This window comes from Daktulosphaira vitifoliae, unplaced genomic scaffold, assembly GCF_025091365.1.
Source record: "Daktulosphaira vitifoliae isolate Bord-2020 unplaced genomic scaffold, ASM2509136v1 Scaffold_4, whole genome shotgun sequence".
Classification (NCBI taxonomy): Eukaryota; Metazoa; Arthropoda; class Insecta; order Hemiptera; family Phylloxeridae; genus Daktulosphaira; species Daktulosphaira vitifoliae.
In genome coordinates, this window is record NW_026099575.1 from 33,797,458 (window position 1) to 33,869,546 (window position 72,089).

The following is a 72,089-nucleotide window of genomic DNA, read 5'->3' on the forward strand; positions in this document are numbered from 1 at the left end:
TGAATGAAAAATCGAGAAAACATTGAATCATCTTTCACTGTCGTCAAGTAATTAAATTCAAAAATCTCAGTACGAGGGTAAAACGAATCATATTCACCCGCTGAGTTTTTGTCAATGTTATTGTTTATAAACGTTAATACTGTACATTTTTATCATAACTCACACTTAGTTTAGTGACATTTGAACTTTATAGCGGTAAACAAATTTTTATTTATAAATATAAGAAATATTTTTAATAATTAATATTCTAATTTTTTAATTCGTATCAGATCCTCCAGGATAATTCTTGAATAAAACATTCTTGACACAAAATCGTTGACATTATAATTATTTTGTAGTCAACCCAATCTCCGTTTTTTAAAGAAAATTTAAACAATTACAGCAATAGCTGTCCTTTTTTAATCTGATAATTGAGTTCTTTTATTGACTGATTTATTTTCAACGGTATATGCATGCGACCATACACATTTTTTGTACAATAAAATAAGGTTGATTTAAAAAAATGTTTAGCCGCTGCATTTCTCAGCAGCATGCGATACGTTTATTGACATTTCCGACATATGTCATTAACAAACTTTTACAACGAATGTCTGCTTGTTTTGAATAGAAAACATAATAGTTTTTTTTTATAAAAGTCAATTTATATTTTAAAATAAGTCACGTATTACTACTACCACCTAATGGGCTTTGTGCATGCAGCCCATTGTCTTAACCTCAGGGGTTCGTCACTTTTTACTTTATCACACGTTGTAATATGAGTCAGGACTACCAGTTGAGCATTTCCTTAGCATTTAATTACTTATAAAGTAGACGAGTCAGCGTGAAACAAAAGAGTATGCCCCAATTTCTGATGTTATAACAACGTTGGTGGTGTTAAAACATGGCGTATGCATACAATGCACGTTAAAATACCGAAAATTCATTCTAGAATTCCTAAGATCCTATTATGCGTAAACATCATGTGAAAATTAAAGCGTGGAAATGCTCATTAAAAACAAGCTAGTTTTAAACCAATTCAGAATATCTCAACGAATTACACTTTAAAAAAATGTCGTTGTTAAAGAAGAAGAAAACATCAAGTAAAAAATAATTAAAATTAGTTAAATTTAAATTAAAAACATACTGGAAATAGTGCATAAAAGAGCTATTAAATTTTTTGGGACAATATCAATCCCAGACTAATATATTAATAATCTAATATGTGTTACATATTTCATAATAGGAAATTCTGAAGAGTGTTGTTACACTTTAATTTGCAATAACGTAAATATATTTTATGTTGGATATAATAAAGTGTATTTTTTTTATGCGTTTACGGCCATCGACAGAATATTTTGCTATACATTCAAAAGTAACATCGATTCTTCCCCCATGTTCTTATCTCGTGACTCATGCAGCAGTTCTATTAAAAAAAGTACGTGTGTGCAATTTCTCTCTTTTCTTTATATGTTCCAATCGAAATGTGTCCGAAGCACCGTCGTATCATCACAACCGTACCCCCCAAAGAGAAATAAAATACGGCCATAAAAACTGCTCGCTCCATAAACCGCCCCCGTTGTAGACGCCACCCCGAGTTCATCGGTGTATAGTGCAAGTTATTACAGTCTAGATATATACGAGCTTCAAGACCGGGGAGACGGGTCATTGGTTGAAAAGAAAAAGTCCAAGAAGAAAGGGTCCTTTTTAAAAAAGGGACCGTTCTACACATACAGTTAAAGTATAGAGGCCATTATAAACGGCTTTGGCTCTTATCGCTACGACGAGGACGGGTGGATGGTTTAGGTTTTTCCTTTCCATCCCCGAACCCGGTGTACCATTACAGTACATACATTTTCTGTATATATATATCGACGTTTTCTCGGCGAAATCCCTTTAAGGATATTAAAACTACCCGGTAGAATTCTCTCAGCACATTGTGTCACCCACTGCAGCCATCATCTAGGCTCAGCGGAACGCCTCACCGCCTAAGGGTTTTCCTTATTTATAATGCGTTTTTATCTTGTGTATACGAACCATCTACATATTATTTGTATAAAATGTATGTGATGGCGTGTGTGAACCGCGGAGAGAAAATGCGTAGCGCCGAAGGCTTTTTTATTTTGTTTTTTTTTAAGTGTTTCACTCCCGTTGAGCGTCAATAAATATTGACACTCTTTGCGTTCAATAGATCGAGGCGGTTTTACTTAACATAATAATTTTCCTTTATCCCGACACAATCCATTCCATTTTTGTTTATCTGACAATGTATTTTTATTTAAAAACATAGTTTGTTTTATTAACTTTCTGGATAATATTTTGTCAACAAAATCATCAATAGAAAACGTATGTGGTAGTACACTATACATTAATGGTACTGTAATTTTCATGGACTTTAATTATTAAACAGATTCATTATTTACTATGACGTTTTATTCTTCAATCTCGATTTGTTTTTAGCCGTTCGTTGGCTACATATAATCTGAAAAACAAATTCAGCATAAGCCCTAAGATATTAAAATTGCATTTTACACAACGATTATTATTATAATGGAACTGACGAGAACTGCATAACCTTAAATACGATTCAAAGGTATTTGAATAAGAACGCGGTTGAATGATCTGTAAAACTTATACTAAAGGCATAAAGCGATAACTAAAACAATGTCGCGATAAGATAATTTAGTTTTATTAAAAAAATAGCAAACAGCTGCCGGATAAAATAAATCCAATAGGTATTAAGTATTTTTATTGAACTTAGTGAACTCCGGTATTATAACTAAGCTGAATTTTATCGCCATATATTGGTGTTGAGCTTAAAATACTTTATGCTGGTGATTTATTTTTAAGTCCATCATGAAAAAGAAGACGCTATAAATTTAATATTTAATTTGTTAGGTTAAAAAGTGAGGAGAATTAGAAAAAAGAAGTAGTATTATTATAAAAAAAAAAAAACAATTTTCACTAAAAATTAGATCCAGTGAGCAGTAGTTTGGCGAGTTAAATAAATTTCATGGTTTGCTTAAAAATGTGCGCGTTAATAAGTATACGCTTATTTAATTTTACAAAATAATGAGTTTGTAATAAATTGTTGAGAAGTAGCCGTTTTACATGCACACGAGTACAATATCAGTTCGTTTGCTTTTAGGTTAATACAACGTCGACCAATAAGCTACGGCGTGTGTATTGCTATTCCCATGTGCGAAGGTACACTCAATAAGCTTTTGTATAGTTAATCGAATCCATTAACTAGAATTGAGCTTAACTCTTGAAATAGCAGAGTGTGCGTTTGCACAAGTTGACGCTTTAATAATATATGCGTATACACTTTATATTTGTGTATTGACCTTTTATGAAAGGGCGAACCGAACGCGAGTAGAGCAAAGCAAACCTTTTGTTTTACTCGAGTTCGCTGTGCACGATCCTTTCTCTGTGCTCCTCACCTCCGTCCCTCTTCGTATCCTTAATTAGCTGACGGTTGCTGGACCTTTTCTCTTCTGTCCCTTTGTGACCTCGACCAATGGCAGTCGCTCTCCTTTGTTTCTCATATACGGCCGCCCGGCTCAAACCTTTGTGTTACCCGCTCGTCTGACTTGCGATACGAAGCCGTATACATTGTTTCTAATAAACTGGTAGCGGCCGAATTTATAATTTGTTTTGTTTCATACGCATCGTTCGACTGCAGTTGGCTGATGTTATTAATTGAATTCAACGAACAGCAATAATTATTCAACGGTTTTTTAATATGAACAAACATATAAAATGAAATAAACATACACTTTAACGAGATCGGTTTCTTGATTGCGTTGACATTTAAACAATACGGACATCCTCAATTATAACTATGATGTGATCTCAACGCAATTAAAACAATTAGCGACACTGGAAAAAGTTAGAAGAACCTAATTTTTTTATGATTTTATCTGTGAAATCTTAAGGATGGAATTTCCTCGAAGAAATAACAAATTAGACTAAAAGAAATATTTAACAAAATTCTTCAATCGTTACGGTAGAAAAAAGGCTGGAAATACCGAAAGTAATGATGATTGGTCACAGAACACTGAAAGAAAGTGAACGTATTTTACTTTCTTTTAGAGTTCCATTTTTGGCACCTTTCTATTCGTCGTAGTTTGCAAATACATCAAATTGTTTAATATAATACATAGCAGCATTGTGCGTTAGAGCTGTGTGTTGAATGTTTTCACATAAAATCATAATAGTAATATTATATTTTATAATATGTTCTTTGAACCCTTCTCGGCTTTCGCATTGTCCCGAGAGTGACATCCTTAATATTAAGGGTAACCCCTTCGTTTCCATCATAATTAATCGCTGGCGGATTCCTCTCTGGTGTATAGGCACATACATTATCTAAGCTCTTATGCGCATATACTTACAGAAAACGGTAATTGTTTTTATCCTCTATACATGTGTTCCACAACTGGAGTTTTAACGGGCTCCCGTACACTATTATAGCGGTCGTTTTTAACACGATATAATGCGATTTTAAATGCACCGAAATTCCATCACGTTTCCGTATAATATTTTAATTAATTTACGTCACACTCGTTCCCGGTCTGTGATGTGGCTTTTACGATCTACCCGGCAATTCCTTCCTAATTAATGGTCGCAGAACGGATAAAACCGATACGGTATTACCACGTGCCATTATGATACATCATTTCAATCATTCATTAAACGATAGCGTATTTCAGAAGACTTTTGAAGAATAAAACAACTGTAAATAATGCTTCAAAAGTCCATTGAAATTTCATGTTTATTAAATATCCGCAACTTCACTGACCATGTATAATGTATAGAAAATATGAGAAAAGAGAAAAGTTTCGAGTTTAAGAGGCGTCGAAAGGGAAATATATTAGAATAGGCTTAAGTGCGGTGAAATAAATTCAACACCGCAAAAATAATTTCATAAACTGTACTGAACTTTTGCGGGTGGATTCCAGACGATAAATTATACGCCAAGTGTGGCGGCGACGGTGCAACAAGTTAGACGAGGAAATAAGTAAAAAAGTGAGAAGAAAGAGTGAAAAAAAGTAAAATTATGTCATCATCAGACGAAGACGGGCGCGGCAGCGGCTGCTAAATAACAACAACTACGTGTTGAGCCTCTTAGAAAAAGTGTGGCCGCTCGATTGTCATAATTATACGGCTGACGTGAAGACTGCACGGAAATGGAGTTGAAATAGTACTCGAGACTGTTAATTTGAACAGTTTGAAATCAAAAAGCGTTTGCATCAACAACAACGTCGTCTTCCATGCAAATTGCTCGGCGGGGTCGCCGTTGAGTGTTTAGAAAATAATAATGTTCGTATTAGTGCTATAGTATTAGTGCAATAGTGCTAGTCGCCGACTATTGCAATTATTCAGCTGAACTGCGTTAGAATTACAGGATTCACAATATTAGTGCTGCAGTGGGTTTTTCGACAATACTTTTTAGCGGATCAATTTCTCAATACTCTGTTCGCCGAGTGACCCCAGGCGAATTTGTGTGTGTGCGTAAAAGCAGTAGCGGTGGAAAATAAAATGGCGGGCCACCATCCCCCGCGGTCAAAATTGTGCAGTAGTGGCGCGGCCGTCGCCATGGTCACCACCCTCGCTTGTTCGCTCTCTCGACCCCATATAATATATGTATATACACATACATTCAGCGAATGTCCGGGCCGTTTGTATGTGTTTAGAAGGCGAAGGTCGATGGTAAGCAGAATAGATGCGGGGGTGGTGGTTTTTCGAAAAACGCCATGCACGCGCGTTCAACCCTCTTTGTTGCTAACAACACACACTACCATCACAAAAAGCTGTCCCAAACGTACATACATATGAAAATGCCGGGAAATCGATTGGAATAAAATATAACGCACGTTCACAAAAACGTGCAAAATGAAACTACGGGAATGTATGGCAAACAAACTGAGATGACACTTAAGAAATCTTGACAATTTTCAAATGGTGGAAATTAATAATACAGTTCCCATATGAAAAACCTAAAAATAGGTACGCTGAGATCTCGTTAGAAACGTCGTATTTTTTTTATATAAAAAATATAAACCAAATTAACGATCAGCGATTTTATGTTATTTTTATAGGATTGTTAAAAATTATAATAAATATCGTTGAAGTCATAAGACATACAATGTCAGCCGAGTTTTAGATTGTTTTCACTGTATGCTTACTAATGTTATTTGAGTAATTGTCTTAAATTATGAAAACATTAATAATTATCAAATTAAAACATTACTAAATAATTGAAAAATTAATATAGGCATACAATTCTCATACTTATAAGTTTCTTATGACACATTTATGGAAAAATTAAAACGAAAATTATCGTATTATTTGGTTTTAAAATCGTGTTGCTTTTAAAGATGACCTTTGATAAGTGTATATTTTTGAAAATTATAAAGTACATGCCTCATCAGTTATTTAGCTAAAAAACTAAACAACTAAGTTTAAAAATCAGAAAAATTGTCTTACATTTTTTAAAATCCGCTGCTTTTAATATTTTTTTTTTAAATTAATTTTAGATGAAGACAAAATCCTTACAGAAACCAAATAAATATTAATTTTTAGATCTGATATGAACTATTAAGTAGACAGTTTAAGGTGAAATGTAGTTTAACAACTATCAAGTTTTATATGAAGCATTAAAAACAAACTTAAGTGTTTAATAGAGTTTAAATTTTGTAAAGAATAATTTGTCAAATTAAATCGGCCCAAAGTCTATAGACCAATCGAAGAAGATTTCCCCCTGCTGGTCGAAGTCAGTTCATCTTCGTTTATATGTATTGCAAGTAACACCGTTGACATTGAAGCTGCACAGCAGTCATGGAAATCCGCTGCAGCAGAGACTTGTTACGGTGTTCCCTTAGCAGACAATATGTACGTCTGTGGTCGGCGCGCACCGTTTCCACGGTATTTTATTACGGTAAGTTGCAAATGACAACAGCCGACAATGAATAGACGATGAAAATTTGTACCCTCCGAGTGTTTTATGATCCATCCGTTTCTTCCGGTGTGGTGACTAAACGATTTACATCACCTACGTGTCCTCACTCGTGTCACTAACGTCGTGGAGGGTCGTCTATCCATTCGGCTGGTCATCATTAATTTTGAACATTGCTAATAGCGATATTATAAAATTGCGTGCCGCATCGTGTTAGACGAGGAGCAATAAATTTTCCATCCCCCCTCCCCCCCATTCACGTCGGCGTGGTCAATGGTCCAGTGTAAAAGCCGAGACCCCTTGACCCTTGGCCACCGTCGGTCGACCCTTTTCATTTGGCCGAACGTGTGCGGCGCAAAACACAACGCCCTCCCGGTCGCCGGGGTCATCAGTTGCTCGTGCCCGTTTAAAAAACACAGAGGACCAACGGTCATTAATAACAATCATTTCCTTATGCAGACAACAACGCGACAACAGCCGAATTATTTACGAAACATTAGGTCGACACACTAAAATATTTATCATCAATTTGTGTGGCGCCTGCAGTGCAATAGCAACCGGTTACTACCACCACCACCAAAACCGCCGACTTTTGAAATAATCATAGGCATTTTCTAGTATAACATTAACCGACAGAGGCAATTCATTAGAAATCGATTCGTTCATTTTCAACGAAAACTAACTTAATGCGACGACATAATATTTATGTTTGAAAGTTGGCGACATATGTATTTTCTTTAATGAACTCATATTAAGTAAAGTAAAAACAATACTCTCCTACGACGTGTCGTAATAAATATTTTTCATTATGTCAGAATAAATATTGTGTTAATAATTAAAACAACAATAACGATAAGTATCACGATAAACAAAAAAATCTCTGCGTAAGCGTTTGAAACATTGAGTGCTATTAAAGCTTAAGAATGACAGTGAAAAATCGATTAATCGGCACTCTTTTAACCGGCTCTTTATGTTATGTATCGTTGTCATCGAATATCACAACACTCTAAGAAAAACAAAAAATAGTCGATTAAAAAAATATAATTTTTCATGGAATATTGGCGCATTATAAATTGTAGTTTTGAATTTAATATTTTTATTTTGAATAAATGTAATTTTGAAAGCCTGTTAATACTTGTTAATTGCAAAATCAATTGACCATTCGATTAACCGAAGTTGTCCCAACAATAACAGTTAATCGCGTTCCTATTGTATTGCAAAATAAATAACATTAATTTGATGAACATGCTTTTATTTTATACGTTTACAGCCCATCGCAGTTGTTTGCTTTAAGCGTCGCCAAAATAATCATAATTCCGTCAACAATACGAGTGAAGAATCGTAGTCAGTTATATTATTATGATAGAATATTTTATCAATTTACATTTTAACATGTTTCTATTTACCGAAAACGTAATAAATTCATTTTTAACTATATTGTTAAGTTATGAGTTATTATTTAGTGATATTTTGATCTAAATATTAATGAATATAAAAAACAACTCTTAACATTTACCATAAAATAGAAATATATACTGATTTAACGTCTTCGCTATCAAATAATTAGCATAGGAGTTGATTGTATTAGTAAAATAATATCAAGCACGTATAATAATACGAGATCAAAACATGAGTACTTAAAAGTATTACTCATAGCGAATGTTATTGCACGTCGTCACATGTGTACGTGATAAATGGGAATCAAAATCAGCGTCGTAGTTTGGCGACTACCTTGGAAAATGATTCGTGTAGGGCGACTAAGAATTGCTAGGCAGAGAACCGCGTACGGAAGTCGAGGCGTTTGTGTGTTGTGGGCAGGAACTAAGTGTGTATTATACATACGTGTATATATTATATTATGCCGACGGTTTGCATAAAATTAATTGCGAAACAGCACAAATACAATTCACTGTACTCGAAGGGGAATAGCTTTCCGCTCGGAGTTTTCCAAGTGCCTTTGATGTATATACACTCACGTATGTACACGCATAGAAAGGGTGTGTGCACAGCCGAAGAAACCTAACGGGACAGTTTGTAAATTAGTTTTGTACGCCAACACAAAATTCCTATTGTTTTTGTCGCCTTAGACAAAAGTGGTAAAGCAAAGTGTATTTGATATACATCGCCATATAACAACCGTCACGTGTTAACGCTCGTGTGTCGGTTGCCTTATCCAGTTTTTGCACAAGTTAAATTGATAACTATATATTAACATATTATGTAGACGAAGTTCTTAAATCAGTTATACGAAATGTATACATAGTAAGTGATGCCAGTAGCACATCGTACTCGTATATGCGAAAAAACTCACTCGAATATCTCGTCAAAAAATGTGAAAGTTATGCCGCCAGGTATTTTGTGAAATCTGGGTCAGACATTGGTTTATGTACCTTATAGTATATGCATTCGTTCACTAAGTATAACAGATATTTTCAATCATATAAAATAAGCTCCACGTTTTGATAAATTAAATGAAATAAAATCATTGTTTTTTTCAACTAATTGTTAATATGTTATTTCATTAGCGCAATCACCATATGAACTTGTTTATATTACTTTGACATTTCTTCAATATAATTATAAATCAGTCGTATTCATATAAATCTTAAAAAAAAATGCAAAAAATTCGGGCCTGTCCGGGATTTGAACCCGGGACCTCTCGCACCCTAAGCGAAAATCATACCCCTAGACCAACAGGCCACGATGCTAAAATTAATGAATATAATGTTTGTATGTTGTTTGTCAAACAAAACGACAAAAGCCAACATAGTCGTATAAGTGAAGATAATCAAAATTAAATGATAGTTATTAAATTCATTAAGTACTACAAATAATTATGTAGATAATTACATTTTTCGTATTTTTTATGTCGTTAATATTTTTAGGAATCGTATTGAAATAAAAAATAATTTTTTTTTGTTGGAATTTATTTATTATCCACACACCAATTAAAAAAAAATGGATATGCTCCTACTTACAAAGTATTTTTATATATTTAAATGTTTCATTTGTCTTTTCTTTTTTTAAAGTGAGTGTTTTTTGCTTCAATTTTTAGTAATAATTTTCAATTACCTAAATTAGTTCAAATGTACGGTTTATTTTTAAAATAAAAAAAATTTAGTAGAAAAATATATTTAGTACGGATATAAAGAATTTTTATTAAATAAAAGAAAAATATTTTAAATTTGGCAGCTGTTTGTAGATATTTTAACATATTTATACGATGAAAAATTACTTTTAATTATTATGCCCACAATTTCTTTTATTTAAAAAATTTGACAAAAGTTTAAAGGAATTTTCATTGATTGAAAATTGTTAATTTAAGATTTAATTACAGAATGTGTGAGTATTTCACATATTGCGGACCTATATCAGTCTAGTTTTATTTCACATAGTACTACTTTGAAAAATAAAAAATCAACCCAACCTCTTGGTATGTATTAAGTCAAAAGTAACAGTACACAAGTTTACGAGCAACAACGTCACAATCTTCGAGACGTCCAAAAATAAAATAAAAATAGACCGTGAAAAAGTAATTGGGCCTGTCCGGGATTTGAACCCGGGACCTCTCGCACCCAAAGCGAGAATCATACCCCTAGACCAACAGGCCGCGGTGATTAATGTTTCTTAATTAGCGGTTCAAATTCTTACTCATTACGTTTTCTTCTGTATATATAAATGAATAAGTTAACATACAAAGTAATATACGTAATTGTTTCTCAAACTATTACCTCACTAAAACGCTACCAAAAGTCATGTAGATTAAATAATAACTTGTGAATAACAATATGAAAATATTTCAAAATCGATGAAATCTAAATTTTCTAGAAAACTACAATCAAAACTTTAATAAAATGTTAAATCTGACAGAAATTTAAAATATATTATATCAAGCTATAAAAAATAATTTTCAAAAGTATTTCAAGTAATTTTTGTTTACGTTTACTAGAATATTGACAATAATTCATTTAAAACTGTCATTTACTTCTATAAAAATATTTACCAACATATTGATTCATTAATTTATTTAGTTATTATATTAATAGGTGATACTTATGTAAGAAATTAACTCTAGGAGTAAGATATCACACATAAAATCATGAAAATTATGAAAATGAACATTTTAAACAGTAATAGTATAACTTTTTTTAATTGCATGATATGTATTTTACAAAAAACAACATATTATGTTGATATTTATACTAAAATATTATATTATCATTTAATTTTATAACTCCGTGTGTAATTTTATAAGAAAGTTTAATAACAACACTCTGACAATATTTTTGAATGGTTGTTATCTAATTTTAAAATATTGTCGTAACGCTATCAGAAATTTATTATGTAGTCATAGTACAATATGTATATTTGTATAATATTTTTAAATATTATAATATAATACATTATCAAAACATAGGAATTGTGCCCAAATAATTTTAAATTGTTATCTTGGAATTTTACAGAGTCAAATTTATTGTACGACTCCTTTGATTTCCTATTTATTTTAATATAGAATAATTAATATCATTAGTTTTAAGCTTTTTAAAAACAATCTTCAGAATTTCTACTTTTAAATAGTTTCATGTAGTCAAGTAAATAAATATGTTCACTTAATACTTTGAAAGTCTTCTTTGTATGATTCTAATGTCTCCTCTCTCTTTGATGAAGTCTCAAGCCTAAATCAATTTTCTTGAGTAATTGAATAAAAAAAAAATGCATTTTTATGAAAATAATTAAGAAATGTTTTCGTTATGATTGATACAGAATGATTATTAGATTTATTTAATGCTTTTAAATATTCCGGAACATTAAAAAAAAAACTTACGATTGAAAATGGGTACAAATCAGATTATAAAATCCCCTTTTTTGAGAAGTTAAAAATTATATACGAAAAAAGTAAATTTATAAAAAATAATACATTTAATGTATGATAGAAAAAATCGTGTTGCTATACATATTTTTTGAAAAACTATAGAAATACAAAGTTGAAATTAATAATAAAAATTTTAATATTTTTAAATAAAATTAGTACTTTATCGAAGTATTTTTTTTAACTTCAGTTGAAAAATATATACTTTCTTTACGCATGTTTTTAAGTTTTGAACTCTCCAGTGTAATGAGAAGGAATTAGATTATCGAATTTGTATAAAGATTATGTCGAATGGAAGAAACATACTTTAGGCGCTCATAAAAAAATTCAGTATTTATCAATAAATTTTTCAAAAATTTATAATAATATACAGTTAAAAATAAAAATTAAACCATTTTTACAAAAATTGATGAATTTTTAATGTGGTAGCCGCTTGCATTACAAAGTTCAGAGGTCATTTTTTTCAAATTAAAGTTTATTACATAATTTTTAAATCAATAAATTTAATGTTAAATTGAAATAATTAACTCTTGATGTAAAAGGTGCTATTTTAAATTATCTCATGGGCAGGTACTTATAAAATTTTGTTTGCAACAATCTTTCAAAAAGTTATATCAGCTTTAGGTAACAAATTTTAAAAACTTTCTCTTTTTAATTTTTAATACGTTTGACATAATCAGTACATAAAAGCTGAAAACTTGTGTTTGTACGCATATAAAAAATAAAAAATAAATCATTGTAAAATTAAAAAGGAGTATTTTTTGTCTATTTTAGTTACATATATTACTTGACTAGTCAATTATCAATTATTTAACAAGCTTAAATATAATAAATAAACTAAACTTAGAAATTGATTAGAACTTTTTGTCTAATATTCAAACTATATGAGTATTATTGTCTGGAAGAGTCTTAGAAATGATAAGTCATATAAAAAATCTTAACTCGTGCGTCAACCTCTGTCAAATTTATTTACTTAAATATTGTACAAAAAGAAAAAATTGTGAGAAATGTTCAAACCTAACCAAACCATTTCAATTATGTTTTTCCAATGAAGTGAAAATACAAAATAATTGTTTCAATTATATTAAAATATTACGAATTAATATATCAACAATAAGTTATTTTTTAGACTAAGTTATTTAATTTATTGGTTCAAAATATTTAAAATATTTATAACATAAATAAGGGAACATTCACCTAAATATTAAACATTAAGGTAAATATACTCTATTCAGTCAAATAATTAAGATATTTTACTTATTTATTTAAACAAAAATAAAATATTTAAAACTTTAATGATAAATATTTAAAGTTAATAAAAATTAGTTAATTGAGTATTATAAACATTTCTATGTTGAATTTAAAACATTTAGTTGTAACTTAAACATTAGACTTGTAAACAAAAATTATTTGTGTATTGTTAAATAATTTTATAAAGACAATTTTTAAATTATTGTATACATGAAATAGTAAGTCAAATTTCATAAATAATTTTATTGTATTTAGCAAGAGTACGTTTCACAAATAGTTTAATACTTAATTTACAATTGCGTAATTATGAAATGATAAGAGCGTCATATCCCCTCCCATTATAAAAAAATTTATTAAACTTTATATTCTTTGAATTAAATATATTCCCCCTCAAGACGAAAACCAAACTATGCTATTGTTACATTAAAATGAATCATTATTGAGCAGGGCATGTAATAACCATTACGAATAACCAGATGTATAAAGTTATTTTTTAATTTATTATATTTATTAAAATCAAAAAAAATTTCAGTAAGATTGATTGGAAATAATTATATTACATCAAAACATCTCTCTTATATTTATTATTCATTCTAAATTTAATTATTAGGGTAATAAAAAAATGATATAACCAACCAAAATTTTCCCAATACTTTGTTCTAAATTTAACACAAATTAGTTAAATATTTTGAGTGATTAATTAAAAAATAAAAAAAATTGTAGTTTGTTTTTTCTTACTTAATACAACAATAAAATAATTTGTTACCTTCAAATTGAACATAATTATTAATAGTAATGATAGAACCTTGGACGATTTTTAAAAATGTATAGAGTTAGACCTTAAAACAAAAATAATTTAAAATAGTCAATTGATAAAGGAACAAGTAATATAAATATGGGCCTGTCCGGGATTTGAACCCGGGACCTCTCGCACCCAAAGCGAGAATCATACCCCTAGACCAACAGGCCGGTATGTTTATGATGGTAAAAGAAATAGTTAATAGATATTTGTCGTTCTCTTCTCTCTTTCACTATCAAAACACAAAAAAACAATAAAAAAAAATTAAAAATAAAAAATTTGTGGGCCTGTCCGGGATTTGAACCCGGGACCTCTCGCACCCAAAGCGAGAATCATACCCCTAGACCAACAGGCCACGATGACTACTTTAGCAAAACATTTACCATATCAACTTGTTTATATTACTTTTACATTTCTTCAATGTAATTATAAACCGGTCGTATAAATATAAATCTTTAAAAAAAAAATGCAAAAAATTTGGGCCTGTCCGGGATTTGAACCCGGGACCTCTCGCACCCAAAGCGAGAATCATACCCCTAGACCAACAGGCCGCGGTACTGTAACATGTCGTTTTATCTTCTTTTATATTGTGATGTTTTAATAAATTATTTGTTGTTGCACGAATTAAGTTTTTATTTTGTCTAAGTTTACTTATATTCAAATTGTGCATTTAAAGAAAATATTTTAGTTTATTGGATATTTATAGATATGAAAAGTTATTAATGTTAATATAAATTTGATTTTAACATTTATTGTACATTAAAATACATTATTACAAGTTTATATTAAATTTTTAAAACAATAATTTTATAAATTAAATGATTTATGGATAAAATGAATAGCTTATTACAGAAAAAATGATTTCTCAAAAATTGTTTTTTAAAGTTAAAATTAGTTAATCAGTTATTATACCAAAAATGATGCAAACAACAAAAGTTAAATTATTTTACTATATAAAATTGTATAAATAAAATTTATAATATTGTGTTTTAAATTCATTCATTATTGTTGCACTGATTTTTAAATTTATAGAATATGGCAAAATTAAATAGCTTACCTCATAGAATATTCAGTTTTTAATCGAATTTCTTTTATATAAATAAATTAGACGGATATCATTGACCAATTAATTGGCGATTACAATAATAGTATACAATTTAAAAAATAACATTTTTCACAAAGTAAAAAATGACATTATCTTTAAAAATAGTAAATAATCTAAAGTTTAGGATAAACGCCAACATTTAATATTATTAATATCATTATTTTAAAGGAAACATAGTATTGACCACAAACATATTTCCTATTAAGTTTAATATATCTGTGATGTAGATAAAGCTCAAAGGAATAATTGATAAACGCTATCTATTATAATGGTTTATTTTCTTCGTGAAGTTAGAGACAAATGTTCAATAAGTATACCTAATTATTATTTATAAAGTTATTTTTATCATACTCACTTATTATAGTTTATATAATTTTTAAATGAATACACTTTTGGATTCATAACATCGCTCTGTGAGTCCTCTAGTAACTCAAAATGTAACATAAATACACGAAATTAATTTTTCATTTACTATTATTCATAAATTATATTATTTAGTATTAAATGTTATAGGCACGGTATGACATTGTAAAGGGAGTCATTTTTATCAAAAGAAAACATCTAGTCACAAAATGTATGTACAAGTAACTCAAAATTTGTTAATTTTGATTAACTACGCTAGAGTATCCACAGTGCGTCATCATAGAATAAAATCATTTTATTACAAATATAAGTTACCGAGAAACTTTTTTTGTAAAAAAGTTTTGTTTTATTTAATATAAATATGTCATTAGGTAAGTTTATCTCAAGAGTTAATGATTAAAAAAGCGTACTAATCAATTTCTTGCTACCATGCTGTTAATAATATTATTTTATGAAATAAATATAAGAGGATTTAAGGGGAAATTGATAGGCATTACAAAATGAAAATGTGTCTTAAAATTATCAAATAATATTTATTAATTGAACCGGGTATAATTTATTTATTTTTGTATATACTATTTTTATATAATTTTTCAAATATTAAATTTTCCTTCTAATCATGTAAAAATTATTATTAAAGTAGTATGAATTTGATCAACTTCTTATTAATTTTTCAAACTAAATTTATTGATCTTATATTACAAAATAATAAGTTATATTCAATATTATTTTAATATTCAAAAATATCTCTACTGTATAATTTTTGATTAATACTTAAATTTCTGAAATAGTGTCCCCTATTAAATTTAGATGTGATACAATATGATTTTATAACTTTTGTAGTACAATCAATTACATATTTTAGATTTCATTTATTTTTTATTTTTTAAAAATGTATATTTTACAAAATACCAAGTCACACAAATACCGAAATATAGTTCAATGATCTTTTAATTCTTAAGTCTTTTAATTAAATAAAATAAAATTAAAAATCAGTATCAAATAGTAGTATTTTTTATCATTTATGTGCACAGTAATGTAAAAGAGGCACATTATGTTAAATTATTATTATTATTTTTTTAAATAAAATTTATATTATATTTATTTAAAGTTATTACAAAAAAATAAATTATATTATTTTTATAAAAATGTTTTTTAATGCTATTGATTTAATATTAATGTTTTATAACTTTTGAAAATTCATAAATGAAATTGAAATTATTGTATCTTTATCAACATTTAAACAATTGAAAAATAGTATAAGTCTCTATTTTTCAATCTAGTATCTGTATAAAAAGGTTTTACAAATATTTTTATGAAATGGTATTGAGTAATTTAAATTTATTTAATCGGAATTAGTTGAATCATTTAAAGTAAAAACAGACTAAATTTCATAATAATTAAAGTTATATGATATTTTGTAAATATTTTATATTTTACCTTGTTGAAAAAATAAATGTCAAATCTAAGTAGTTGAATTTTAAATTTGCTTTAAGGTAGTCAGATCGAATAAATATTTGATAAAAATAACCATAAGCCTATATATTATAACTAAGAATTTTTTTTTGTAATTCGTTTCCTTTTTAAACATTTGAAAATTTAATATTTATTAGTCGCGATGCTAAACTAATTTTTCAAATGTTTTGATAACTTTGGCTTAATTTTTTTCTTTCTATCATGTTACTACAATTTTTGTTTTGTGTTATTTATACAAATATTTTTACACTTATAAGTTTTCATCAAAAAATGCTAATGTATGGTAATTATTTTAAACTAACCAAGTTTCGATAAAACGGTTGTCGTCATTTTCTTTATAAATATATTATTTATGTACTTTAAATATTAATGTAAATATTTAATGTACTTTAAATCAATACGCCCAATGGGCGTCAACTAGTATCTGGTCATGTACGTAAACATTATTTAGACAACAGGAATTTTACATATAGTAGGGAATATTTTACAATTGTGACCGAATCCTCCCTAGAACCGGTTCGCTAAAGGCTATCGCATGCTACCCCAATTTCGTATGTCAAATATGCTTACTCTATTAGTAAACACATACACGCATTCCGAATGTAAATAAATTTAATAAAAAAATTTTAAGTTAAAAGATTAAATTTTTAATATTATACTAGTACTTACAGTATTTTATATTCCCGTTGAAGCATATCACGTCTCATGACTGTTGCAGCCGACTCGTTTGTAATATTTAAATATGGACTGGTTGCCGTTTAACCCTTTGGTCGTGTTTTTTGAACCACGTCGAACTAAATTTGCCTTTTATTATTACTCTTCTTTTTTTTTTTGTTATGTGAGTATATCATCGCCACCAGTAGCGAATGCCGTACGTGTCGACCTTACCCCCTCTTCCGGGGAGACCCCGTACAGCGTCAAATGGTATGGTGATGATGGCGTGAACCAGGCAGCCTCCAGGGATCGTGCATAAATTTGCATAGTTTGTCCTGTTTGTTGAGCACCTGGACCGACATAGAAGCACAAAGGTCTGATTCACTTTCTCTTATTACAAAACTATATTTTACTTGCTGTGTAATTTTATGAGGATCCTATGTTACAATATCTAAGAACAAACGCTGTAAAAACTGCATAATGATGTGCGTCCTGTATAACAATCAGATATTTTGTTTAAATGTAAAAGAAACGTAATGGATAAAATTCAATTCGAAAATATTTAAGCTTAGTTAGGAGGATTTAAATACCTTTTAAATACCTTTTTAAATACCTNTAACAATCAGATATTTTGTTTAAATGTAAAAGAAACGTAATGGATAAAATTCAATTCGAAAATATTTAAGCTTAGTTAGGAGCCACATTTAAATACCTCTATTTCAAAAATTTGTTAAACATTTTACGATCGACATTTTCTGGTCAAGTAAAATCATTTTTAACTTTCACAAGTTTAAGAGACTTTTATAACAAATGAATACTTTTTTTTTAGTTAAAAAGTGTTGTGTAGACTGTTGAAACTAATTAAACCATTTTTAAATTAGCTTTAAAAAAAAAAAAAATCAATTTGAGAATAATTTGTAACTATATATTTTTCCAGTTAAAAACTGATATAGTTTTGATATTAATTATCATAATTATAAATTATTTTAATAAGCAATCCTTGTTGTTTTGACGAGGTATTAAATGTGAATGACCTAAAACTTTTTTCTGTAGTTCAATAGTAACCTTAGTTTATAAAATCTAGTATACTATTTTATAGTAAATTGTTCTTAGATTCCTTATTTTGATACCACAGTTACATAGTTTTATGATAATGTTAGTATCAAATAACTTGAACTTTAAATTACTTGATAATAATTTCCTTATAAAATGTTAGGTATGGAATGTTTTTAATCTGTTGTTTTTGTTTCTTTTTTTTTCATTGACGATAAATATTTATGGTACTTGTTGCACGCAAATTAAATCCAGCCGCCGTCGCTGTCGACGAAACAGACAGACGAGGAATGGCGAGGCAAGCAAATTACTTCTTTTTAACAGCAATAACAAAGAAGCAGACGGCTGCGGAAATGTGAGGTGGTAAGAGAGGTACTGAGTATTATAAAAAAAAAAAAAAGAAAAACTTTTCTACGCGACGAGGGTAGTTAAAACATTTGGCCTTGGGGAAAATATGAGTCAAGGTCATAATTAAGATAAAAAGAGCGAAGAAAAGTTCAACACTCCCCTCGCCGACTGTAGTCTTTAGTGCAATGACACGCGATAAAAACACAGCAACTACAGTAATAAATATTAACTCGGAGAGAGCGAAAACACTGGTTGATGTTTTTGTTATATCACGTTTGATATGATGTAAACAGAATTTTACTGTAATTTAATCATAAATGATTTGATTAACAAATATTTTTCTTCGTTTAACCGTTTTGATTGTTGTGCGCGAAAATACCTTTACTGCAGTAATATCATCACAAACAATAATTACTTATATTTCAATGCCGAACTTACACACATTTGTCAATCATAAATTACATCGATTTCCGGTACGATTTAAAAATTTTTTATGACGGCTGTCAGCAGTTTTTATCGTAGTCTTTCTCAGATTAATTTCTACCTCTCTTATGTGTTACGGCTAATACGCAGAGCGGAATGCATTTGAATACTCTGTACGCGGAAATGTTTTAAAGGGAAGTCGCATCCAGGTGTGGCCCTCGGCATCAGTAGTAGCGCCAAAAGGGTTACAGTTCGACAAATAATATATTCACAAAAGGAATAGGTTGACTATCGATCTATGGGGATAAATATTATATTATTATTATTACATTGTGTACAGGTGAGATCTGCGAAGATTTGCATTTCCCACGACAGTTTATAATGAAACTAATAACGGCTGCCAATCGGTTTTGCAGGCGACAGCACGTTTTGTAAAGTTATTAAGAGTTACGTGACAAAGTTAAAATGTTAAATGTCTAAAGTATTTAATAGACAGTACATTTTACGATAGTGTCATGTGTCTGAAATTCGATTGTTAGTTTGGGTTTTTTACGGACATATAGAATATTTAAAACAATGCCGATGTGTTATAGTTAGTGCGTTTGTTTGTTGATTTTTTGATAGAAATTGAACAGATACAATACAGTATATAGCTGGCGAACCAAATTTGATTCCATAAAATGCAGAAATCTAATTGAATTTCGTTAATTCTTTCTCTCGGGTATGTTTATTATACATAAGAAGTGTGAAAATATTCAACGTTTTTAGTTTTGTAACAAGATTAAGTAAAAAAATACGTTATGTTTAAATTTTAATAAATAAAAAACTGTATGCTGCAAGTCTCGCGCTTTAATTTCTTGACATTTACACGATTCCTACGGTGTAATTCGATTTGACGATTTTGCCAAGTGGAACGTCTCCTTCGGTTCTTATGTTCTTGTATGGAAAACTTTGGGGAATTTCACTTATGAGCATAGGACATACCTTTATGCCCTAACACATCATAAGAGGGTGGCAAACTCGCAGGCCACGTACGAGTGAGAGGCGAAACAATGATCGATTTTCGCCCGTTGTCCCCGTTGTATGCAGTGTAGATGTGTGGTAGTCCACCGCCTTCTTCCGCCACCCCCACCACTACCCTCGAAGGAAGCCCCGGCCACATTTTCAATTCGTCCGGGCGGCCATCTTGTTTCGGGGGTGGACGCATACCGCACACATGCACACGTCATGTGCGAGAAAAGCTTTAAGAGCGTCGCGCACGCGCCATCCTCGTCGTTGTGGTCAATCGCCTGGTAGCGGTTGGGGCGGTGGTAGTGTCGGGAAGAGTGTATGCCGAAGTGCTATAAAAGCGAAGAAGGGACTGCAGCCGAGCTGAACAGGGGAGAGATCGGTAAACGGATTTAAGAGTTTCACGTCCCGGGAATTCCACTCTCTACCCTCATTCCTCTGCTTTTCACCTCCACGCCTACGGACTACCTTTGACGAGCGACCGTCTCTCTTGTCGTGGTAATGTATTTTCTTTATATCCATCCGTCGAGTTTCGTGAAGACTAAGAATTCTATACCCTCTCCCCCCAACCGTTGACGGCTTCTCGTGCTTTGTATGATCGCGGAAAATACTCTCTCATTTCTTTCGAGTCGAACAAACAACAGAAGGACATCACAAGAGTGACATTGATAGAAGAAGTAAAAAAGAAAGAAAAAGATGGAGAGACTTAATGCCGTTTTTCGTTTTATTTTATTTATTTATGCGTATTTCCTGGACGAATTTTATTTTATATATGTCACGGGAAAAGAGTGAAAGAAACTACTTTCCAATACGCGCCCTCCACCACTAAGCAAAATGGAAAATAATACCCTTGAGACTTGATAACGTATATTTACAAACGAAATAGGATCCCAACGTTTGTAGGTATCAATGCAACGTAATAATATTCTTAAACTTTGCCTTACTACAGTAATCAGCTCACAGCCATTGTGACAATAGTCTCTATTGTCGCTATCCATCATATTAAAATGGATGTGTACAATGATATGATAAAAAATAATGTGGAGTAATAGAACTTCGAATATAATGTAATTTGTAAACTAGAAGAATTTTTTTTTTTGAAATGGATAGCACCTTTATCAATAGTTTTAAGAAAATTGAGTATTTCGTATGAATAAATAAAAATTTAAAAAAAGCAAAATTTGAAATTATGAATAGTTTGAAAATAGTAAAGTAAGAAAAGTAGTGCGTTATTCTATATAAATAAAAAAATTACATGATTTTAAATTGTAAATTGTGTTGGTACACAAGAATTCATATTTTGTTCATACTTACATTTTTTAGAACAAATCTTAATTTAAAAATTTACATTGATATAAGCAATAAGAATTATTATTAAAACAAGCTATATGTGTATATATATTTTGAGAATAATTTTAAAATCATTAAAACAAATTTTTTGTTTTATTTTTAAAAACGTTAATGCCAAATAATAAAATATAAACAAATAAAATATGAAAGTTCTATAGAACTTCTTATCGGACTTAAATTTTAAACAACTGTGATCTGTTAAAAATGAAATGTATAAAAAAAATGTGTAAACAGATCTTTTTATAAATTAAATAAATCTGATAATATAAAAAAAAGTTGGGGTATCATTTGAAAATTGAAATTTGATATATACGATATTTAATAATTATAATTATTAAATAACTGTCTATATTTTTGGAAATTCACCCGTAGAGTTAAACAGTCGATAATTCGTTCCAGCCATGGAGAATATTAATAAAACTGTCACGTCTTACCGATTTAGAATTCATAAAGGTATTAACCAGCAAATTTATTAAAAACCTAAACGAGCAACAGCACTTTGAGGCGTCATTCACTTGTAAATACTATTACTTTTAATTCTAGTGAAGCATTGAGGTTTTATTTTAATTTAAAAGTACTATTTATTGCTTCTCCAAACATTTCCGTTTGTTCTAACGGATCAAATTACTCGATTCTCCTTTTTTTCTAACTCTAGGTTTTATGGGATTTAAAACAATTTATTTTTGAGTAAATATTACAAAAAGTCAAGAGCGTAATACGAAAAAAACTATAGTACAAAATATGAGGTATGAGAAAAAAATTCCAGTGGATTTATTCTGAAAATCCGGTCGTATTTTTGAAAATCGTTATAATTATGAACGAAGTGATGACATTTTAATACAAGTATTATAAAGGGGATAAATGAAAAATGGTGCCTTATTTTGGATTTGCCAATTCATTCCAACACACCTGACAGTATGGTTGCTGAATGTTTATACCGTCAGGCGAATAAAAATATACAAACAAAATAAAAAAAATAATTTTAATCAAAGAATTAATGAATACAATTAAATACTAATATTTATCGTATTACTATAATAAATTTCATTTTACTTAATTTAATTAAGTTATATAGAACTTTGTGTTGAATATAAAACCAAAATTAATAAGCTTTAGATTGGTTCTTCTAGAAGTTCTGTTTTCCATAAAAATAATAAGAATTTCAAGTATTTTTTGGTATATTTTTTATATATATTTACTTATTTATTATATCGTCTGTTACATTATATATCCATTGATATTAATTTTGTGATTCGAGTAAATAATTAATAATTGATTATTAGTTAATAATAGTTCTAATAATTGGTTGGCAAAAAGCATTTTTCACTAAACTATTTCTAATCCTCTAACTNAAATAATTTTTGATTTCTTTTAGTTACATTCTTGATTTATAAGCTAATAATTACATTTTAGAAATCATCTCTTATATTTCAAAGGGATGACAACTTAATTTTTTTTTTAATGGTAATATACATATTTAACTAGCTTATAAAATAGGAAATAATTTAATTTAATTGGTTGTTACCAATTTTTGACAAGTACTTTGTATGTTATTCTCATTTTATATCTAGGAGGGGAACAGGAGGGTGCGGCCTGTANATATATATATATATATACACGATTATCGGGTTATCATATACCACTTGATTACTCCCAAAAAAAATTTAATATTGGAAAATAATTTTTGATTTCTTTTAGTTACATTCTTGATTTATAAGCTAATAATTACATTTTAGAAATCATCTCTTATATTTCAAAGGGATGACAACTTAATTTTTTTTTTAATGGTAATATACATATTTAACTAGCTTATAAAATAGGAAATAATCTAATTTAATTGGTTGTTACCAATTTTTTGACAAGTACTTTGTATGTTATTCTCATTTTATATCTAGGAGGGGAACAGGAGGGTGCGGCCTGTAAATGAGTAATGATAAAAATAGCAACACCTACACCTTACCTCCAGTCATTATTTTAAATTGTTATTAACTTGAAATACTGGTCCAATAGTTATTTTCGATCTAAGATAATTAAATATGCATGTTGCCATTTATGAAAATAAAGTTGACATCCCTCTACACCCAAAGAAAAACCTCAATCAAAATTGAAAGAGAAATTTTATCAAGGGTTTATGATAATGTTTTATTAATACGAACAAAATAACTATTCTTATAAATAATTATTGTTCAAGACAAGAAAAAAAAATATCATATTGATAAATATATCATTGATTCAATAGTTATGATATATTTATCAAATTGAACAATGAATTTATTATATAGATCGAGGTTTTTCTCTGGGTGTACGTTATAAGAGATGATTTCTAAAAAGTAATTATTAGCTTATAAATCAAGAAAAACTAAAAGAAATCAAACATTATTTTTCCAATATTAAATTTATTTTGCGAATAATCGAGTAATTTATGATAAATCGATCACTCTGTATAATAGTTTCATTTATAAGTTATTGAACATAAATTGAATAAAAAAATTAACCTAACAAATTTTGAAGTTAAAATTTCTAGTTTTTGTGGTATATATATGTGGATTAACTTTAGTAATGGGCATTTCAGATATTTTTTATGCTACCAAATAGCTCATTTTTAGCAAAAACAATAGAATATTTAAAAAACTGTTGATTAATTTTTATAACTATTCAAATAGATTGGTTGACTATCGAATATTTTTACTAATAAAATATTTATTGAATAATTATCGAATAGTTTTATAAATAGTAATCGATATTTCCCATCATTAGTAAATTACACAAGATATTATTTTAAAACAAATTAAAGGATTGGAATAGGCTTAATTAGAAAAAATTTATTTACATCCAATAGTCTTTATTAGAACCTGATTTATTGTAAAAAAAAAAATTAAACAGTCCTATAACATCACTTTTGTTAAACAAACTATTTAATATTTTTAATTGTTTAAAATTATTATATAAATTGATTGTTAGATCATGTTTAAACTGAGATATATTCCAACTTAATTTAGAGTAACTATTTAATAATGTAACTATGTAATAATGAAATCAAAGTATTATTTCTTGTCCTAGAATTTTTAGGTTTAAAAATTCCTTAAGAACTTTTTTCAACATTAATTTTACTTTAAAAAAATATAAAATAGGTTTTTGGCAATAAATAAAAATTTTATCACACATTATTTACCTTATGAAATCTATAATTAATTAATAATTGCGTGATTTTTAAAGTGAATATGTAAAATTTAATCAGTTGAATGTCAAAATAAACTTAAATAATCTCCTCTCAATATGATGATTAAAAAGTTAAATTTCATATTAGTTACGTGTATTATGATATAATTTATAACAGAAAAGTTTTTATAAAAACAAAATACTCTGTAAGTGTTAAATAAATGAAAATAGTATTTAGAATATATTTTTAACAGATTTATTCAGAATAAGATTTATTATTTCATATTGGTTATTATTTTGGGGTATTTAATTAGATTTCTCTTCTTATTTGGCTGGAATATTTAATGTAAACAAATTTTTATCATAAAACTCGTTTTAGTTAAAATGTTCAATCATTCTACACACACCGCCATTTGTTTAGCGTGGCAGGCAACAAAATACACTCGCAGACATTATTTACCTGCGCCGTCCTACTAGTATATTGTTACATATAATTTAAAATAGCAAAGAATTGTAAAAATTCGTTTAACTAATACTTCAGAACTGTTGAGTTACTTAACTAATTGTTAAATTACTATAACTAGTAACTTAAATAACTTAAACGAATTTTCAGCATCCTATACGTTTAGGACAGATATGTTTTTATTCATAAGATATCATTACAAAATAATGAGATACGATTATTTATTAAATTTGGTTTTGGTTTCATTGAACTTCTTTAACTATCATTCCACGTGCGCTTTTTGCTAAGTTTTTAGAGTAGACATTATGAGTGTTTTTTCGGAATAATAAAATAAACGTTTTATTACTGTTAGTATACGTCATTATAGTACAAGTATAACGTTTGTGGCGTGCGCTTAGCTCATAAGAACTAAAATTACCTAACAAATAACGTAAAGATATAATTTTCTTTTTTTGGTATTGAAATTCATTACACTTTTATTCGAGATTAAGAACATATTTTCATTTCTAGATATTTTATACGTAATAGAACTCTGTTGTAATTTTATGTGATCTGTATATGTTTTATTAAATCAATTTTCATCTAATCTAGAAAACTTTTTTCCACTTTGATATTACCATAAAATACTCTTGGGATGTGTGCATATATTAGCACCATTATTTTCTTCATCATTCTTGAAAGTAAATTTTTAAACTCTTTGGAAAAGTTTTTAACTCAACGTGAACTATTGCTCGCATTTCGATAAATTATGATACGCTTTCCAGTCCAGTCATTTGTCACAAAGTTTATAACATTATAATCACTTAACTGTACACATAGCGCCCAGCATATTCATTTTGCGTCTAACTCGTTTATCTTAATTGTATTTTGCATTTGAGTCTTATTATTTGTGAATAAATTACTTTCTTTGCTTGTCATATTATTAGTGTTCAAGAGCCACATATGTTTTAAAATTATGTTTTTCAAGATTTGTTTTATAACTTTACCTTGATATTATTTATGCTTGTATTTTAATGGCAAATAGTAGTATTCAAACGGTATATTTAGTAAAAAAAAATGAAACATTTATTTTCAAAAACAAAGCTCATGAATAATTGTTTTTTTTAATCGGAACATTAAAAAATTACACACAAAGAATTATTAATATTCGAAGCACGTATGTATTGAGTTTTTGCTCGTCAAGTGCTGCACTCTACTACTACTACACACCGCTGCCCCTGAACGGCCAATGACATGACAATATAACGTACACAGATGTACACGCAGCAAACGGTGCAAAGACCAGGACGGCGACGGTCAAAACACATTAAGCAATAATTTATTTCTGGAAGTTTATTGCCCGTTAGGTTAAGTTCGTGTGTTCGTTATTTGTGTCGGTACCAGTCGGTGCCAGTCCTAAAGCACTGTTGGCGAATCGTGTCATGGGAAGTAATGGAAGGATATTGTAATAATAACAAAAAAAGAGAATCCACTAGGGTCATTCCGGCCATTCGGGCGATTGTTAGATCAATAATTTTACCATTGCCGTTAAACTGGTACGTCCTAGCATAGCCAGAAAATAATAACAAATGTGGGCCGTTGATTCGATTTAAGTTCTTAAATATTTCTAGCTGTAGTTTTTTGGGCTTTATAAAGAATAAAGCTTGGAACTTATATAGCAAACCAGAATAATTTTTAGAATAACATCATTAGATCACAAAATTATTATACAGAAAATGAAAATAATTCTACTTAGTCTCAATGATGTTTTAAAAATATTGATTAACAAATCATTAACGTTTATGTTATTATTACTTTGGAGTCTTATTAAATACAAATTATTTGATTTCGAACGGACTTTCATATTTTCTAGTTTAAATGATTAGCTACGCAGTATATGAAAGATTTAACACATAATCACTAAATTTATCCCATAAATATTTTTTTGGGTCCAACACTTTAAGTAACCAGTAGGCTCGACCCCTTCCAATGTTAGTCGCATGATGAGTCCTATAAATATCGGCCGCATTGGACCGGGTTCAAAATCCTCCCTATCCGCTCACCCTATTTCGTTCATCCGCACATGTGTCCTTTGTTTTCGAGGGAGAAGCTTGAGATTTCTAATTAAACTGTTGAAATATACCGTATTTTAGCTACTCGCTATTGCTACAATGGCAGGTTCAAAGAAAATATAGTTAGATAGAAGAAAAAATCATAAACACTTAAAATTTTCCCTCTTAAATAGCCAAGTTAAAACTATAATCCCGGAAACTCGTAACGAACATTATAAATATAAAATGACCGTGATTGATTAGGTTTTTATAGTGTTAAATTATATATGATTCAGTTTTTTATAGTACATTATACTTTAAATTGGTAATTTATTAAAAATATTGAATTTTTTGAGGTCAAGTAACATCATTATTATTATTAATAACATTATAATCTTGTAGATTTCTTACTGCGAGTAAAAAATATAATTGTTTTTATGGTTAACTTTTCAAGTATGACAAAGCATACATCACATATATAGGGTGTTCAGTAAGTAACGAAAAGTTTTTCTATTGTTCTCATTGTTTGTAACAATTGACCTGTTTCCTTACTTACTAAACACTCTCTATTATAAAAACTGGCTTACGTTCTGAATTGTCTATTTTATTTTGATTAACTACAAAATAATATATAAATTGATTTAATAAAATAGTATTTTATTTGAGTATTTACAATAATAAATAATTATTAATCTATTTTTTTATTGTTTTTTTGGTAAGAAATTAGATTAAAATTTGAAAATTGTAAATGGCATATATATTTGTAAATACAAATATTATCTACACCTAACATATGCAAAATAACATGACCTAATTGTATTATTGTAAAAAACAGAAGAAAATAGACTTGTTTTTAAGAAATTCATATTTCAGCGAACAAAACACTAACGATATTGTTAAAAAATAGGAAAAATGGAGCATTGGATGGATGTTTCAACCAGTAAATAATAATAATAACGTATTAATTTACAAAACCGTGTACCAAAGGTTATGTTGTGTACTGAATAGTTATTGGTTACATTGACTAAAAATGTATTTCAATATTATAATAGAGTATATGATGTCTTTAGCAAAATATTGAGTTTTTATGAAAATATATAGTAATGTATATTTTAATAACGACATATTACTGTTGCAGTCTATTTAGACTTTGATATATTAAAAAGTACAGTAATAATACATAGTTAAATTCTTAATAATTACCGTTGTTTGGATTTATTATTGTAACTTAATACAAGTTTTTATTATTGAGTACTTAAATATTCATGTGACTTGGTCGGGTCTCAATGAGAATCGTAGTGTGTTTTGACTTAACATTAAATTAAAATAGAATTTCACCCTAATAAAATATAGTGAGAGCTTAGTTGGGTGTAAAATAAGAAACAGATGGACCCCAAAAATAAATCTGTGAAGTCTGAAATAGTTGGACAACGTCAATTTTTTTATGCATAACTTTTTTCTTCGTACAAAATGAGCTGCCGTTGCTTGAATCGAGCAAGGAGTAGATAGTGTTTCTGTCAGCCATTCTAGTCGTCAAATATATTTCATCCGAATCGAATGACACTCACTTTATTTAAAGCTGTTAGGAACAACTATCGAAGAACTGAGTTTCCGAATGAACAGGACGTCCGGGGCAGGTCATCGCGTGGGTGTAAAAAATTATACCGCTGTTAGTTTGGCACCCAAAGGGTTGTTGTTAAGATGATGTACGGAAATAATGCGTGTATTGTGTTCGGCTAGCTTCAGCTGTCGGAGCGCTGATAAGTCTGAGCTCGGGGGCGTTTTACTGGAGTCTTATTATTTTCACGTCTGCTCGTACCGTATAGCACTGCTCATAGACGATTTTCTATTATATTATTATTATTACATCTTTAGGACCTACATGACAATGGTAGACGAGACGTAATAATAGGTCAAGTCCGTTATGTTCTTTACACGCACCCGATCACCGTGTGTGTAAGTATATTCTTCTTTTTTTTTTTTTTTGTACGGATTTTTTTACCATTGTTAACGATTATCAATGAGAAAGGGGAAACGGAATTTTTGTGAGCGCTGACGAAAAGATTTTCCGCAGAGTTGAATTTCACCACAAACCTTACTGTACCGCAGCAGATGTTGGGTTTATAAAAGCACGAGCTCGTTTGCCATCTGAAATAAAATTGAATTCGGATCACGTTAGGTTTTTTCCTCTGCAGGACATAATAATCATAATAATAAACAGAATGTTACCGACAATTTTCCGGTGTCGATAGAAATGTCACCTAGATAGGGGCGAACATATAATATTTCCGAGTTACAAATGTGGAGAACTGAACGGAGAGACGTGGCGGAACTCAATCGATTTTCGTCACCTCGGGCTACGATTGTTCTGGTCAATTTAGTAAATTGAAAATCAGAGGGTGGTGAATCTATTAACTAATTGACTGTGTAGATGTATTATCATTATTATTATTTTTTTCGTCTTAAGCCAAAGAGTAACTATATGTGGATGGACACAGAGCAGGTGGGGAATGATTGGCATGTTCTATAATTGTGATTGACCGATTCGGAAATACAACAAAACCAATAGTTTCTACGAATTAACACGATGATAATACTATTAGTAAGATAACTTGAATTAATATATTGTTAGTTTATTTTTTATAAAAGTTATTATGTATAGTAACTTTTATAACCAAAAAATTATTAAAATTGTAAACTATAATTTATAATTTGGTTGTCATGAATAGTTATTTTTCTTAAACTAAATCTTTTTTGTAATTTATTATTATTTGTTTAATTTATTATTAGTTTATTATTTCGCTTAAGTATTATTGAAAATAGTAAGATTTTAAATTTTATTAAAAAAAAAAAACTAAATATTTGCGATACATTTTATCGCAGATCTTGAGGCTGATAAATTATTTAATAAAAAATGGACAAATTCTCAATTTCTATAGTTTTAAGTACTTTTACGGCGAATTAAAATCTTAACGTAATTTTATTTAAGTGTCACATTATCAAGTTAACCGTAATAAAAATAATAACATAAACCATAATATGGTTGTTTGTCCAACATAATTTTTATGTCAAAAATGGAGTCAGTCTATGTTTTCTGCAATATTAAAATACGGTAGTTTTAGTTTTTATGGTTAATAATTATTATGGAAATTACAGATTTTATAATATAATCTTAAAAAGAAAAGAAAAATTCTTATACTTATATTCACGGAACATAGTACTTTTAATGTTTTCGTTAAAAATAATAACACCGTGACGGTTATAAATTTGACGGCCGATCAATAAAACAAAAGCTTTTAACTTACTAATAATGTATAGTTATTTGGTTTTTATGAAAACTGGGAGTTTTCTTTTGTATTAGCTATTGTTTAACGGTGGATTAGAAAGTTTTAGTGATTTTAAAACTTTCCCAAACTGTTTCAGTCTCGTTATAAACTTGCAAGTATCAGTTGACCATTTTTTCTTTCAAAATTTAAATGATTATAGCTTTATGAGAGTTAAATGTAGTTGAAAACTATATTTAGGCATACATAAATAACAAAAATATAAAATGATTATTAAAAGTGAATAAAGTTGAAGTTATAATCCGTTATCCAAAGTAAGAAAATACTTTGAAGTGTTTTTTGGAATCGTTGTTTGCTTCTAAAATCAATTATTTTATCTTATAAACGGGTTAGTTTGTTGAAAAAACAAATATATATGCTTTAAAATTCAATTCAATAATAATCAAGTCACAGTGAATTGGCTTCGCTGATTGTGTACGCCGATGAATGTCATGGAACTTACTAACCGGATGACAATATTTTTCTTTTTATTTATTACACTACGGTGTCCATAGGCTATGGATGGGCACGCGTCAGATTTTTATTTAATTTTTTCGCTCTTATCTCCGTCCTGTGTGATCGGCTATATATTATGTCGGCTTGACCCGAAACAAAAGGGTAACGTTTCTTTCTAGCTTCAACAACAACTAATCAATCGAATAATCCATTAGGACCTCAGTCTGGGGCCACTCGTAAAGAGTTGCCGCTACCTCGGCCTGAACTCGCATGGGCTCCAATGTATTGTTTTTCGTGGTCCGAGGATAATAATGACAACAATAAAAATAAGAGACTGTTGTAATTAACGTGCACAGTACGCGCGCAAAAAAAAATCTATATCGGCAATTCGGATCTTGATACTTTGGGTTCGATGGCCCTCCCTCCACTCATTCACACAATCGCCATATTGTTCTCGTGTCCGTTTGGGCACGTATGTTTAAGGTCTGTATTAAGTATTGAGAAAATCACGCTTAGAATGATCGTCATGGCGGAGAAATGTGTGAAACGATCAATCGCTGAGTTACATGGTCGCCCTCAAGTGTAGGGAAAAACAAGGCAGTGAAGAATGTGATTTGGTAGTTGCACTGCAATAGTTATGTTAAGGATAAAATTTTATTAACACTGACTGGACTTCAATAAATAGCTAAATCAATTTTTAAAAAATAAAACTTATATAAAGTTTATAAACGAGTGCCGACAGAATTTTCATATTTAATGAGTTGGCTTTGAGTCATTAATTGTTGGCATACAAAAAATCACATCGTAAGAACTTTTCTTAGAATTAAATAACATAAAACNAAAGTTTATAAACGAGTGCCGACAGAATTTTCATATTTAATGAGTTGGCTTTGAGTCATTAATTGTTGGCATACAAAAAATCATATCGTAAGAACTTTTCTTAGAATTAAATAACAAAATTGAATATACAGATCACTAGTAAAATAGTACAAGTGAAAAAAATAGTAAACATGTATTTACTAGGGATTTTTATTTAAAATTCATTCGATGTGTTTTTACGATCCAAAAAAGAGTTGATAAGTATTGTTTTTAAAAATTTGATTAGAATTTACTGTTAAGTTCAAGATATTTTTTTTAATGTAAATTCTGTCTGTCTTGTAAACATCGCACTTAAAATTAAATTCTTTGCTATACAATCGTAGAGTATTGCACGTGTCTAAGTGATGAAAAAAACGAGTTAAGCCTCGGCCGCGGAAGAAGTATCGGTGAGTCGCGTCGTCGTTATCTCTAAAGGATTTTTTGTAATATTTTCATGAGTATTATGAGTACGTGTAAGTAATAATTACACAAACTCCGTCTATCGTTTTTTACTGCTACGGAACGCGATAAGCTCCGGTCAATATTTACTCGAGATAGCCTAGCGTATGTGAGCGAGAGAGTTCAGTGTGCATGAAGGACAGGTGAAAAACACCGGCGGAAGTAAACAAACACCACTCACTCGGCCAAAGATATACGAAGACTAAAGATTATTACACATAAGTTTTATTGTTAATATTATTATTATTATTATTATTATTATGTCGAGTATTTTTTTATTATATTTATTTATACTTACCGCGGGCGCAGTGGCATTATCGCAGTCACGTTGTCACCGGGTGGCCTCCTACTTATAATCGGCCGGCCGAATTCTAAGACATACTGGTTTTCGTCGTAAACGTTTGCCAAAAGGATTTTTTTTCCTGTTCCCGTTCGAATCACATACCTAGGATAATAAAAAATATTGTAAAAATTTTTTAAGACTGTACACGTGCCCAGCCGCCGATTTTAATCTCCCTAAACACACTGGAGGCAGCTGATGGCTGCTCATTTGAATCCTTATAGTGTGCCAATTGTGTGCGTGTCACTTTCGTCTTTTATTTTTTTGGACATTTCCGAACAATAGACATGCTGCGGCTTATTTTAGACAGAGACAGAGGAGAAGTGAAGTGCCCGGGGTTTTTCAAAGTCATATTGCGCACACCCTTTCGGATTTCGATGAACAAATAAGCGATGAGTACTACAGCCGTATCCTTATCTTAGTTTATGATATAACCGAGTCGTCGGCGACGGCCACTTAACTCTTTTATGTGATGTTTCCAGGTAAATGACCTAATCGGTAAAAAAATAAATTCGTTGTGACATACTTGGTCGTTATCAACGTACCTACATAATAATATATTAAAGACCTCGCAATGAAATCGTGTCAACAACGTTTACTAGTCCTCTGAGCTTAGCGAGTATGTTCATTTGTTTTCGAAGAAAATGCTCATAAAAACGTGTGACCGACAAGCATTATCTTCGTTGAAATTCGGTTTATAAACATCCTGCTAGATCAATGTATTACTATATAAAAAATACTGTTAATTGACTTAAGTAGTATTATCTTATTTTTGTTGTTTATTAAACGAAGCGTTGATAGTAATGTTAATGATAAGGTATTTTGATATATAAAAAATTGTCATTCATAAAATAATAAGTTTATTTATTAAGATGATTTTATTGCAATATGTATGCAAAGTTAGCGTACGCAAACGAAAGTAATGCGTTTGTCTGTAAGTAATATGTTTGATCTATTCGCTAAAAGACCTCACAATCATAAAAAAGGTCTTTTTTGAGTACTAAAAAATTAAAAAGGCCCTGCACTACACGAGATTAAATGTACTCCATAATTTATATGATAAATTAAAGAACTTGATTAACTCATTTAATAATTTCCTAAACGCATTAACTATGTATAAAATGAATTTTCTATTTTCTATTCAATTTATGTATCTAAGTATTGATAATTATGTTTTATCGTAAGGCCAAATGCTTGATTTTATTGTTACTTTCTTATTCACAATAAAATATATCCAAGTATGATACTTCTTTCCAAAGGCCGCATTTAGGAATTGTGAAGTCTGGGGATTACCCCAGAATTATCTGTCACCCCAATTTACTAAATTTTGAACGAGGAAAAAAAAGGAGTTTTAACTCTATCACTCATTTTGCTGGATAGCCAACTAGCGTTTTCTCTAGTGCCATTTAAGGCACTAAAGAAACACAGTGCTTCCTTCTAGAGCTGCTTTTTAAAAAAATAAATATACAAGACACAATTTTTTTTAATTTTGACATATATTTAATATTATCAGCCTGCTTATCTAAACAAATAAGATAAAGCCATTGTAATATAATGACCTAATTAATTTTTTTATTTATAACTCGTATGTAAATTTACAAAAAAAATTTGTTCAGATTATTTGAGGTTAACTGTATTGTAAAGCCTGTTACGTTTTCACAAATCAGATAATTTATTTAAATTACTAATTTATAATTTTTTTTTTGCTATAATGTAAACAAAATTAGAAATTCTAATTAATAATTAGTCATTCATTTATACATGAGAAGAGAAATTGTGTTTTGATTAGAAATAAGGTTGATAAGAAAAGATAACAAATAGAAATGCAATATAATTAATTTCTTTTTAAATTATTTAAGTTTCAAGTTTTTAAGAGAAGATACAAATAAATAAATCTTTATTGTTGCTTCTTTGTTTTCAGGTAAGAATATTGTAAATTATATGTTGTAAATACAATAATAAAAGAAATATAACTTTGTTTTTAAAGCATCACATAATTGTTTATTTGTTTCATAATCTTATATAATATATATTATATATAGTAATTATATTATATAATTTAGTTTTTTTGAGATATAGTTTTTATTATTATTAACATTAATATAATAATATAAGTTTTCGCGGGAAATAAGTTTGATATAATAATATTATTGAATTAATCAAAGTATATTTTTTATGAAGTTTTAGAAATAGTAGTAATAATTTCAATAATAATTGAAAGAAAATTATTATTTCATGAGGTACTACTTTTATTTCTATCTCAAATAAATATAAGATACGTGTAATCTAAATATTCCAATTACTTTCGACAAATAACGGACATAATTATCAATTTTTTAGTTCAATGTTAATATTTAAAGATAAAAAAGTTATACTCTCAAAAAATAGATATTCAAATAATTTTTTTCTGTAAAATTTGGTCTAAAGAATATTATTTCTATTTGGCAGTTAAGAAAACGTCAAATGGATAGCTAAGAATAGTTTTAAAGAAGATACTGAAAATTCTGCAGTTTTGGGTTGGTTGGTGTAATAGAAGAACGATTAAAAGACAACAATAGAAAAAGTGTTGTAACTCGACACGATGGCCATGTGTTCTCACATTTTAGCGAGCTAAAAAAAATCTGCCATATTTTTTAAGAATAATATAATGAACCATATTGTAGGTGTCTGCGTTAAAAAAAAAAAAAGTGTTTCTTCGAACAAGGAAATCGGCGCAGGAGAATGATTTTGGATGCGTTTTAAACGGATGAAAAAATCGTTGACACACAATCGAAGACAATCCTCAGTCACACCTTGCTAAATAATCTCAATGGACGTAATCCGATACCAGTTTGATGGGCACCCAAAGGGACACTTTGACGTGCCCCGAAACCGAGGGTCAAGATCCCACGATATTTTTGTTATTTAACGTCACACACACAATGTTGTGTACATTATTATATGCACAGACATCGGCGTGTCGTGATCTATGTCAAAAAAAAAATCGAACATAATGGTGTCATTACGTTCACTAAATTTGTGCATATGGAAATGATCGGACCCTACTTTGGACGTTTATTATGCTATTGTATACACCGAAATCATACAAAAATGAAAGAATAGCAATAAAAATATTTTTTCCCAAAAACATGTAAACGTTTAAGGTTGGACGTCACTATTGGTTGAATGATTGAATTTTTTTTTTTGTTAAGTTAGATGAATATAATTTGATTTTTAGTAGGTAATATCCGAAAATATAATTTATAATGATGCAATTATGATTATTTATTAAGGACGCTTATAAGTTTTTATAGTATAAACAAACATATAGATCATCTTACTAAATTATAGAAAACGAATCTAAATATGCCAAGTTAATCATTTTGTATAAATAATTTCATCGTTTTTTTTTAGACACGGCGTTCGTTCGTCTTATCAGCTGTTCATAAACAACTAATACAGCGATTTTAGTTTTATGTAAAAATATAAAACCTTTAACGGTTCTTCTTTATAAAACACTCGACAAATTTTAAAAAGACTTTGCAAATAACACGAAGTAAATGCGTGGCAGATGCGCGAATATGAGTGTAAAGAAACAGTCATTTTCTACAAGGACGAAGCACATTTTCAAGAGAAGTACTCCAATACTCTTCAAAAGGGTCGTTTGGCGATTTTCGAGTTGTGTACAATATAATGCGGGTCGATTACTTTATATTTCTATGTATTATTTGCATCACTTTTGCATTACACGAAAGGCTATTATAAACTAACACGCCAAACATGATCCACCTGGATTAAGGTGATACGATTTTATTTTGTTGAATATTTTTAATCTAATTTCAAGACATATAAATTGGATTCATAAGTTTATTGGATGATTTGAAATAAATGGTGTTATTCACTTAATGACTTGGTTAATATTAAATACAGAGCTTGATTTAAAAAAGAAATAATATTTTTAATGATTAAATACGACAAACATTTATATTCAACTTATTAAGTTCGTTAAAAAACAAATCGTTATATTTTAGTTGATTTATTTAAAAAAATTTACAATAATATTTCAGTGATTAAAAATACAGATGTATATAAAAATATAAAACTTACTGGAGTTCTTCACAATACTAAAATTGTAGTGGATAAGAGCATTTAGAGAAGTACACAAAAGCACTTTCAAAATCATTAGTCATAATTAAATGCATTTCATTAGAAGAAATTATATTATAGCAGTTTATAAACGAAGGCCAACTATGTTATCACACGTATTTCAATTGACCTGTTGTTCTCGACAAAATCGTACAATAAAAAACGTATTCTATGACTGTTGCGATTGAATCGGTACTACAACGTTCTATTAATTTTCCTTTATCCATTATATGTTCTTGCATAATTAAAAAATTGTCTGAATTAACTATCTCTATTAGTTTGATTAAAGCTATGCATTTTTGTAATTGATTTATTAATGTATGTAAATACATTAATAAATATGTACAGTTTTATCGGGAAAATATTTTTTTGTTGTGAAATTTCGTCAAGTTATATAAAATACGGAGAAAAATGACTATAAAATGTTTAATAACTATGATAAATTATAAATATAAATCTCTTCGCAATAATTGGTTTGAATTTTGCATTTAAAATTCACAAATGCCAATTAAATTAAATCAAGTATGTACCTCACTGTAAACATTTAGAGGTTTTTCGATTTTCAGTGGGATTTATTTTATGGCTATTAGTATGTTATATATAAGTATATTTCTTTGTAATCATTAAAAAGTTAAAAAACAATCTTATTGTTCGTTGGCGGCGAAATTTCTTAAAACTTCATCAATTATATTCAAGCAAGGACCTCACAAATTTTGTCAAAAAATTACTTATTATATGTGCTGCACTTTTAACTTTAGTGACAATAACTTTTGGTTTTTTAACGGAATACACCTTTTTGTAGCAAGTCAACAAATACAAATACTTTAAAGCCCTTTTTTGCATCGCCACCACGTAAAACTTAAAAACGTCGGGTTCACACTCGATAATGTCTTTTAAAGGCTTATAACATCATTCACCGTCTTTGTAATCTTCGAGTATATCTTCTTTTATATAGTAACAGTTGATTGGCGGAATAAAAATTGTAGAATCTCATTTTGTCAATTTAAAAAATATTGTTAAAATTATAAAAGCAATAGCAGTTTTTATAATTTTGTAGTAAAGGTATTAGATCGATTAGAAGAATCAGTTTTTAAATTTTAATTAATTTATAATAATTTAAAATTTATAATATTAAATAGTGTGGCCATGACATAGTTGAGACAAGTAAGACATAGTATCTGACAGTGATTAACAACACTATCATAAAAAAGGCATTGATGAGATTTGTTAGATTTCACAATATTTTGTATATTTGTAATTTCACAATAACTACGTTTTAATATTTCGCCTATATCAATCATAATCGAATAATATCAGTGATAATTTTTTAAATGCGTCATTTCATCACTGATATAATTAGAACAATATTTATAAGGAGCTTAGTTTAATTTTACCTTACTCAAAACATTTTCACAAATATCTTTTTTCTATTTATATTTTAGTTGAGGCTAATTTTTTCCCTAAGGTTAAGCCTCTCACTAGTGCACCATTTCAAGTAATATCCAAAATTTTTAATTGAAAGAAATGTATTATTTAAAAAAATTTAAGTAGATAATTTGCAGATAATCAAACTGTATTGCTTGTTGTAATAGACAGTCCTCTGACTACGCACAAGTATCTTTCGCTGCGTGCGGTTAAACTTTAATATACCACACTCAGCAGTGTACATTGTATTTGTTGCTATCGATACCAGATCGCTATTATATTATTTATGTGTAAATTAATATTGTTAATATTCTTTCGTATTTATGACTTTATACATTTTATCCCATACACTCGAACAGATATTGTCTCTGTACCGCATTTTTTTATGACTGAATGAACTCGAGGGATAGGTACGCGTTCGATAGCGGTAATGAAACAGTGAGATCAAAAGCTGTCTATTGGAAACATAATGAGCTGCAGACTATAACCGATTGTAATTAAAATATTGCAATTTGTTACCGTTACCGTATTGCCTAGCCTTCGGCCGCATATTTAACAGCAAGTCATATTTATTCCTCTAGTAACTCACTTTAACCAAAATGTGTGTTGTTATTGTCTTTATTATCGATCAAACAAAAGTCGGTGGTACCTAAAAGAATACTTACATGTAATGATGCCGTTAATTTTGTGATATTGTACACGTCACAATAAACACACAAAATCTTTTCTTGTTTTCAAAATTTAAAAGCATATAATTGTGTTATAACGAATTATTTGAAGGACTCTGTGCAAAACAAGACAACTTCATTTTTTTTCTTCAAAATTACATTTCGAAGATTAAATTAAAATTAAAATGACGAATACATCCCAAAAATTAAAAATTGATGTTATAAATAATTTTAGGATTATAACGATTTTTAAAATTTATTTGTAGAAAAGGATACACGTTAAAAAAAGAATTTATCTTGTTTTTGCATAAAACCCCTTAATTTATTATTAATTTCTAATAGTAATTATTTATAATTTCAAAAAAAAAAAATTGAATTTTTCTTAAAAAAGTGTTGCTATAAAAGTATGTCGAATTCATCAATTTATGTGTTATTTTTAGTTATGCACTATTATTTTCATAAAAAATATTTAGTTGTAATCGCATTTGTTGCCCTCTTAAACTGTATAAACTTGAGTTTTTAAATGTAAATTTAACGGACATAATTATTTGAAAATGTTCTTATTAAGAAAATTACTGGTTGATAAAAATGTTTGACCCAATAATTCAGATGTTAATAATAAATTTATATCTGACGGCTAAGAAATACTTAATGATAAAATAGTTATACTCGCACTTCATCAATAGTCTATATTTCATTTTATAACATTTGATTAAAAGTTGTTGTCGACCAGTCATTTTCTTTATTTGGTAATATTATAATTAAATGTATATTGTATTTATTACAGCTATAAAGTATTTACATACTTAAATGCACAATTAATAATTTTTTATATATTTACAAAAATATTTTTTTTGTGGATCTTGCAAAACATTAAGCACGATTCTAAAATATATTTTATAACAAAATAATAAAACTATGAAAACATATCAAAAATAAGATAATTAACATATATTATCATATTTTATTGTACAGCTCGTACTTGTGTATATTCCACCCACGTTATATATTTAATGGTTATGTATAATGAGTTTTACTCACTACTTATTAAAATGATTGCAGCTTAAATAGTACTTACCCCAGTAATAGGAAATGGTTAGAAACAATTTGCACATTTTCCATTTATTAACCGTTTTCACCTAGCAAACTATTNATAATGAGTTTTACTCACTACTTATTAAAATGATTGCAGCTTAAATAGTACTTACCCCAGTAATAGGAAATGGTTAGAAACAAATGCACATTTTCCATTTATTAACCGTTTTCACCTAGCAAACTATTGTTTGGTTTGCATTTTTTAAAAATTATATTGCATATTTTAAAATCTTTAATTTGTCAAAGGTTAAAAGATTACCAAATGTTTCGGGTAATTTTCAACAATTTTATTGAAACATTTTTTTTTATATAAGTGCATGGTTTTTTAAACTTTTCTTGTATTTAGGTTTTAATTGAATTTTCAAATAGTGTACGATAAGAAAAATAATTGTCTGATGTACAATTGATTAAAATTTCATTATGATGCTGTTTTCTAAAAAAAAGGTTACAGTAATTTTAAATTGCGAAAAAAATAAAATAAAAATCAATTGCTTTCAACAGCATTCATTTTTGGGAAATTTTACTCAAAAAAATAAAATTTAAGGTTAATTTTTAAGGGAAATTTTTTTAATAAGATATAATTCGGGTTATTTTGACGTACCGATGAATTAACAACATTGATTAGTGATAGAAGAGAATGTTTAGGGATAGATTCCAAAAATACATAACATGGTAAAACCAATACCTTCTTAAGTTTGTATCGAAGTTAAAAAATATTTGAAGTAGCCCAAAAATGTAATAATTGTTATATCAAAAATAATTTAATTGTAATTTTCATTTAATTAAATGTTTTAAAAACCGAAAATTAGAAAAAAACTCTTTTAAATAAAATATTTAATATAAAAATATAAATGTTAGAAAATGCAAGAAAATCTAAGTTAATTCTGCTTCAATTTATTATTTTGATAACCAAAATGTATTGTTAATTGTATTGTGAAGAAATTCAGTGTATAATATTAATATTCTATTTAGTTAAATTGTTGAATAAATAATTAGTTTTAATTTAACGTCCCCTTTGAAAGAGTTTAAGAATTGTTTTAAAGAGCACGGGAAGATTTATATATCCCAACGCAACGTAATCTAACATTTCTACCTATGAACTTAGGGACTATCTGTTACAGACTGAGCTAAGTAGAGCACTTAGTATTCAGGTACTCAATAAACAAAACCAGGACAAAAAAATTTTTACTGGACTAACTAGCTTGTCAGTTAATTTATTCATTGAATAGTACCTTAACAAAATGTAGTAGTTACAAAACATTTACACTTTTAAATCATATATTAGTTAATAATAAACAATTACAAAAAGAGATAACCAAGATAATGAAAATTTATGTATCTTTTTATTATCAGTTTTTTTTTTGTGTAACTGTATTATCAACAAATTATAAATTGTTTTTGAATATTGTAATAGAAATCAAAGATTGATTATGAAATGTTATCTATTTTGATCAATAAAAATTATTTATTATTTGTAGAAAATTTTCTGTCATTTTTATAAATATTTTTTTATCTATTCAGAATGTTTATATTTGTTCAATCATAGCTTTTCACGACATTTTGTACTGTCACAATAGAACCATAATAAATTTAATTGTTTAAATAAAAAAAAACAATCTAATGACATCACGAATTTTTGTTTAGCAATTTTTTAAGTATTAATGATACCAAAAAATTGAAAATTTTATTTTACAAACCATTTTATTAAAAGTCTACACAAAAAATATATTAAAGTAAATTGTTTGCTCATCTTACTGTAGGTATAATGTATAACTTTTGTCGTATAAAAATTATTTTATTCTTTATTTTGATGGGCATTTTTAAATTGGAATGTAATGAAACGTTCAATATACAAGTAGAAGATTTGAAAAATCTTATAAATGATTATCCAGAATTTAAATCAATTGTAATTTCTAAAATAGATAATTACATTTCATTGCAATCCAATTACCGTGTTACCCATTTTCCTCTTCCTCGCATGGCAATACCTAATAAGAATGTTAAGTATCCAAATTTCGAGGAATTTAAGCCGAAAGAACTAGAAACTAAAACTTGGACTAGGGAACATTATCGCGAACTAAAAGCTGATCTGATATTGAAACCAATACATTAGAAGATTTAGTTAATTATGCACTAAAATCAAAGGAAAATAAAGTAATTGAATCATACGCATTATTTTTGGAAATCATGGATACATTTGCTGGAGATTTAATTCGTAGATTTTGTCATTTTTTGATCTTTATAAAGAACATTAATTATTATAATCAAGTCAAAAAAGTTTTAAAAAATTATTGTTTTTTATGAACAACGCGTTTACTAAGTATAAAATATCAACTCTAATTCTTGATTGCGTTTTAACTGGACTAAGAGAGATATCCCGTGATATGTTTTTGGACCTGACTGATAGAGGCCTAATCAAATTTCAAAAATATATGTATGATTCTATAACTACAATGGAATTTTATAATAATTATTATATTTCTGTCAATAATGAAGGATGGGAAAATAAAAATGACAATAATTTTAGTTTCGAAGAAATATTAAAAAGCAATAATACTGGATTGAAGTTTTTTAAACAATCATCCCAATCTAAGGAAAAATAAAATATTACTACTATACAGCAATACTTATTGTAATGTTTATGAACACTTTACGAATTATCTAAGATAATATTTTATTTTAATTGAAAAGTAACTAATTTTTTTGTTTATTTTTATTCTTTTATTATTTTATTTAAATGGTTAATTTAATAGAATATTATACTTTGTTGAAAACTGGTTCAATAAATGAATAAATCGTAAATAAAATTATTACATAATTGACTGTATTGTGTTTTATTATAATTTTTAATCGTAAGCCGATGGTTGACCTTATGCGTTTGTAGATAGAACATTACTACTAAAATTACATTGTCTGATGACCATCATTATTATTATCGCTTACTTTATCTTTTATTTTTACTGTGTACAAGCAATGAAATACGTATTAATAATTTTAGTTTCTTGAATAATGTAATTTGTATAAATTTAGTTTAATTAAAATAACAAAACATAAGATTACAAGTATTACATTTTTTGATTTTGATTTTTTTTTAATTTTGTATTTAATAAAGTTGCTGTATTTATTACAGCAGGGTTTTATTACATTTTAAACATTAAAAATTTCAAAATTAAGAATGGTCTTCTGATACAAATTAAAACATTTAAACATTTATTTACTTATGTTTTAAAAGGTTTTTTTTTTAGCTTTAATGCTGAGAAGGTAATAATTTTACAATTAAGTGTTTTCTTTTTATTTCTCTGTCCTGGTTTTTCAGCTTCTACTAGCCCCATTTTGGCACGTCAAATTATCATAAATTTTATCTAGTTAAATATATTACCCTCGAAATTAAAAAATTATTACCACGTTTCCCGTTAATGCGGTAAATCCCTCAAAAAATATGATTATTATAATCAGTTAAATCAAAATAAACTTTATTTTTAAAATAAATTTTTATTTTTATTGTTAATAAATATTTATGTAAAACAATAACAACAAAAACAGCGATAACGATAAAAACAATAAATAAATATAATAACAAAAACAACAACATTATTAAAAAAAAACAAATAGGAAACTGGCAAATTCGTCAGTACAGCTACAATCTCAGACCTGTAACTATTTCTTTGGAGATGAACTCCACAACGAATTAAATGTACATGTATATATTACTGATAATATTCTAAATAGCTAAAATATAATTCTATCATAAATTAACTATTTAATTATTATTTGGTATAACATATAACACTATTAATTTCATTGAATCGTTTTTATTTATTTAAGACTTCAACCACTATAACGGTCATTATATTACTTTTATTTTTACAATTTAAGAATTTTGATGATTGTTTTTATAAAATTATGCGAATAAATACTCAATTTTTATTCAAAATTAATATTAGTTGATCCTAGAATAGTGAAGAATTGACATATAGTCTTTTCTTTTTCTTCTTCAAGTGTTTATTAAGGGATGATTTTTTAGAACTATTAGGACATATGAGTATTTCGACCAGTAAATTATAATATGTTATATTGTGAGAATATATCATAAATTAGTATTTTATTTTTTAAAATAAGGCTTGAGTGAGTCAGAAAGGTGTATCCAATGTTTACTCGGATAAAAACGACTTCTTCATGCACTTTATTGATAGGCGAGTAGGTTAAAGTAGGTAATATGAAAAAGTTTTTTTTACATTTTAAGTTTGTTACAATTTAGTGCATTTCCCAAAGTTTTTGAAACGTCTAATTTGTGATTTTTTCTGTTTGTTGGATTACATCTTTTTGAGTGATGTTGTTGATATGTTACATACGTTCTTTAGGGTCTTATTTATTAAATAAAGTGTTTTCTTTTTAATTATTGTACTTAAAATAATAGAGTGACTTCTACATAACTTAAGATAATAATTATTGAATAAGTCCGAAAAGCCTCTGTAACTAGTCGGATCTCTTCGTTGTAGATACGACCTACATTTTTTAGGAGGTTTGATTATGCGGAATAGTAGTTATTAAATAGATCCATACTCAATCTAAGTCAGTATTGTAACTTTGTGAATAGTGATCACTATTTTTGTCCGTTAATATAAGGGTGTAATGGCTCTTAAATTTTTTTCGGTTAAAAACAATATATTATATAATTTTCAAATTAAAATAACAGGTAAAAATAAAAAAATTCCCTTGTATTATATTATGATAGATATGCATTATTTTACTAACGAATAGCCGTAAGTAATAGTTATTCAGTGTGGATATAGATCCATATTAATTTAATTTTGATTTACTCGCGCTGTGCTTAATTTGTCTATTTGTATAACAATTAAACAAGTTGTGAATAATTGTATAAATTCGTTTAATCGTTATAACCGTTAGTCCTTAAAAATGTTTCTTTATATAATGATATGTATCCCATTTTTGTTTATTAAATTTTTTTTATTTTATTCGGTTTATAGTCATTTCTTGATATTAGTGTATTATTTTATAGCCGTAGAACAATGTGTTATTAAAGTAAAGTATTCAATTAAGATTCTTTTTTTGACATTATTCATAAGTTGGCGTTTTCACGATGGGCACACCCTAACGTCCAGTAGAATTGTCAACTGAAAGGCACAGGGCTGCTGAGCGAGGGTAACGAAGCACAAAATGTTTGGTCAATGAAGCTTACTCATGTTTAAGTAGCGTGGTGTTTTGTTTACTACATTATATATATATATTTTTTTGTATTGTCCCCTGGCTATTTCCTAGCCAACCTGCATTTTTATTTGATCGATAACATACAGAGGCGCGCGCCCAATGTCCCTGGCACGTCAAAAAAACCCATACGAACATAATAATAATATATGTCCATTCGTACGACATATTAAAATTTGAATAAACATAATGGTCGGCGGCTACCATTGTTGCGGTTGAGGTGGCGGTGACACATGACTCTTGGGCGGCCGAGCACAAAAGGTCCGTGTGAGATTATGATCGTCACCAGATATACAGAAAAACTTAACGCCGTTTGTCGAATTTTTATGCAAATATTATGTTTCCCTTTGTTACGCGTTCGCTCGTAACGGTTTCAAACTTTTGCAAACGTTCTTATTGTCGAGCAAGTTTATTGGCCTCGTAACGGGCTCACCTCGAGAGATCAAGGATTTTAAGTTTTCATCCATTTTGCAAAAAAACATTGCGTTTCCGTTTTGCTGCATTAGCAACGCTGGTGGTGCCGTTACGCACACAATAATCAAACAACACGTTACGGTGTACATAGTATACGTCACTTCCTGGACCGCAATGGCACCGCCGCCGTTGTCTTGCTACCCAACGTCACAGCTGCTGTAATAGAACCAGTGCCCGTACAGTGTTGGATATATATATATACCAACGGTATAGTCTCACGACCCTTACAGGTTGTTTGAGCTCATAAATCCTGTCGAGGAGTCTTGGGAAACGCGGCCACGCAAATTCGTTAAGCGGTCATTTGCTATTCGTAAACGAAGATTACGTTAATAATAATTAACACATACATCATGTGCATATGTGCCAGTGGTTTTCTTTGAGAGACGTTCTCGCCGGCGCGTTGTCGTTTCATTTCCGTCGGCGTGTACACCTGCGAATAGAGTAGTAATTATATTGCTATTGTTGTCGTCCAAGACGCGCAATTAGTAGAGGCAATGTGCAAATTCTTCACTTGTTGACACAAGTAATTGCGACGAGTTAAATGAGAACTGATTAGATTCTTTTTACACATTTCCGCTCGCACATCTTATCAGTCTTTTTAAAGTCTCCGTTCATTTTTGTTAAATACTTAAACTTTCGTAGTGGAATATTTTTCTTTCAAATTGCTTTAAGAATTTCTACGAATTCCGTTCATTAATTCACAACGATTTGCAGGAAATTTAATGTGAATTTTCGACATTTTTTTACCATTTATTAACTTATAAGAACCTCTCGTACTTTTCAACGATTTATTTTGCAGTTTATGATTAATAGAAATGAATCTCGATTTCTTAGAATTAAAATATAGTCATATGCAAGCTTTGATGAATACTTTTACCGTTTAATTTTAATATACATAGAAAAATAACTTGAATATTTTTTTTGGTAGATGTTTAATCATTAATTATTTTCCTACGTACACTGGTTCACGTTGTGTTTTCATAATGAATATTACGTGTACTCGAACGGTTATAATTTATCATTTATAAAAAAAAACAAATAAAAAAAAAAAATGAAATCGCTCAACTGATGACACCAAGTAATAGTATTTTAAACATTTACTCAAATGGAAGAATTAATGACAATTTTTTTTTATTTTTTGTCATTAGGTTTTTTGATTTTGAATGAACAAGAAGTAATAAAAAAAAAAAACAAAAAGTGCCAACATAAAATACGTTCTGATAACCTTTTTTTGTTCGCCAGTAAGAAGTCAAATACTTAATTAAGTTATTTATCGTTTATACGCACACGTTGAACGCAAAAGGAATAGACATACAAATGCATATATGACAAAACAATACGGTAGTCCGTTAAAGGGGTCTGCTGATAAACCCTGAGAATTCAGCTCTGCATAATAAATCGCGGGTCCTGGACATTTATTCAAATTCCGGTTTTTGGTCGAAAAATGCGAATAACGGATAGGCGTCTCGTCGTCCGGGTGCATTGTGAAAAAACTGCCATTTCACCATCTGGTCACAAAGGTCACCTTACGGACGTACAGGTTATAGGTCAACGTCATTGTCGAGCGGTCCCGAGTTCAGCTGCACGCGCAATTTTTTGGGGGTTTCCTCCTGGCCAGTTTTACAATATTTTATTATTTGAATAAACAGCCGCATTTGAATAATATAAATTACATAAAAACGTCCGGCCACCGTAGCAGTCGCAAAATTTAACGTATATTATTTTTTGGGGTGTAATGTTCCCCATTAGCAGATTTTTTTCCCCTTTGTGCCGCTAAAAACTCATCTCTCTTTTTCTCTACTCTACTGCTTATGTGCGCATTGTGCCATTATTATTATTATTATTATTACTATTATTGCATCCGGCCGCCCTTTTTTGCGCGACTGCCACCGGAATCAACCGTTTCTCACAGCGGAACTGTTACCCGGAACGGCCAGCAACCCGAATCGGACCGAATATTTGTGTACCATTGTCATTAAGTACTTAATGTACTTTAAAAACAGAATTTTCGAAGAATTTCGAGCGTTCTGGATTTTTATCATTGTAGCCAAACTTTAAATTATTCGGTTAATAATTAAAATTACTTTTGGTTTTACTAAGATGTGTTTTTTTTTTTTTTTTTTTTTATAGGACTTTACTATTAACGAAAAGAAACGTTAATTTCTTATCTATTAAAATTATAAACTTAATATAGTAAAAATAAAACTAAATGTATACATTTTGGATAAATTATTTGCCAAGTTGGCGCAAAAAAAAAAAAAAAACCCGAAACTGGTAAAGAAACGGAAAAGGATTTTATACAGAATTATTGTCAAAATACAATTATTAGCGTAGAAAATGAACTAAATTGGATCTGTTCAACTGTCTGATGAAACGTGACTCGGAAAGTTAACAAATGAAATACACGTGGTACAATACTCAAGTTTTAGGATAAATTAAATTACGAGTTCCCGCAAGTATACTCTTATGAGTTCTCTATTAACGCGAAAGACGAAAGCACATTAATGTATTTTAAAGTATTTGTTGACTTCTATTGTGAAGTGGAAAAAGTTATTCTTCGAACTATAATGTAAATTCCATTGAAACGTCTATACTTTAATACCGTTTTTCTAATGAACACAAAGCTCAAGAGATTGAACACACTGACAGGCATTGGAATATTCATATCCATTTATAAAGAGCTCTTAAAACCACATTACTTGTTTGTAACTACTTATCCAATTTATCCACGGGATAATTATCTATTGTCATTTCTGAACTATACACGTGTTATAAGTACACATTAAGTTACTTTTCAGTCAGTGCACGTACACTGTACACGCTGACCGGATGGCGGTCACACTGTATCTGATCAAATACGCGATTATTTATTGCGTAATAGAAAAACATCTTATCGCCGGACAAACACACACGAGAGAGGCAAATTTTTAGGTTTTGGGTGTCTTTTTCCCATAGCACAGCAGATCTGTAGTCTGTAGACGTCCTGTAAACATTGCTTCTTCCAACACAACATTGCGGCGGTCAGAGGATAGGAAAAAGTGTCTCCTCGGAGGGATAAAAACGACGAAGGTCTGTTTGTCCGACGACAACATACCGCAACAATATATTAGTAAACACGTAACAATATTGACCCCGACATTGACCGGAATGCCGTTTTTTCATACGGTTTTTTTCTCATTCCATATCGGCGTGTTTATGTGTGCACAAGGGGACTGGCAAACGAAGGTCCATTAAACGCCGTTTAAGCGGTGTTTATTCCACCCCCGAAAAAAAAAAAAAAAAAAAATTGTAACAAGTACAGTGTTTTTTATACTTATTATTTATCAACGCTATTATAAATGATATAAATAAAAGCGAAATTATTAGACGATTAACAGCTTGAAAATAAAAATAAATTCTTAATATTGTAAATCTATAACTTTTTTGTAGAACTAAAATAGTCCAACCACGTGGATAACTAATAGTACTTTGAAAAACTCGAGAACTGTGATAAGATTACGATATTGCTTTTGTTTTGTCGCGAATATGAGATTTTTGCGTGGGATTAAAATTTATCTTTCGTCGTAAAAATTCTACAAAAATTATTCAACAACGAAAAACAAATAAAAATGATTCTGCCTGTGTAATATTTATGGCCGCGCTTAATATTTTAACCAATTGAAAATTGCCTGATATTAACAAGACTGCGGTTCCGTATACATTATTCGCCGTGTAATTGTATAATTGCTCGCAAACAAGTTGGGTAGAAAAAAAAACAAACAAAAAATCACCCCGTGTGAATGACAAAACGATTTGTTGTAATCTAAAACGTAAACATAATAATCGGTCGCTGGAACAATGTACGCGTTGCTGTCGCCACCGAACAAATAACCTCCTGTCGCACGACAATTAACTGAAAAATGATATCACATTTATAACTCGCCAGCCGACCGGTGGGCCTAAACTTACTAATTTTACGGTTGTTTTTGTTTTATTCCAAAGGCGTATATAAAAAAAAGTATTAACCGAAAAAACCAACAAGAGATCGTTATGTTGATTTGGTGGGTGCGAAAAAAAAAAAAAGGCCCCACACCCAAAGTGTAACCGGCCGCGGGTCTCCACTGTAAATCATTTGCATGATTATGAAACAATACAAATAAAAAAACGTAGTCACAAAAGAATAACATTATACCGACAGTGGACACTTTTTTGCCATCGGACCGGTTTAAGCTACGGGTAGGGACGCTCGTTTTTTTTTCTCACCAGTTTAATGAACCAACTACCGTTCAGTTCTCATCAACCCTTTAAGAACGAATAACAGTTTTTTTTTTTATTACAACGCTCGTTATATATAACCCTGTCACCGGTCGTGGATGGCGATGGTGCTGGCGGCGGCACTGTTAAAGGTGACTGGACTATTTTTTCCCGTATCCCTCTCGGTCATGCCCCCCGTATATTATTATTATTTAGGGCGAACAAAAAACAAAAAAACACACGGTTGCGCATAATATATAAGGTTGCACATACAGACCCGAATGAATAATAATAACATTAATGATAAAAAAAAAACGTCCCCATACCCTCGGGGGCCATTAAAATTAATGTTGTTCGCGGATTTATGGTCGATTAGTCCTTATTGGGCGAATAGTGTTTTTTACGGACAAATACGGTTCGTTACGAACAGGACAATGGTCGCGCGGAAATCGATTATACACAATTATTATTTTTAATCGACAACCCTTTTTTTAATGCAATGACTTGCACAGAAACAGCTCACTGGGTGTCGAATGACTTTCACGACGCAGTTAATTGTTTATTGTATATAATAATATATTGCAAATACATATTGATATACAGTGTGGTTTAATAAGAATACTATCCCTATTTTTTTTTTTTTCGTTAAATAATGATTTTTCCTAAAAATTTGATTTATTTTTGTGAACCGTCATAAATTTATTAAATTTATTATAAAAACAAATGATTTTGAAGATAGTTTTTACAGGTAACCTCCTTAAGTTAAACGAGAAACAGTAAAATATTTTATACCATTTTATGAATAATACCATTGGGACTGATCGGTCAACCAGTTTTATATAACTACTTATTAAGTTATTAGCATTTAAAGGTGAGGAGTGAGGTAGTATTTTGCAATTACTTTAATTTTACAATAACTCAAAAAGTAAAATAACAAAACTGGCTATCGACCAATTAAAGTTGTANACTTTAATTTTACAATAACTCAAAAAGTAAAATAACAAAACTGGCTATCGACCAACTAAAGTTGTATATATATCGTTTTCCATTAAATTGTATAAAAATAGTTATAGGTACACTTTTAAATTTGGAAATTTTACTCCTTTAAACACTCCTTTTTTTACGTTAAATTTGATATTTATCACGGTACACAAATATAAAATCAATTTGTATTCAATGCNTAAATTTGATATTTATCACGGTACGCAAATATAAAATCAATTTGTATTCAATGCATTTTATGCAAAAATCATGATAAATCTCTTTGTACATCCGATATTTTGTTATAAACGAAATAACGAATTCGACCCGTATAATATAATTTCGTATCAGTTACATTAAAGCTACGCAGTTGTTGCGTTAGATAATTGGTAGCTTCATATAGTTGGTATTACAATGTATAGTATAATGTACCAATTTCAGAGAAATCTCCTTTTACTCTGTTTATTGCAATTTTAAATCTACCCGTGTGCTTACCAGAAAATCAAAAAATAATTTTCATTTAGACAGAAGCAAAAAAAACATTTATTAAAAAAAAAAGTGATTATTTTTTGTACACTTACTTAAGTAAAATATTTTTTATCATTTGGAATGTGATAATTTTAATAAGGGTGCTCAAATAGAGTTTTAAGTTATTAAATAAAAAGAAAAAATTTAAATAATACATTAAGATTTTGCGTTTTTACGAAGAAAATTGTAGCAAAACATAATGAAAACATTTTTTTTTCATTTGACAAAACAATCTATATAATTTTTTGTACAATAAACATATAATACAAGGGTAAACTTATATGTTTACACGTCAAATATATGACGTGTACAATTGATAAGAAACCACTTAGTAGCAACACTTGACCTTTCACGACACCATTTCCTTTTTAGCCTATGGTGAGGATTTCCTGGGAGTGTAGAGATGGATAGGTCTTTTATTAAAGATTGGGATGATTTCGAAGGTTTCTAGAGAAACATGAGTAATAAGTGGGTGCTTCTTCCCTAATAATTTTAATAGTAAAATCATTTTGAAGGTTTAAGTTTGAGATATATAGTGACATATTGGAGATTCGTCGAAGTGTTATACTTTGGAACGTGTAACACTTTTTTGCAGTTACCCAAAGTTTCTGTTCGTTCTAACCCAAATAAGTTTGAGAAGTTTACAAAACAGAAACTACAAGTTTAGTTTTAAGATTGCTTAATTTATTTTTAACTAAAAATGGTATTAGAATGCGCATTTGTTTGTTAATAGTTAATCTTGTATTGCGAATATGATGATTCTAGGTTAGTCGCTTATCTAAGATGATTCCCAAGTACCTGACCATATCCGACGTGGGAATCGGCAATAATAAAAACATGAAAATTATTTTATGTAAATTTTTACAAAATTTAGCTCATGTATGTCTTATTGATGTACGTTAATCCGCGTTCCATACCCACCGTAAGTATTACATATGTAAATACTTATTCTAAAATGATCATCAACCTGTACAAATTATTTATTATAAAAAAGGCTAAAAAATATTTTGAAAAAATAAAAATGATGATTTTTTTTACAAGTGATAAATAATAAAATACTAGATTTTAACAAAGTCTAAGAAAGCAAATATTATTAAAAATAGAGTTTCATAAAATGATTATATATATGATTGTATATGTAAGTTACATGTATTTCAGTAAGAATGTTATCATAGTAATATGTTATTAAACATACTATTTACCATTTTTGTTAAATAATGATTTTTTTTTATAAAAATTCAATTTATTTTTATAAAACCTTGTTGGGGTAAACCTTTTTGTAAAAAAAATTATTCATAAGGGTAGATTTAGGGCAACTGTCGAAAGTTAAATGGGAAAGTAATATTATTATTTAATACTATTAATTGGATAAAAATATAATACAATTTTGTCTAGTTTACAATCAGTTATAATATGAAATAATAGCATTTTAAGGCTTAAAAAAAGTGAAGAGCAAGTTAGTGTTTTGTGATGCATTAATTTCAAAACAACGACTCATAGGTAAGAGTTCTACGATGCGCAACCCGCTCGTCTATAATTACAATTATAACAGCTCAGAAAGTAATAATAATAAAGTATTAAAATTTTATTTAGTTTTATTTTTTTTTTTTTGTAAAGGGAGTTGAAATGAGGGTACGTACTGATCTCACCCGTCTGTAAGACAATATTGATTGATTCAAAGTAAAAACATTTATAATGAAAAATTGAAATAAAAAAATGATAACAACACAGAATACGATGATTTGTTTAATTAAGGTCCGTTTACATATACAAGGCAAGAAATAAAATTTATTTATTTTTTTTAACTAATAATATGTAACATAATCTTTAATTTAAAGTATGGAATATTTCCTAAACATTTTCATTAGTTAATTTTTTATTCTAATGTTTCTATTTAATTCTTACTGTAAAAGGTCAGATTAAAAACTGTACAAAAAAATATGTATCTATTGAAAAGGAAATATCTAAGATATTTATAAAAAAAAATTATTCAAACTTATTTATTATTAAATAAGTAAAAAAGTTTTAAGCAAATAACTTTTTAAAAATTTCGATATTTACAGGTTTCAAAAATCGTAATTTTTTTTAGGTATTTTTTCAATGTACGGGGAATGGGGGAATTTTTACAAATTTTTAAATGTAATCTCTTTAACTAGATACGATTTGTAATCATTTGATAATTGGAAAAAATCGGTCCAGTGTAAGTTAAACAAACGGTGACAGATATAAAAAGTAAAAAAATAAACACATCATAGTAAAATGAATAAAGGTTACACTTTTAACATAGTCAAAGCTGTAAAAATTATTAAAAAAAAAAATATCGCAAAGTATTTTTGAATAAAAAGTTATTATATTTATCAAAACATCGTGGAAAATACAGAACTAATCACTCTATTTACAAATTTATAGAATTCGTTTTTTTAATGACCCAACCAAAAGATTTATTTTTAATTATTATAATTTGTGATCTTTTTGCTTTAATTAGTAATATTTCTCTTAATTTATGGAGTTATAGTTAGAATACGAAACTAAAGAAAAATATTCACTAAGACTTGATGGTATTAAAACAATTTAATAGTTCTTTATTTGAGAATATTTATAGTAATATTGTAAATTTGTTGACTTTGATTTTTATTTTCACATGATCTATCAAATGTTCGTTAAAGTTTGAGCATAGTCTCATAATAACCGTTACCGCGGTTTGTTGTGCAACGAAGTGGAATTGAACTCATTATGGAAATATTGGATAAGCCCATTCTCGAGGTGTTTGTTGTTCCGGTCGGAAATGATGTTTACTTGGTGTTGGTAAGGTCCTAGTTTAGATCAGCCTCAGATGAAATAACGAACGTTGCGTAACTCATCAGCCATTCAACGCAATTGTGATATTGCTACGAGATTTAAGAGTTTTATTCGAAGGTGCATATGGATAATTTTTGAGGGTCACACATATACCGGCCAGGGATAAGAATAATGAAAAAAAAAGACCCTCAGTGTGTGGATCTTCCTTGAGGTGTACGGGTTGAATCCTCTAATGATCTGGGGGACAAATAAAAAATACTCATAGTCCTACTGGATGGGGTGCGCACTAACATAAAGGGTTAAAAAACTATAAAAAAGAACGTTCGACAAGGGCTCTGGTGACCCCGATACATTTTTTTTCAATACCTTAAAAAAGGTTTATGTATACACACACACGTGATTAGCGAGCAGACCCGTCGGCGAAACGATTTTTTTTTATTTATGATTTATTTTTTCTATTCGCTCGGATGCCACCACTACTACGTGTACCCCATTAACATTTCAATAGTATCAAGGCCTTTCCGGATTTCCTCCTGCCTTATAGCGTGCTGAGAAAATGATTTACGACATTTAAGAGTAGCGATGGCCAGAACGGGATAAATAAACAACACACGAGACCATTATAATATTATATTGCGTAGATTATAGCGTATTGGAAATAACAATAAAAAAAAAACCGGTGTGTATTGAACCTATCAGTGTTGGATGGGCTGAAGGATTAACGGTACACCATTGACAAATTCACATGTCGTTCTAGTGTATAAAAAGTAATTGTTCACAGGTATCAAGAGTACATAGTTTCTAAAATTGAAGACCAGATAATTTCTTGGATAAAGTGAAGATCGTATGCAACGAACATATACATTGACGTAACTGTCACAATAAATAACATTTTGATAGTTTGATCATTTTTTCAGAATAACTAAATGAACGGAAATTTATATAAATATCATTGTTGAAATTTTAGTTGTGCAAATTTACAATGTATTGTGTTGTAACTAGTATATGGCAAGTTTTCTTTTTTTGACATAGTTCAACGTTTATAGTGGAAAAAGACGAATGGCACTCAGCTAAAATATTTTGCTATAAAAAGTAAACGAATAGAATATAAATATTGAAGTATATTTCAAAAGAAGGATAAGTGAGCCCATTTATCAATGTCTTTATTGATTTTTTTTAAAAAATTGAGATATTGGATAAAATTTAATTTTTAATAAAAATTAATTAATTATTTTTCAAAATAGTTTCTATTTCTCATTAATTTATAATATTTCATATTGCATGAGGAGAGTGTAAGCGTTAGCATAAGTTGTTAAGTATTTTTCGAGTAAAAAATAATAGAAGAAACATGTAACCACTAGCACTTCAGAAAATTAAAAAATAATTTACCGAGTACTCTTATGTGGTTGTGAAGAATGAATGCTTAGTAATTAAATCAGGAGCAACACAGGGGAAGAAAAAAAAGAAGATTTTTTCTGTATATAACGTCCACAAATTCTTGATAACGGCTTTTCTGTCCAGTTTTAATTTTTTTTGCATTTGATCCTATTTTTTTTTTTCTAGACAAGTCTTAATTGCACTAAAACGAGGGCAAGCATATACTCCATAGTGTCATGATAAAAAACTCTACCCCACAAAAAATAATGCGGGATCGAGACCGTTATCCTTATTTACATCGTATTTCATAATTTCTCTTTTTATATATGGCCAAATATAATTTTTTTCTCTATTATACTCACACTGGTGAAAAAATAAGCATGTTGGTCTCTAATCATAGTATGAAGGGTTGTGGTGTACATTTTTTTAACGAAATATAGATCGTAGTTTGTGCTATCTTGTGTGTGAAAAGAAATATAAGTCATTGTTGTTAAAAAAATTATATTATGTTATTTTTTTCCATAGTATTTCAATTAAACATCTTTTTAAGTATTATTAATTTTATTGTTATTACAAAAAAAACCCTTAAGTACGTTAATTAACGTATTAAGTTTACTGGCTGTGCTGGGTTATTTAAAAGACTCTAAAATTAATATAGATTTTCGTTTAAGGAAATAAATATTCAAAATGATCAAAAACTTATTAAACTCTACCAGCAAAAATATTCCATTAGGAAAGATTTTTCTCTGTTTATTTTATCGAAAGACATTTAATTTTTAATTACTCGAAAAGATCTCAAGAATCATTAAACATAAATTTGCGATATTGCCTACTTTAAATTTAAAGTGAAGAGGTTTATTCATTTACTTAAATATACAGATTGATTCATAAAGATGGTTACTTACATGTTTTTATAAAAATTTGCCGAATAAAAATAGATTTATTCTTGTGAACCATTATAAATATCAAGTTTATTCTAAAAGAAATTTTTTTCTGAAGGTGGTAGTTTTTAAGGGTAAAATTTTTAAAAGTCAAATGTATTTTTATACCATCTAATGGAGAACGGACTACATGCAAATTTAACTGGTCGATAGTCAGTTTTGTCATTTTACTTTTTGAGTTAATATAATTTTTAGATATAGGTAAGAGGGGTGCGCAACGTAGTAGAATTTTTATTTAGGCGGTATGATAAAAATAAAATATCAAAAACTTTATCTAAATCATAAATGCTAATAGGTATCCAAAAAGTTATATTAAGACTCTAGTTAAGAAGAAATAAAAACTTTTTTTGAATTTTATCAATTCTAAATAGTTTGTTTCCATCTACACTTTATTATAAATTTTAGAGCAGAGCAGAAGTATAGCAGTTTTAGTGCTCTACTTTCGCTCAAATTTTTTTTTGGATTTTATTAACTTGATTAAAATAGTTTAGAATACATTGATTAGAATAGTTCTAAAACTAATTTTTGCTTAATACTTAAAATATAAATATCATATTTATTAAAAGAGTAAATTATACTCAACATTTATCTGTTAATTAACACCAAAGCAATATACTCTTTTAAGCTTGCAGAGTGTGTAGAATTTTTATATATAAAATCATCGAATCTATTGACTGCAAAATAAAACATTGATTTAATTTTTTTCCAAAATAAAATGTTTAAAATTTGATATGTTCTTAAACACTTTTTTTAGGTTATGAAGTTTTATGTAATATATTTTTAATATGTTCTTTCTAAAAATACTATTATCAATGATAAAATCTATAAAATCCTGTCATGCATTGTTTTATGATATATATTCAATTCTGAATCGTTTATCAACCTCCTAATTTTAAAATGTGATTAATTTAAAATTTAATCAGATTATGATATTACAATGCTATCGTAATTTTGAATTATTTTTCTGAATTTCTAAATTTTAATGGTTTTTTCCAACTTTTTGGTAAGACAGATTTAACTAGATTAAAACCTAGTTCTTCTAACGTATATTAGTTCAATTTAGCCGCCAACTAAATTTTGTTCAATTCTAAATATATAGAAATAAAACTCTAAATAGTTATAAACTCGAATACATAAAATTTTATTATTAGTTAACTTTTATTCAAAGTAAACTTCGGAAATCTCTAACTTCCTTCGATCGAATTATCTGAATTAAATATAAAAATTTGAGATTAAGAAATATATGAAACAGATTTCAAAAAAAAAATTCACCGCACCTATTATGCTTTGTCATTCAGTTCAATCAAATTTACGTGCATATTTATTTTAAAATAAATGAATAGTTCATTTTTTTTATCGCTCTACAAACAGTTACAGAGGTGGTTTCTACCATACAATGGTAATTATTATGGTTTATAAGCCATGATTATTAACTATAATAGTTATTATAATAATAATTACAAAGCAATATCAATTAATTTAAATAGGTAGCAATACGGCAGTGAAGTTTTATAGTTTTAAATTGAACATCTAGGAATACTTTAAAATTTTTTAGTTATCCGTAATTAAATAATAATTATATAGACAATATTTTATGATGAAATCTTAAAACAGAAAATAATAATTAATTTTAGTTGGTTTTTATATGAGTCATATTCCGTGAACATAACAATCACTCTACAGCAATAAACTCATCACACTATTAAGTATAATTTCCAGGTATTATGTTATATATTTTTATTTGTCACTGTCATACTTTATTAAAATGCGCAAAGTGTCTTAAAATATAAATAACTGTAATCGAAATCTGTCTAGTTTTACAAGCACGCTGATGGATTTATAATTAGATTGAGAGATTTTAATGACCGTCATTTTCAATTTTAACTAACTATAATCTTTATGTATAAAACCTCAAATAATAGTAATAATATTATAAATACTATATACCAATGTATAGTATTTATTTAAATTAAAATATTTTCAATTTTTTTGGTTTTTTTTTCTGAATACTATTAAGTCATAAAAAAAAAAAATTGTATGAAAACAGAAGAATTTTGCAGTCATACGTCAGAAAATAAAACTAAATTTCATATTGAACGTTTGATTTTAGTAGTATGATCACATTGATTTACATTAATTATTACTAGAATTAGAAATTTTACTCTTGAAAAAACTGCAATGACTGACAGTTTTATCTTATGTTAAATTCTTATCTTATTGAATTTTTAATCGAATCAGTATACAAAATTAACATTCACAACCTATTTAAATAAGTCAATGAATCTAAATGTCAAAACAAAGGACATTTTAATGTTAACAGAGTAATTGATTTATCAAATTCTCCTTAAATAATAAAAATTAATTAAATTGTTTGTATTGTTTATTTTTTAATTTAACTATAAGATATAGTTAAATGGATATACTAACCCAACTTTTTTATCCATTAAAAAAAGATTCAAAGACCTCCAATACCAATAATCATTATCACTTTATCTGAATATTTCTTAAAATTTTAAATAAATTATCGAATTTATATTTTTTTGATACTTGGCAACCTGAATTTATCGTGTTTATAATAAATGAAGGAGATATTACTTTTCCGTGTATGAAAGTTTCTACATCTGATATTGATTGTTGCAATGATACAAATATATTTGATGTGAAATGAAGTGAATTTTTTATATTTTTATTATTGTTGAATAATATAAGTAAGAATAAATACATTAGAGTTTGTATTTATTTTTTATAATAGATTTGGAAATCTCATTCACTTACCACCGCTTTAGTGTAAGTAAGAGGTTTCAATGATTTTGTTTTCTATCATGAAGTTTAACTTTTTCATTAGACATAAACTCCCAATTTGGGAGGTATTCTGCAGATCAAAAATTACATGAAATTTGATTACGCGCTGTAAATATGTTAAATATAGTTGTTAAAATTTTGGTATTAACAATATTTTAGTAAATGAGTATAACTTACTATATATAATAAAACAAACATCTAATAGTGTCATAATATAATGTTATGTAAATATGCTATTGGAATAAAACACTGGTTGGTTAAAATATTGTTATGGTAAATATTTTTACATAATATTAATCAAATGAGCACAATAAAAGTTATTAAAGCATAAGATTTTTGCCAGAATTTATTATTTTTATTTTTCGATTTCGAATGTAATTTTTGTAGATCAATTTTATGTACACTGTTAATATTCTAAGATTTCTGATGTAACTTCTTGTCACAGTCATATTTTTTAGTAGGAATAACAAGAGTAGGTATGAAGAAAGATATTGCATGAAAAAGTAACCACAACTATAAAAGAACTATATTTCACTTAAGATCATAATTTCATTTTTTCCAAATAAATAATTTACAGAATAATACTTTGTGTTTAGATGAAAAAGAAATTCCATTTTATCTATAGAGTATGTTTTGATTACAGTAAATATGGATGAATAGAAAAAAAATGCGCGTGTCTGATTTTTGATGCACGGGGAAAATAAAGCTTCTTAGTAGAGGCTTGGTTGGGTGAACTGAACTAAAAAAAACAATTAAGATACTAATAACGAAATTTTAAATAAAATAAAACTAGAAATTTCAATGCAAATAAATAGGATTTGATATTTGAAAATAACAACTCTATGTTGAAACGCTGTTATTCGAAATACATATAAATATGATAAAATCTACTGATACACTAAAAAAATCATATTTTATTCTGGAGACGACAAGAGTGTGCATACCGCACGATAAGAATGTTTACCAATACGTTTACGTTCGAGGGAACATATACATTTTGCCAAAAGGTGGCAAGTCAAGCAGTTAGGGTGACCATGCGAGGAGAGAGTATTTCCTCATCGTTGTTGCCGATAGCCTAATGCCTGTCGGTCCATACGCTTCTCACGCCCACGTAAACATCGGCCGTTGTAAAGGAACGTGACGTAAAATCACGCAGTGGTACTTCGGACCTTGGCCTGACTGCTTAGCCGTTAACTAATAGAGATCGAGTAGAAAAATAAAAGGAAAATTGAAATGTTTAGGACACGATTGAATACTACTGCAACATGTTGAATGAAAAAATATGAGCACCGCAACACTTTCTACGATTGTTATTTTTCAGTACAACATTTGCTAGCGCACATCCCACGCTCATGGGAATAATTAGTCGACAGACATTTGATCTCTTTTTTCTTTACTATGTAGCTGTACTTCATAGAAGTGTACTCAGACACGTGGTTAAGATGAGTTCAATAGTTTTGATCAAAGCTCTAATTTACGTAATTAATCAAACAATTTTTTCTTAGTAAATGTTGTTGAATAATGTGGTCAACATAAATTATAAGAATTACATGATTTGAAAATTCGAGTTTTATAATAGCAAAACTTGAGTATACGATTTTTTAGCTTAATTTTCTTGAACGATTAAAACATAAAATCTTATTTGAAAATATTAAATTGATCAAAATTTTCAATTTTTTTTTCATATAAGATGAGGATATTTCAATTATATAATCAAATAGATTATAAATATGCATTAATTGAAACAATAAAGTGGTAGTACCCAGTAATTGGTAGGGAGAGATGACAGCGTTGAGAAAAATCAAGGAAATATATTATACATTTATCTCTTTATACATAAATAGTAATTTCAAACGTCAATGTTCTAAGTAAATGCAAATATAAATTTTATGTTATTAAATAACTTGTTATGCAAATGCAATTATGATATTTTTAATAGACAACTAGAGAAATCGAAATTTTTTATATAATTTATTATAAATAAAAATAACTACTAAATTAATAACAATTAAATTAAAGGCATTTATGTTAGTCGATTAATACTTATTAGATACAAAGTTTTTTTCTGTTTGACACATATGTTTTCCAAACAATTATTAATGGGAATTTGTATAAAATTTGAATCGGTCACCAATATCATTGTACTGATCACAACTTTGTCGTCCGGTCTTTTGCTTGGCTTCATTTTTATTATTATTCCCTCTTCTTCCGGTTATATTGTAAACACAATAGACAGTTAGTTCCTGCGAGAATAAGTCCACTTTTACTGATTTTTTTTTAAGAAAAGTTTACTTCCGCCTACATAATGTTAGCTCGTTTTACTAACCGTTCTATTTGAATTAAAGTTAAGTGTCTAGAAACATCAATGTTGCTTTTCAAACATACAAAACTATTATTTTTGTCGTTGTTGCAAACGAGTCACGGGTTATGATTCCATTGGTCAACCCCACAGTATTGTAAAGTCAGTTGGCTCTCTTGATGTTATCTACGGAAAGTCTAAGAAATATTCAAAATCCACTTAGATGATAAAAAATTGTAAATTTCTTTATTAACCATCATCTCCCAACCAGCCCATCAAAGTAAAGAGTTCAATAGAACTTTATTCGTTGATATTTACATGTATTGATTATTGTGACACCTTATAAATTCGATTTTCGTGAAATCAATTGCACACTAAAGATATTAATCAGAAAAGCTCGTAAATTAATTTGAACTGCGATCGCGTAAAGTGAACATGTTTGCAAGCGCAATCTTGTCACCAACTACCGTGAATTTTACCAGTCACAATCGTAATGGCGACCTCCTATTGTGATCTCCGACTGTTTCAGGATTGTCCGCTGTCATAGTTCAACGTCCGCTGTCATAGTTACTGTTGTCAAATCTTCTAGAAACAACAGCAGGTGTGTGATCATTGCGGCCGAGGGACAACGTCCGCGGCCCGCGAACCGTGTCGCGCGAGCCACCACGAGGATTTCGTCTGATGACTGCGTTCCGGCTTGCCCATTGCCGGTGGTGAAGACGGTTGGTTAACTTCTGACACCGACAACAACAGACATCTGAATAAGACAAAAAGAAGACACAAAAAATAACTTCGGCACGCCACTGGCCATAAGGCAAAAAGATATTATTGTGTGTCGGCACAAACGTGTTGGGAGCGAAAAATGACAATAATAAAAATACGTCATTGTCGTCACTTTTTTCATCTGTTCCTCGTCATACGTCTTGCGTGTACGTCCAAATGGTCTTAGGCCGTGCAAATCGACGGTGCGATTACTAAAATGGTACAGAATGGTTAGTGTCATTGTTACTGCTTTTTCTTTAGTTAATCACGAAGAATGCAGTTTTTATACAAAAAAAAAAAATGGTATTTAATGATTTGGTAAGCATTTAACCGAAAACAAATTCAAGTATAACATAGTCATAGTACTTCTTGGAATATCTAGACAAGACATCTCGTTGGACAAATAATATTTTGTTCCATAAATTGCATAGCATAAACTGTTGTTCCTAAGTAAATCTGTAGGCTCACACAGTCCTATTGGTTTTTGTTATTTTATTTATAACTAGACATTTTTAAGGCACACTCCTCCTCTTTCGATATACCGATCTAAAAGTTTAACTACTTTGGTTATTATTTTAGTTTGTTAATTATGCATGTCGTTGTCTAATTATAATTATAAAACTAATAACGTAAAAAAAAAACTGCTATATTTATTTTAGGGAGGTTTAAATGTATGTTTAATATATTAAACATATATCTGAAATTAATAATATTCACATATTGGCCTGCATATTTATGAAATGTAATAATTAATGAATTTCGTGGTTTTATTAAATTTTTTTTAATTTCAAAATATTTTGTAAGTTTTCATGGTGATAATAATGATGTTGGCAAACTATGTTGCCTATGAATAGTCAAATATATACAGAGTGCCATTCTTTCTCTACTGAAATATGTTGTTATATAATCAAATACACTACAATAATAATGAAATTTAACTAATAACCCACACTCATTAGTATAGATTACGTTTGATGAGTTGACGCTAAATTATAGTCGAGATAAATTATTATATTGTTTATCACTGGTCATATCCTGTTGCGAATACGAAATCATACCGAGGAAATTTAACAAGAAAACTCTCTAATATTATTTTCTAATTATAAATTTATCTTCATCAATATTTTCAGCAGATTCAAAATGACATTAACTTGATGTTAAACAATCAGGTCAGTTTCACACTAATTATGAACCAATCTATTATGTATTCAATTGTATAATACACTATATTATAATAATTTATACAAACTAAAGATTAATCTACAATATAGGTTATATTGTAGTTAATTACAATATAGTTGTAATTTATCGGATTAATAAAAGTGAGCTTAGCGTGTTCAATTTATAGAATAGTGTTATCGTAGTAGTGTTCTGTATTAGATAAGTGTACAATTATTCAGCGCTATTCTTTTTATAATATTTCATTAGTTTTCTATTTTTTTTTTTTTTGTAAATTTTAATAAGAAAACAAAAAGAAAACCTGACAATAGTAACTAGTCACGTTTTTAAAATTAAAGTATTATTTTAGTATGGAAGATAGTTTTGACTCTACCGGAACTGTCATTAAAGGAATCATGGTTTTCGACATAAACATTTGATTTTTAATTATTGTGGAGAAAATCAGATGTTAAAACAAACAAAGCGAAACAATTGATTACCGGCGGAAGTTTGTGCAAATATACATAAGTAATGCGGCCAGGGGAAAACTGAGCCCTGAAGGTGGGAGGCTCCGAAAAGGTACTAGAATCCGCTGCAACAAAGCTTTCACTTTTAATTATGGGCGCCGCGCATATTATAATATTCTATCCTTCGACCTTAATTCTTATCATTTTTTGGTATTTACGGAGGCACTATTTGACCCGGGTCGATATAAAGCGCTACACACACCTATCCAGTGCCGCTGGGCCCAGTGCACTTTAGCACAGCGTCGTCGTAACATATACGCTGTCTATTATAAATGTAGCGTCTTTAGTATAAGGTGTTTGGTGAAAGACTTTGGAGGCTATTGTGCAATGTGTGCAAGGCTTTTTTTCTCTCTGTCCTTACATACCTTCTATCCGGTGTTGGCACAATTCCTATTAGGTTCATACATCTAGCCGCGCACCGGTCCGGACCCCACGGGGTACTTGTGTGCCCGCGCGGATAAAATAAAGCATAAACAACAATAACTCGATAGCCTGATCAAATAATGAACCGGTTAATTAGAACGCGGTTGTAGCCCAGCAAGACTTTTGTGTTATTTTAATCACCAAACCCGTTAAAGAAAAAAAAAATCGAATACGTCACCCGTGAACTTTCCAGTCGGTCTTTCGGAGTGTGCCCCCACAGGCCAAAATAAAAGAGGCCGCGTACAGATTTAGTGTGATTTTTCTTTTTTTATTTGTTCGCACATATAATTATTATAGTAGTATCATTAGTCTTACTATAGCTATTATTGTTCGAGTCTAATAATATGCATGTATACGTTCACATTATTATAATTTGTTTATAATATTGTTACACTACGCTGTGATCGGTCAACGACGGTATTGTTCGCACTTTCTTGTGCGACGTAGCCTTCTTACAACAACAACAATAATATAACGTACCGGGTGATAGTATGTGTTTTTGGGGCCGTTGACATCGGTTGCCAGTTGAGGAGGTGGCGGCGAAGAGAAGTCGTATTCATTATACTTAGTTGTACAAACGTCTGTAGTGGGACAATGGTAGCCAAAAAGCGTATTTCCGTGAACAGGTGCGGAACGCCACACGACCGAGAAACTTTCGACCGTATCGGTGGTCAAAAGATTTAACCGGAGACCTGTAGCCGGTTCATAGGTCTGAGCACTCCTATAGGTTTATGACAATAAAAAAGAACTAACACAATTCATTTGTGTCGACAAGAAAAAGAGACAAAAATAAATTTTAGCTGTCATATTACAACCGGTAGTTTATTCGAAAAAAATGCTCGCATTACATCTTAACGAATTTATGTTGAGAAATTCTGTTATATTTTACTTGGTTGAAAATTCATCACACAACGATGGGTTCATCGAGAACTCAGAAAACTAAAACTATCATATAGTAAAATTAATAATGATTCAAAAAATTCGTGTACTCTTATAATGGGACTATTCGAAGCATAAAGTTTACTTGTCCGATTTCGGTATAATAATTTTAGCTGATTTTAAATCGTCTCGAAGAAAACAAATCCACAACAAAAGCAGAGAGTATATTTATTAATAAATTGTCTAACAGAAAAGTCTTATTGGCTTTATTTGTTTTGAAGAATGTGACAAATGACTATGTAATTTTTGTAAATAGCTATATGGTTTACTCATTTGCGCCCTTGTGAAGTACCACATCTCCGTGTACAAACGACCGTAAAGGACGTTTTTTAAACGGTTATGCCCTTCTAGTCACTTTTCAATCTTCGTGGTTCGTGGTCGCTTCGGTGTGCTAAATTGCTATTTCCCGTCAAATGACGACTCTTCGCAATAGTTGCAACGATGGTGATCGTACGGATCGCGGCCTCCGTTATTTGAAGGAAATGCGCGTTCGAGAGGAAAACTATGTCCATCCTTTCTTCTCTGGTAAATGGCATGCAACGCTGAATCTCGAGTTTTTCTTGGCGAGTTTACAACAATCATTAAAATCGTTATACATGCCCTACCATCTAATTGTCGAACAAAATTATAATAGTCCTATCTGTTGTGCACATACGTCTGGTAGTTGTCGTTTTTAGAAATACAGCTCTTGAGACGTCTCCGGATGCAATGACCATAGAGCGATGGAGAGTCATGATCGCATGGAGTGCACCTAGTTCTTAGGAACGCGTGTCATGCTGTACGTTGAATGGTTGCCAATCATGTGCTTGAAACTGAAATTTCGCAAACACCAGCTGCACACATCACTCTATGAGCACAGGACCAACATACGTTTTGTTCATAACAATTGACGGTTTCGACCTTAATAACACGTTATTCGGACAAAATATTGACCCTCGTCATACTTTTATGAGCGATCGTATCTGAATTGTACGTAATCGTTCTTTAAAACGACGTCGAGTGCAATTGTACTGTTTTTGAACAGAGAAAATAAAATAATAATTACTACGTTTACGTCAGACGAGAAGACTGTATCTCGAGGTTTCTTGAATTTCGTGATACGTATGTTGACTTCAAAGGTTTTTAAAAAATCACACCGTTTGAAACTAGAATATCTCAGTCATTAAGTCTAAACAAAAGCGTGAGCGTTATTTTCGTAATGATAATTTTCCCAGACAACCAAAATCATCATGTACACGTTTATGTATTAATTTCAAAACGCTTTTAATGAATATCTGAGTTTGTAAATAAACTGTAAAACGAACGAAGAAAAGCTACAATGGCTTTAAATTTTATTTAGGTAGATGTACGTTGATAATTATTTATCTCAACTATTCACACAGACTCATTAAACAATGCAAAAAGTTTGCTGTCAATTAAATTTGTTTGTAAAACTATTTAGATTCTTAAAACCGAAAATACAATTAAAAGGAGTTGACGAGTTTTTTTGGAGTTATCATCATTAAATGACTGCAACACAAATATATTTTAAACTACCTAAAAACGACTGTTCGTATTCACATTATTAGTGTTCACATCTATTAAAATAATAAGTAACGAGTACACTACAGTCGTTAATGAAATGATAAAGTTTACATACGTAATGTAACACACTCTAGTTCATTGACAACGATGAAACCAAAAACCCGTTGATCGAGCAGTGGCTTGGCTGTATAACTATATAATAACTCGTGTGTGGGAGTTCGGATGTTCCCATTCAAAAAAAAAAAAAACAAATTGACCCCTCGTGCCGCCTGTACGTACGGCGAAAAATGGTCATCGGACGGGACCCTCTTATTTATAATATTAATATATTGTAAATTATTATTTTTTTTTGTTCCGGTCATTAAAAATTAAACAAATGCCGACGGCCATCAAATGACAATATCCTCGTTCACACATGCGTCGGCTTCCGTCCGCTTCCTTGTAAACCTTCATCAGTAATTGGGTTAACAAGTAACAACAACGGTCGTGTACAGGGTGTACTATTGTCGCGTTTCCCGTGCATCATATTATTAGTGGTACCCACTTGCGGCCACGCAATACTCGTGCGCGTTCTTTGCACTACTTCTGTTCTACTAACGGTAAGCCTATTGTTATAATACTGTAGTGGTCGCAATGTAAAAAAAAAAAAAAAACACGCCGTTCAAATGTAATTTAAATAATCGACAGCACTTTAAATGCGCCTAAAATTGATCTGAGATGTAATATTTAATTCTGTAGGCACATAAACGACCAGATAGAAACCTTGAAGACTGAGGAAGTTTCAGTATAGAAATTATTTATTCCTCGGGCTTCCCGCTGGGTTTGTGACGGCCACCTGTGATAAAAACTTGGACACGTATTAACATAATTTTTGACGCACCTACAATAAAAATTATCATACGTATACAATAAGCGCATAATCGATAAAGTACTACACTAAACTCGGTTTTTACGCGAGTTAACGGTGTTCGGACAAAGTTTCACGGACAGGTAGCGTTTAAGAGAAATCAATCATGTTGAGAGATTAAAAATATGAAGTCAATTTTAGTCGGTAAAAGTTGAATACAGTGTAAAGTACCAATGACGTTGTTACTTCTATTCGTTGAATTTAATGCAAAGCATTTAAAAAAGCCTGAGAAAATTGAAATGATACATTCGATTATTGAAATTACCTATACTAAACAGTTAGCCAACGTATAATGAATACTATTGTAGAAGAAACGAAACATTTGTCGTTGATCGTATCTCCTGTTTTTATTTCAATCAATCGGCCGGTAAAAAGAGTTACCGGTTCAATATTGTGTTTGTACACATCAATAAGTAGACAAAAAGACTCGATGGGAATGACCATGTCCCAGCAAGACAGTTGTTTCCGCTCGGCGCGTACGAGACCAATTAATGTTTTTTTTTTCATTCTCTACCGAGGGATAAGAATACGCCAAGTAGTTTTGGGCATGTTAAGAAGGTATTGTATGAGTCGCATAGCATTTTCTGTCCGTTTCCTGTTACTTAGATTTTCAGGGTAAAAAAACATTGGAGCTTCAGACATCGAACGTACCTGTCGATACACACGTCGGTTATAAGACATACATAGATAATTGTGGGGGCTCGACTAATTACCGTCAAAGAGAAACTGTTAGTTTCCTGTCTCCAAGGGACCCAACGATCCGTGAAAGTCCTCGTTATCGGCTTCCGGTGGTCACGGGCACCTCGTTGCTTGCTACCGTTACCGACACGACGGTATTGTACACATAGAGTTGCACACCACACCGAAATGTACAGTGTTCACTAAAACACATATACCTCTGTTGTATACACACAGTGCAACGATAACCACCAGTTCGACTCTCTCGCAATGGACAAATCAACCGGAACCCACGACTGGCGACTGTTTGTCGAGCTGCGGTAGCAATTGGCAAAGACGATTTGGTATCTCTGGTGGTTAAACACACTGACGACTAACCTGCATTCTTTTGTTCATTTTCATTAAAAATTAGCTGAAAATTAGTCCCTGCCCGAACCGACGATTACCCGGGACAATATATTTTTGTATCGCATTGTTATTATTACCATCGTTACATACAGAGACATGAAATTGACCATGTAATCGAAACTATATTTTCCTATAATACTTGTACTGTAAGCACCTGCAACAGAGAACAACAACACCGCCCACATCCACCCGCATGTCATGGGATCTGTCGCCGCCGCTGCCGCCGCCACTGAGCCGTCAAAAGGACCGGTGGTGGCCCTTACAAAAAAAAAATGCATTTTTTTTTATTGTTTATTGCTAAGGGTCATTATATTATATCATCCTTGCTTAGATGAAAATTTATATACACGTATTCCAAAACCTTTTTTGACTACAGTTTACTATAGATGAGTATTATAACAAACCATTTGTCTTTTGGATTTTACAGTCATGGTGGTTATCGTAGTTTAATCAAAAACTAAAGACAATATTTTATCCATAGTAAGTTACAAGATGTTCAAAATTAAGTTAAAGGGACAAACAACCAATACTTCGATCTTAATCTTAATTAATGATTCTCAAATTAGATAATAATATGTTTGACAAAATTTTATAGTAGTCAAAATATTAAAAGTAATGTAAAATGGAAATTAGACAACTTCTTATTGAATTTTAGTTTATTAAAATTGTAATTTTTTGTATTCACAACAACAATTTAAAAACACTAACGATTGGTCACTGACTTAAAAGATAGAAGCATATAATTTTTTATCTTTTGTTTACTCAGTTTTGATAATTAGGTCAAGATCCAAATCATTTCAAGGAAAAAAACAAACTTATATGTTTTGTCTACACTATGATAGAGCATACTTTAGACTAAGTTACCTGCGCTATTCGTCATAAATGTTTTATTCAAACAAATAATATATCACGTGACGATCTTATGATCTATGCAATATTTTAGCTTCAATAACACAACCACAATATATTTTTATGTACAACTGTATAGAGTAGAAACAGTGCGTTTTAAAAAACACTTTTGGATAACAATTGATTCACGACATTACTCAATGTAGCAACGTAGTCACATTTGAATTTCTCTAGTGTTTTGTGTAGTAACTGAAAATTAAGATATTTTCTCTTGTAAATGTTTGGTCCTTGTGGTCATAAATTTCAATGCATCTACAATGTAATAAATTAATAATAGTGTATTTATTTTAGTGAAAAATCTACATCAGAAATAACTCTATTGTTTTTTTTATTTTTAACGACTGCAGTCAGCTAATTATTTTCGATCATCCCACCCATACAAACCATTTACACTTTTGAAGAATCTATAATGAAAATGATCATGATCATTATTATTGTTTTTGTAATGCAACGATTACAAGCATAATTCTACAATCAATAACAGACCACGCAAAAAGTGTTATAGCAATAAAATTAATTAACATTTTTAAATACTCCCAATACTATACGTATGAAATACATGGGAAAAATCTACGAACTATAATTAGTGGGTCTTCATTATGGGTGGGTAGTGTTATTGTTGGTCAGTATATATTACTAACGCACTGAATGGTTTTTGCTATTAAAAAAATTTGTATCATTGTTCATTAATCAAGTAAAAATAATTTAAGTTAAAAGAACTCAATTAATCTAATCCAAAGCTATTTTCTAAACTTAATTGACAAGGTTGTATTTGTATAAATAGTACAATGTCACAAGAAAATTTTTCATAAATAATAAATTCTATTGTAAAATGTTATAGACTTTTGATAAATTTTTATACCTAAAAATGTTAAAATTTTAGTCCTATTTGATTATTTGGGAGGTGATATTACTCAGTTTTTAATTTTTTTAATGAATTTATTAGTATATAATAACAAATTTAATAGAAAATTTTAACTGATATTTGCATTGTAAAAGTCCTCGTTAACAGAAATATGCTTATTAATAGAATGATAGCAGAAAAAAGGTCGACAAAGTACATAAATCAACAATTGGGATTCTATATAATGAGAGGCCCACCAGAAACATCATCGGTATTCCAGTTGACACAGTCCATTACTAGATGTTAATAAAATTGTACTATAAAAATTTTTACCAGGTCGTATCTATAAAATTTACAACAGTTTAAAAAACACTTTATGATTTTCCGATATTATGGTATGGTGTAAGTACTGAGATGAGACTTCGTGGACAGCAGCTGTTGCAGCAACTCTAGTCGGTAAGCGGCGATGGTGACGGGCACGTGTCCGAAGTTGTTCGCTGCTGGGCGGAGTTCAATTGTCCGGAAAATTATACATCCGTCACGGTGTCGTGCACGTTTTCCCGTGCGCATTGACCACCCGGAGAGATAACGTTTTCCTATTTGGCACCATGACGATATCATTGCAACATAACGCAATACAGTGCCCAACGGAAGTCGATGGATACTTACCCGTAGAGTATGTCTCTGAACGAGCTTTTCACATATTTACACTGATACTTGGTTTTTGTATTGTTACAAGTTGTTACATACAAGGTGACACATCTCTTTGTCGTGATACATAGTCTTTTAAAATATAACTCATTATGATACGATTAAGTTTACAATTTTCAATCAACGAAATTGAACTATAAAATGTGGTTGGAAATTTGATCAGCCCGACTTACTAATAGTTTTACATTTTACTAAAAATGTACTCAAAAGTAATTTAATCATTTTAGTTTTTGTACTTGGTACTTCGCGAAAACTTAATTTGGAAGGAAAAGATTTTTAAATGAAATTGTTTCACGTCCAATTTTGACGTGAAATGGTGTGTGGTTAAAAAGAAATAGCCGCTCTTTCTTAGAATAGCAGCGTTTCGCTTTAAAATTACTACTAAAAAATTATTGCTATTGTTATAGTCTTCACGTACGTGATATGAGTAATCACCGTTTTCTTGTAAACAATTAAAAAGTGAAATAGAAACTAAAACGTGCCGCATGTTTTAATATAAAATATTGCCGGGAGATGACTGAAATGCAAAATATATAATGTTAAACATTCTCTCTTGCGTTAAAAAAGTGATAAACGTATTAATGCTCCATTTTCCTAGTTT

General features: G+C 29.4%; 5 non-coding genes across 5 annotated transcripts; all 5 read right to left on the reverse strand.

Moving 5' to 3' along the window:
• Positions 1-9,565: 9,565 nt before the first annotated feature.
• On the reverse strand, positions 9,566-9,637 carry Trnap-agg (transfer RNA proline (anticodon AGG)). Its single transcript has one exon. It is a non-coding gene; the product is annotated as a tRNA-Pro (tRNA).
• An 838-nt stretch (positions 9,638-10,475) lies between these two features.
• On the reverse strand, positions 10,476-10,547 carry Trnap-ugg (transfer RNA proline (anticodon UGG)). The gene has a single exon. It is a non-coding gene; the product is annotated as a tRNA-Pro (tRNA).
• A 3,408-nt stretch (positions 10,548-13,955) lies between these two features.
• On the reverse strand, positions 13,956-14,027 carry Trnap-ugg (transfer RNA proline (anticodon UGG)). The gene has a single exon. It is a non-coding gene; the product is annotated as a tRNA-Pro (tRNA).
• Positions 14,028-14,140: 113 nt separating this feature from the next.
• Positions 14,141-14,212, reverse strand: Trnap-ugg (transfer RNA proline (anticodon UGG)). The gene has a single exon. It is a non-coding gene; the product is annotated as a tRNA-Pro (tRNA).
• Positions 14,213-14,336: 124 nt separating this feature from the next.
• Positions 14,337-14,408, reverse strand: Trnap-ugg (transfer RNA proline (anticodon UGG)). Its single transcript has one exon. It is a non-coding gene; the product is annotated as a tRNA-Pro (tRNA).
• Between the last annotated feature and the right edge of the window lie 57,681 nt (positions 14,409-72,089).